Genomic DNA, 69,293 nt, shown 5'->3' with positions numbered 1-69,293 from the left:
TCTTTTCTTTTCTTTTCTTTTCTTTTCTTTTCTTTTCTTTTTTCCCTTGAGAAATCCTCAGTAAATTATGAAATCACTATGATTTTTCCTTTCTAAAACTTCCAGGTGAGACGGACCTGATAGCACAACATAGCCAAACTGATTTGGTTTTGAATGAAAGCATGCTAGAAAATTGCAGAAAATTCTGCCTGAGCATGGCTCCTCTTGTCTGACACAAGAAGTGTGTTACTTTTTCATGAGCAGCATTCACACACCCTATCTGTGAGGATCTGTGCTTTAAAAATTCATTTTAATGTTACTGGTGAAAACACTTTCAGGCCAACCAATTCTTACTAAGTACAACTTGAGAAAACCAATCCTTCTGAAGAAAAACGAGCAAAGGAAATAGCTACTTAGAATACCACTGTTAACCGAAGAGATTAACAAAAAAAAAAAAAAAAAAAAAAAAAAAAAGATTTTGGCTCTCATCTATCAAATCCAAGCATGCAGTACTCTCTCTGGACACAGATGTACGTATATTTAATAGCTTTGGAAGAGGTATTATCACAGATGCCGAGCAGGCAGGAATGCATAATTGCTTGTTGCTACAAGGCCTTGGCACCCCAAGATGCAGTATGTATCATCTTTACACAGGCAACAAACAGCAGGATCCAAAATAATCTCACTCATTTCCCATTAGTTTTATAAAGTGCAATTACAATTAATTTATTCACTGGGAAAGCTAAAAATCATTTTCTGTGCACATCATCTTGCTAAAATTTTGACTTTAGAGATAACAAGGAAAAATGTCAGCATCTACATTCCTCAGCAATGACTGAACAAAAACTGCCTGCTCTGTTCATTTGTCCTGATTCCTCTTCATCTGTAAGTACAGAATCATTAAGTTTGGAAGAGTCCACTAAGATTATCTAGTCCAACTATCAACCCGTTATTGCGATGCCTACTAAACCATGTCCTTCAGTGCATTTACCTTTTTCTTGAAGTCCTCCAAGCGTGCCTGCCACTGCTCTTTAATTACTTTCAGATAATTAGACATGTGACTCATGGGCAAGAGAAGGGAAAGAGTAACAGAACTGTGAGAACAAGTGTTTCTTGTCACGGAGCAAGGGAATTTGTTGTTTGCAGAGTGACCTAAAATTGTTTTCTTTTACTCATAGGTGTTAGTGTATTGATTCTGAAGATATTTGGTCAACCTTCTGAGGCAGGTTTATCTTTATACATTGGAAGTATGTATTGCTTTGCTTTAATTCAGTAACTTTTTTCCCAGTAAACTGGAACAACAAAAGTTGTAAACAGTCTCCTTTAGTTTAACAGCTTAACTCAGTGTAGTATAGGAACTTCAGATAACTCACGATCTTCCAATAGGATCCACACTGTGAAGGTGTGGGAGAGATCCAATGGATCCCAAAAAGCAAAAAAAAGCAGAAAAAGATTTGATTCTTAGAAACAGTTAGACACAAGAAAGAAGGCTTTTCAAGAAATTCTTTGAAAAATCCTCTTCTAAGTTGCTAACAAATTAGGCTTGACATTCTATGACTATGATCACGCAAGTAGCTAAAGTGAAAAAGCCAGAGAACATCAAAAGCAATTTTCAAGACATCCTGGGTACTGCTTGTTCTGCCATCCAGTACAGTCAATAAAAACCTTTCACTGACATTTGTGGTTTGGGATTGAGGCTCAAAAAGAGAACAATGTAATCCTGGTGATAGAATTGTGAATCATTTCACTAAGATTAGCAGGCATTTTGTGACAAAATAGAACAAAACAGACAAACAGCTGATTTACAAAAGGATGTAATAGCAGAAATCTGTTGAAAAACTGTAAGTATTGATTATTTATTTATTTATTTAGTATTGATGATGTAAGATTAATTGTAGTATATAAATTACTCAAACCTAAAAACTGTTTTGAGTATGTTTGTCACAAATAGTATGTGATTTGCAGCAGGTAGATTAGATTCATTTCATTAATTAATTCAATGGCATAAACTCATTTATTATTCTTGCAAAATTCTAATAATGTTGCATTAAAAATCCACTTTTTCTAAAAAAAAAGTTCAAGCTTTTGAACTGTCATCTGTCTTGGACTGACGTGTTAAGTTCAAACTCATAAATCTCATAAAAAATTAGAAAAGGTAATGCATTGTTTAAATATGACTTCTAAGGAGTGATATAGACATGTTTGTGAAATATTGTTTTCTGCTATTTATAACTTCTGGGTTTTTTTACTAACCTGCCCTGGGTCATACTTTTTGATTATTACTAGCAAAACTGAAGCATCAATTAGCTTATCTCATTAGCTCATTGTTAAGGAATATTTATTACGCGGTGTTATTCATGGGAAAATATGTGATTGAGAATTGTTGCTTTTTTATCTAAGTTTGTCTAGTAAGACCAAAATAGGAGCAGAACCTCTTCTAAGGAGGCAAAAGATTGTTATGTAAATACATATTTTTTCCATTTTTAAGCTTTAAAAATAAAGAGTATGTCTGTAACTGGTGATAATGACTGGAGCTTCGGAAATTTCTGGGGAATTTCAAGGACTTGCAGCATTTCATGAATAAAAAAATATTCCCAAAATATTTATTAAGTGTATCTTCTCACTGCTGAGGATCTGTTTTGTATTAATCTCATGAAAAATTTCAGTCATGGCTTGTATGCAGGTTTCATCATATTCATTTATTCCAGGTCCACAGGAGGCAATCATTCAAGAAAGATGCCACCAGTAATACTTATGGAAAGTTGAGCCCAATGGTTGTCAGATGCTGTTTTATAACACTAGCAGATGAAAACAGAAGCGCGTGCTACGCAGGCTTCTTAAAGGTACTTAAGTGTGATCCCAAATACTTTATCTGATTATACATTACCTGAAATAAATCAAATCCACTTTAGTGTTTCTGTTGCTATTTGCTTTGCTCATTCTCACTTTTAATCTAAGTGGGGTTTTTAGGCTTCTACTGAAGAATGGTTGTCTTTCTGATAATGCATGAACAAAAGTCGTAATAAAACCTTGGGGGAACTTTACATGCAGATTGTTCTAATTGTCTAATTGTTCACCTGAGTAAAAAGGAGTCTTAGAGTTATTGATAACATCTACTATATGCAAAAACTTAAGTGCATTGTAAATTCATTTAGTTAATAAACAATCTCTTTCAGCAGAAAGAGAGCCAGGGCATATTTGTCTTTCTTTAGTTGTCTATTTCAACTGTGAGTGACTTGAATTTATTTTGTCACCATCTCTAAACTTACTTTTCACAGAGATCGGAGCAAGATAATAAAACTTCTCACAGACTTTTTTCTCTGTATTTAAATGGTAATCAGTTATTTTTTCAAAGAAGTTTTAAGTTTTCCTTTATGATCATTTCAGAATATTAAATGGAGAAACAGTAGGTGTGATTATAATGGACTAATTAATATATATTTAAAAGATATTTCAGTTTCTGTCCTCAGTTCAAAATAATTTAGGACTTCATTTACACTAGTTATGGGATTAGTAAGTATTAAAAATAAAGACTTAAAAATTAGTATTAAAATCAGGGTGAGAAATTGTCAATCAAAATCTGTAAATACCTTAGTTTTTTTTCAAGTATTAAAAAAATATATTATACAAAACTCTGATAAACAGTCTTTCAAATACTGAAATGCATGCACAACTTTGAAGAGCAGTTTTTTTTACTGACTTTTCACTGCATGTGAAGAATATTTATACTGATCACTTTTTCAGCAGTTATTTGTAAATGCTCACTATTTTGAATAGTTTTTTTATCATGTCTGCTTTTAAACAGTTGTATTATTAGCTTTTTGTTTTAAGTTAATTTATGTGATTGACATTTGTAATACATTGTTTATTCATCGTTGCTAATATTCACTAAACCTCTTTATTTACATGCTTTTAATGAACTTCTTGGTGTATTTTACTTTGCTGTGTCCTACTATGTTTATATTAATTATCAATTTCACAGATCACAGAATCACAGAATGGCCAGGGTTTGAAGAGACCTCAAGGATCATGAATCTCCAGCTCTCCTGCCACATGCAGGGCCACCAACCTCCATGTTTAATGCTAAATCAGGCTGCCCAGGGCCCCATTCAACCTGGCCTTGAGCACCTCCAAGGACGGGACATCCACAACCTCTCTGGGCAGCCTGTTCCAGTACCTCTCCAATCTCTGGGTAAAGAATTTCCCCCTGATGTCCGACCTAAATCTCTTCTCCCTCAACTTGAAACCATTTCCCCTCGTCCTACACATATCAAACCTTTCAAAGAGTTGATTCCCCTCCTGTTTGTAGGCTCACTTTAGGTATTGAAAGGCTGCAATGAGGTCACCCCGCAGCCTTCTTTTCTCCAGGCTGAACAAGCCCAGCTCCCCCAGCCTGTCCTCATAGGGGAGGTGCTCCAGTCCCAATTTAATTTAATTTAAATTAGAAGTATCTATTGTCTTGCTGTCATTATGTGTCTGAAGCTTTTCTAGAATACAATTTTTTTCCTGTTTCTGTCATTATTTAGCAGAAACTGCAAATGGATTTGCAGGGAAGAGAGAGCATTTGGCAAAGAACATTTGGATAAATAGACATATTAGAGATTCAAATAGAAAAGCTTTCTTACACAAACCTTTATTGTTCTTTAAAACTTGTTGCAAAAAAAAAAAAAAAAACACTAAAGACAGGATTTTGCCGATTGTGTCTGCAAAAGGTATTTTTGTCTTGTGAAAGCAGAAAGGATTTCCCAAATATGTTCTTCCATGCTGAAAGAAGATCAAATCAAACAAGTGAGATTCTCCTGAAAAAGGTTGAGCATTTGTTTTGGAGAGGATCTTATCTAAAGTTAATGTAAGAATTAATTAACTGGGGTTTCCTTGTAGCTCACGATCAACTTTGGAGATAGCAGTGGTCCTTATAAACTACTCCAAATATAGTGATAGTGTGCAAAATGAATCATTCAGCAAGACTATTCAAGTCATATTCTTGCATATTAATAATGGGACTGTTTGCACATTAACTGGACTTCAGTCACCATGATGCTACTCAATCTAAAGATCTTTTACTATGATAACTGCAATACTTTCATGCAGAAAAGCCACACATCAAATCTGAAAACCTTTTAAATGGGCCAGTGCTGTAAAATAAGTCTTCATATAACTTGAAGTTTGAAATAATCCAAACTTAGAGGCAATGGAGACTGCTAAAGGGAGAAGGGATTAAGGGCAAAGTAGTTAGATGGAAATGAGAAAGCAGCAGTTCTGTAGGAAAACTCAGGGATAATCAAAATCACTTCTGAAGGAAAGTTAACTCTTCTAGAGTTAAGCCTCTCTGTTATAACACAACACTTGTAAGATATTTGAATAAGGAGCCATGTAATCCTGATTACACATAAAAACACTTATACAATCTACAATATAATTATGTGAAATTCCCCCCGTTAGTGGAACATAGATTGTTAGAGTGCCACTGTATGCATTATATTAATTTAGGAATATTTGTATCAGTAAAACAGGAAAAACAAAAGAAAACAATACAAGAAAAAAGTGTGTTATATTGTCTTACTTTGATGTAAATTCGTCAGAATGGTGTGATAGGCAGGGAATCTGCTCTTAAGAGATCTGAAATCTCTTATGTGAATCTCTTAAGTTTTACAAAAGAGAGAGAGGAATCAGTCCTAATTTTTTTCCTGCTGCTCTCCTACCTGTGATGAGTTCTGGGAAGCTAATATAAAAGAGCTTTCTCATATCTGTAGTTATTAGAAGGTGTATTCAGTGCTTTGAATGTAACATTTGTTTGACTACCTGGTTACAAGAAGAAAGAGCTCTGTATACAAATAAGCATATATAATGGATATGGTTAGCCTTTAATTATAAAAGGTTTAAGCATTAAATTCTATAGAAGAAATATGTTGCAGAACTGGCATGCGATAGCACCCTAACAATAGTTCACACTAATAAGTCTAATTAGGCTTGTTCCAGCATTTGTCACATATAAATTCAACAAAAATGCCAAAAGACCATTTAATAGACTATTTATAGTGATTTTTTATTAAGGAAATTGAACACACTTTTTATACAATAATTTTAAGTCTTTTCTTTGCAGACTGTCACAGAGCAATTCATTTAATATCCAAAGTCCCTGAAAGATGACAGAAATATGAAGACTGTAAGCATATGAATTTCTGAAGGTCTGATAATGGTTTACAAGTGATTGTATTAGCAGTCCCAAAGCTGGCTGGATGAAGAACAGGCATCACATGGCAATTTATAAAGAGGATTTTTGTTCTAATTGGAATGAATACAGCCCTGAAACAGATGAAATAGACAGTGTAGATTTGACTGTGTCACACATATTAAGCAACTAGAAAACTATTTTGGGAAGACTTAGTATGCATAAAAATATCTTATTTTTTAACCTTTTCTTACTCTCATGTCTCTTTTTATTTAAACACATTTTTTGTGATGAAATTCACATTCATTTTTATGGCATTAAACTGTTACTTATATATTTTAAAAATGCAATAAAGTTTTGTATGAAATAAAAAAGAAAACTATACTACTTGTGGGAGGAAAAGATCACTGGCTAATAATAGCAATCATAATAAGTAGGAGGATGTAAGATCTCATTTGAGATCTTACATTTGAGAATCTATCATTTGAGATACTGATATTGATATTTATATAATCCTGTTAGGCTTGCAGTATGGAAGAAGTTGAAAATGGACGTGAAAGAGAATAGGAGGAAATGCAGTATGATACTTCCAATACTAATTGGTCAGGAGAGAATTATTGCAAATGTAGATACTTACTGGGAGGAAACGGTGCAGAAGGCAGAAATGGCTGAAATGACCTAGAGATGACAACACATTTAAAAATGAGGTAAGTTCTAGTCATACAGTACAAGAAGAAAAAATGCAAGCACACCTTATTATGGGGTCAACAAATACTCCACCTATGTGTTACCATTGAAACAATCTGAAAATGCTTTATTAGCAGATTGTGATAAACCAGGATGTGCAGGAGTAATTCAGAAGTGAAATAAAACAACCCTCTAAATTAATTGAAGCTGTTGGGGGAAAAAAATAGTAAAATTATTTCTGTAATATTAAAATTATGTCCATTACTTATTCTGAAAAAAATAATTGAAGGCATTCTATTTTAAAATTTCAAAATATATTGAGCAAATGATTAAATTATTTTGGCTTTATTGCTTTTAACCAGGAATATTTTGACTAAGAAATTATTTTTATTTTAGGTAAGTACTATATTTCAATAAAAGTAATATTTATATGCAAAATGAATATATATATCCAGAAATCTATGTGTATCTGTGTGTTATATGGTGCTTGTATATTTGTTTCAATCACAAATTACTTATGTATTGAAAGCCACAGTGACGCAGGAAGAAGGGAAACTGGATAACGTGTAGGATTATGTTACATGTATAGCAGTACGTGTGTATAAAAACGGCCCCTTAAAAAAGTTATTGGTTCTATTTGCATGTGAGACAGTTAATTTTCTTCTTGGATTCTGGTATGATGCTATAATTTGACTTGAGGAGAAAAACAGTGTTGATAACACATTGGTGTTTTAGTTGTCGCTGAGCAGTGTAGTATAGAGCTAAGAACATATCAGTTTTTCAGCTTTTCATACTGTCCTGCCAGCAAGGGGGTTGGAAGAGCACTGTAAGCCAGGAGGGGACATAAACAGAACAGCTGACTTAAACTGGCCAAAGGCATATTCCATATCATATCATACCATATCATATGAAAAAAAAAAAACAGCCATAAAAACGAGGGGAAGTGGCCAGGGGAATGGCTGCTGCTCAGAGACTGGGTGGGCATTGGTTGAGAGATGGCGAGCAACTGTGTTGTGCAACACTGATTTTGTAAGTTTATGTTACGTTATTATCATTACCATTGTGATTTTCCTTTACTGTCTCGATAAATAAGTGTTATACTCTCTAACCAAGAGCTCTATGTTTTTTTCCCCAATTCTCTCCTCATCCTCACTGGAATTGGAGGAGTGAGTGAGTGACCAGCTGTTTTGCGAGCTACTTGTCAGGTAAACTACAAGAGAGGATTAACTACTGGTTAAAACAAAACAGAAAAACAGCTATGCCTTTGTTGCTACAGATTTGTCTTCCTATTTGGACAGATTCTAGAGTACTCTATTAGACAGTAATGATGGGAGCAGAGGCTTTCGTACTGGGGGTTTGGAGGCAAGGCCAGCTGCATGGTTTGCATATGCGGGTGGAAATGGGTACAGGACAGAGTGTTTCTGCCTTTGCTACCAAGCAGTCTGATGTGTGATTTCTTATAAATGCCTTGAATGAAACCTGTAGTGACTTTTTCCTCCTCTTTCTAAGAAGTGCTTAAAGGACTGGCACAGTTACCTCCCGTGAACCTTCTCTTCTATCAAGTCATGGCTGAGGATGGTGGGGAGCACAGAATTGCCTTCCCTCTCCCAGGACTGAGGACCAGGACATAAACTGCCAGGTAGTAGGGTAGAAGTCCTTGAATTCAATTCAGAATATGTGTATTGCTGTGCTTAAGAACTTACATATCTTGATGCTTTGATTTCAGTAGGTTTTGGGGTTTTGTTTTATTTCTTCTGGTTTATCTTGTGAGACAAGCAGGTATCATAGTTTGAGGTTCCTTGGTTCGCAGTAGTATATGTTCAGATGTAAAAAACATATAGAAGAGCATTTTAAAACACAAAATACTTACAGAAGGGAAAAAATGTGTTTTTTCAAATCTATTTCTGTGAAGGTATTTCTTGCAGTGTCATATCTGGTGCATACAAGACTATGATTTACTTATCAAGGTTTTTGGCTCAGTTTTCACATGATGATTTGGAAATCCACGCCCTACTGTCTCGATTGAAATTATGAAGTGAATTGGAGAAGAAGAAATAGATTTATAGCTAGCAATTGCTCAGTTTCTAGTTATTTCAGTAAATTCAGTTACCCAGAAGAGTTTGAAACAATTCTGCCCATCTTCAGCTTGGGAGGGCTGTGAGCAGGACCTTAAATGAAGAGCTCCTTAAAAGGCAAAATGTTGTTATCAAGTGTGCGATGGGGACAAACATTGTGATACAACTGAATGTCATTGAGAGGCAAACTACTATATATCAGCCCTAAGTAATGAATGCAAATTGTGTTTTTAGGATCCAAATGGGAAAGCATAAAAGTCTACGAAAGCTTTAATTTATGATTTGTTCATTTAAAGCGTCAGACCATTAAGTGTCCATTAAATCACTATTTTATATGCTGCTAAGTGCATCTCTATCATCAGAATAAAAAGATAGTTTTAATTCACCCTGTATCAGATAAAACATTTTAATAGAAGGCATTTGTGATAACAAATTGACTGGAATTGGAAAGCAAATTAATGCTGAGTTCTGACAACAGGATATCTTTATGAATTAGTTTTTAGTGTTTTGTATGTGCATGAACAGTTACATTGTGGATCTGTTTATTTTTGTTTAGATTTCAGTTGCGATGATTCTACCCCAAATAAAATTTTATTTTCATCACACTGGTAGGGTTCTTTAGACTCCTATGGTTCCTACTAACTTACTGTGAAGCTCAGACTATCTCTTTTTAAACATTTCATAATGTTCACTGGTCTCTTTACTAACTACTTCTATAATTTAGAATGTGTTCTGAAAATGAGGAGTAGAAACAAGTAGATGAGAAGAAATTGCATGGTTTCCTCCCCTGGGCTATATCGAGATTTGCTTTTATTTTGAGGAAGATGGAATTTTAACACCAGCCCACAGAACACTCATTTGGAGAAATTGAAATATTTTGTTTTGGCATTTTTGATTGAAATAAAACACTGTATTCCTGAACCTGAAATGGTTCATTTTCTTTTGTTCATGAGCTGATCAGCATGTAGCCACATCTGTATTGCTGTTATTGCCTGGGCTCCCATTTTCTCTGTGGGGTTGAGAAATACTCCTCCCTCGATAATGTGATTGAAATACATATAGCTAGCTAATGACTTACATGGCTATATAATTGGCTGTAACTTGAAACTCTTCCTCACTTGTGCTAAAAATGTCCAAATTCCCAGAAGACAATATTCTAAGAAAATGATTATCATTGATTTTTTAGCAGAATATATTGTCCTGTTTAATACAATAAATTGTTGCCATTTGGACTTAAAAAAAAAAAAAAAAAAAAGCAAAGCAGTTTTCAGAAGGAAAATATACTGGTGTTTGGAAAACAAAAACATTTCCAAACATAATTTTTAGGTGAAATTATTTCCTAACAATTCTGGATTTCTGTTCCATGTCAGTGTATGTATGCATTGACCTCAGGAGAGGTCATTCCCTGTCTCTCAGGACTTTGTGGCTTGCTTCTGTAATAACAAATTCTCATTAATGGGAAGGTTCTCAACTGTGAGAAGGAGAAACTGAAAAGCAGAAGGGGTAAAAAGAAGCTACTTATAGCAATCTGTGGCCTGGAAAGACAAATAAAGGGCAATCCTGCAGTTCCTTGCTCAGACGCTCTAGCCAATTAAGCAATTATATTATCACGGGCTTCTCTGAGTAGCTTTTTCTGCCAGCCCATCTGCTCTTTTCCTTAACTTCTCTGAGTCTGCTATTTGCAGCTCTTCCATCTTTCCCTGAGTTGCTTCTCTATCACTGTTTTCTACCTTCTGGCTGTCTTTTCCCAAGCTTCTTCCCTGTTATCGATCACATAACAGCAACTCCTCACTAAGAACTGCTAGACAAAAGGCCTTGTACTTTTATGCTTATCTTCTGTGATGATTCAATATGCTGTAAAAATAAGCTTTTAAAATACATCACTTTAAAATCTGTTTTTAGTGACCTTCTGCTTCTCCATATGTGAATAATTCCTCCAAAAAAATTCAAATTCAGTACCTTAAAATGTTTTTCAACTTAATTCAAACTGTAAAGCAAATGTATATCTTTTCTGTGAATTGGAGGAATTGTTGTTCACAGTGTGAAAAGGATATTTTCAAGAAAATATTTGCTTGTTCATCTAAGATATCGTGTATTTTTCCAAGGAGTCTATTAATCTGTTTTAGTCACTTATATAGATAAGAAAATGACTCTGAAAGTGAAGGCATTTATCTATTAACAACAAAAAAATTATGTAGTGCATTACTTCAGTTTGGCTCAATTGTTCTGTTAAATTTGGACATTTAGTTCAGATCCAATTAACAAAACTATCTGAACTAGGAAGCAGATGAGGAAATGTGTAGAAATGAAAAATTGCACTTCAATTAGATTTTTGTTGTTTCTTAATATTAGGTTAAAGGGATTTATTGACAGGGATATATTTAACTTTTTGTTTTGCTTTATATTATTAATTGAACTAAAGATAGAATATGTCACAGGAAAAACTGAAGTGTTTAAAGAAAGAAGAGAAGGTGCCTTTAAGTCTCGTGAACATGTTGTGTAACAGCATCCCTCCAGCACTTTGCCAGACTGTCCTCTATTATAACAGATCCTAAAATTCAACAACAGCGATATGGATTTATGCACATTTTATATGTATCATAGGAAAGACTTAGCTCCTTTTTTTTTTTTTTTTTTTTTTTTTCTCCTTTCTTTTACTAGATCTTTTGTTTCTGCATGTAGAAAATCAATCTTATTTAATGCATCAGGAAATTTTCTCTCTTAAGACTCGTTGCCTTTCACTTTGGGTTATCCTCTCAGCCAAATCCTGCAAGATTATAATTGATTTTAAAAGTCAACAGCAAAAGTATTTGATCTTTGGGTGACAAACAGTCAAAGAGGAGCCCTCAGGATCAGTGTTAAACATCAATGAAATTAAATTCATGCCAGAATAGGCAACTTAGAAAAATTCAAAACCAGCTGTAATGTTGACGGTAAGCAAAATGAGGCTGTTAGTCAACAATGTGTAATGTCATAAACTTGAACAAATCATTGTAGAGCAGCTGAGGCTTGACTTAAAACCAAACAAGCTGAAAACAGGCAATATTGTTGAGACAGGTAAGATGCGTTTATTCGAGATGGTAAAATAACATTTACATTAGAATAAAAGCTGAAGTTTCAGTTGATATGTTCAAGATCATTTGGATATCATCTAAAATGGACAAAGGCACCTGTACGCATCTCATGCACTGAGTGCAAATCTGGGGCCATAACTTAAGAAGGGCATTAAGCTATTAGAGTGCCAAAAGGAGGGCTAGGAAGAAGAAGACAGGTATAGAGAGCAAGATGTATGGGGAGCAACTGATGTTCCTTGGCCTATACAAAATGAGTGTAGACCTCATCAGCCTACAGCTCCTCACAAGGAGTGGAAGGTCAGTGTTGATGATAGGTACAGGGCCCAAGGGAATGGCATGGAGCCATTCAGGGGAGGGTTAGGTTGGGTGTTAGGAAAAGGTTCTTCACTGGAGGGTAGTGGGCATGGAACAGGCTCCCCAGGTTGTGGCACCAAGCATTCTGAACTACAAGAATCATTTGAACAGCACTCTCATAAATATGGTTTGATTTTTGGGGTGGCTCTTTGTGGAACCAGGAGTTGGACTTGATGATCCTTTTGATCCTTTCCAATTCTAGATATTCTGTTCCACTCTTTTACATGTACTGCTACTAGTAGTGGAGTGTTCAGATCTAAACACAGTGATGGAAGTCCCATTAGAAGTAGTGGGAACAGCATCTTGAATGTAGTGGAGGTTTTGTTGGTTGTACCATAAATATGTGAGACAGACCAAACAATCTTCATTGCTATTTGCAAGAAACAATGGTGGAACTATTAACTACTAGGCTATCACAAGCTACCAAATTTATGCCATTTATGTCAGACTAAAAGAAAAATGTTAACTTACAGCTAAAGAAAGGGCCAAACCTCTTTTGTTGTTGCTGATTTCTTTTTCAGTTTTGCTTTTTCTTTTTTCCTTGTGGTTCTTTAAAAGAATTCATGTAGAAAACTGTAGAGAGAGTAGCTTAAGGCCTGTTTTCTCAAAAATATGTAAGCATAAATACCAAGAGCACCCAAAACAATACTGGTATGCAAAACAGTAAGGCAAAGATCAAGGTTGAGTTAAATTGACCAAACATGAAAAAGCACAAAGCAATCTGAAGCCACTTAGCCATAGGACAGAGGTATAGTATGCTGTTGAAATGACACAACCACAGATGAAACAACCAGAAAACTTCTTCCAAGAAAACAAACTGGAAGACAAACTTACACAGCATGTCATCAATTTTCTGAATGATAAGAAATAGATATAATGGGAGAAAATGGTGGTTTCTGGTTAAAAACAAATTAATAAAATTGTGTGAGTGATATTATGTTTTACCATTACATGCAGCTTTTTTTTTTTTTTTTTTTTTTTTTTTTTTTTTTTTTTTTTCAAATAATGCAAAACAGCTGGTTGAGGAATTTTAATTCTAACCCTATCAATGATGTGCAAAGTAGAATTTTTTTCTATTTGGTCAGATTCCACAAATTGCATTTTTAAAAACTAAAGCAAATGAAGAACAGAGTACAATGTTGATTTTTCTGCAGTAGTTCTAAGTAACGATATTGCAATAATCTGATGCACAAATAAGCTCAAGGATACCAAATGCTGAAAGAAAAATATCAGTTGTACATAAAAATGAATGCTATAATTTAAGTTATGCAAAGTTTTACATACTGTTTTGCACATATGTTAACTGGAAATAAGCAGTATTTTCTTAGAGATTTGGAGCAGCTACTTACTCTTGTTAGGAGTGGATCTGAGACATCTCTGAATATGAAGGAATGTTTTATTCACCACACCTTTTGGATGACTCTGTTCTAGGTCGAAAATATTTATATAATGTTTCTTCCTTGTAATCTGTCATCCTCTAAAAATATTTTCTTCAGATTATTGCGTGTTGCGTATGTTTTTTTAAGTGGAAAGTTGGTTATTGAATTTTATTCCTCACCCAGGAGGTATGTAATTAGGATGCATCAGATTTAAGTTGATTTTAATTTCTTTTCTAGAAGCAGGAAATGGTATAACAGATCATGCGTACACGTCCATTTCTATGAGTGCAGTCTGCAACTCCAAGTACAGATACAGGTTTAAGTCTCAATCCACTGAGTTTCAATCAAGAAAAGGAAATAAATGAGTATTTGGGCAGCACAGACATAGGAAATCAAGTATAGATTTAATTTTCATCACAGGCCCAAATATTTAATCATAACAGAATGATTAGTACACACAATTTCATTCACTTGCATAATTCACTCAGTGCACATTCATTCATGTCTAGGAAATACTTGAAGTCCACTCTGGGTTTTGAAGGGCTCTGCCTTCATACAAAGCAGCACCAATCTGTCTACAAGTCCTTCATTATCAGTCATCCTTCAGGCTGAGAAAGCTAGGAATTGCCATTTAGCAGTCAATAGTCATGAGTGCCTGTGGCTTTAGCTGATATTATTAAAGTTAATAAAAAGCCTTGTATTGCCACTTAGAACGAGGTGACTTTTAAATCTTTTATTAGTGCTCTGAAATCTAGGTCTTCTCTAGACTCCATTAAAGCTAGTGGAAGACTTTTTATTGACTTGGAAGAATCAATAATGTGAATAGCTTCTCATGTTCCTTCTTCCAGTTTTCATCTCTGCGTTGGCTTTCCTATCTGTGTCTCCAGGTGATGAAGGGAGTTGTGCAGTTAACTCTGATGCAAACAACAAGCTGAAATAAACTAAGCAAATCCCACTTTTTTATCTATGTTTTCAAGCTTGTGAGACTTTATAGCAGGCATCGAGGTGACTTTGTGCCAGCTGGTGACCTTGTAACACTGACTTGGCTGTGTTTTCAGTTCTATTTTCAAGGCCTATTTGTTGTTTCTCCCTTGGTTGTACTAAAGTCTGTTGCTTTGTCAAATATTTGTTTCTGTTTCTGTGTGAGTAAACATCTAACATAAAATTGTTTCAGAATTTGTATTCAGCTGACTGTTATGCTACTGTTTACCAGAGTTCAAAACCTGGGCAAACAGTAATTTGTTTGAGCTGAATAAGTAATACCTTATTTTAGAGGGCACAAATAGCCATATAATCATTTTGAATTAAGAAATTACCATATCATTTCAGGCTCATTACATGGATATTTATTCTCAGCAGATTATGTGCAGACTGTTACAATAATAACTAATGTAACTTTTGTTTAAAAAAAAAAATAAGTTTAGTAGAAAAGAAAGAAGGGACACACTTCTGGTGAGCTCCAAGGCCTTCAAATGGGAATTCCACCAGAGATATATGAAGCTAAGTTTTCAGGTTGAATACTAAATGACTTACAGTTCTTGCACAGTGCTGAAATGAAGAAGCAATTAGCAATGCACTTCTTATTTTGCACTGTTTCACATGGTATGGCAGAGCTGTAGACTACACAATCCTAATTAGGAAGGGCAGAATTCCTTCACATGGCTAAAGAGATTGTTTATATGTTTTTCATCTATAATGTCTAAATAGTATAATTTCTTAAGAAGTGAATTTCTTATGGTTACCACTCTAATTTTTTCAAATACTTGTCAGGAAACTACCAGTCATGAAATCTATAGCAGTCCTGGAAGCTCTCCATTGATGCTTGGTTCTTGAAACAGAAATACCCTGAGATGACATAATTGGCAGCTCTAACTCAAGCAGAGAGTGAGAGCAATAAGCTGAGAACTGCCTCAGCTCTAAAGTCTCCATTCTTACCTTTCCATAATAAAGCAATTAACTGATTTGTGGGCTAATTGAATTCAGTTTTCTCTGTGTTCATTGCACTTCTATGCTCAAAAATATCACCATGAGGGTGCTGTGCTTCCATCAGTTAAAGCCCTCTCCAACCTAACACTGAATCTGTGTTGTGTTTCTTCCAAGACACTGATCACAGACTAAGGACCAGCAGTTTCTGAAAGTCCCAATCCAATAGACACCGTGAGTCTTCAGTGAGCTCTGCATCAGGTCTCTATCATGCCCCAGTTTATTTCACAGGACCTATGGCTGACCCAAGTCTTCAGTTTCCCCAGTTCAGCTTTCTCAAACAAGAGTAAGATTGCTCTTGGTTTCCTTTCATGATTATAAGTGCCTATTTAATCTTTCTAATCTTAACAGCAGCTGAAAAGGCTAGCAGACAAAAATGTGAGAATATTTGCTGTGAGGTAGAAATTCACCTAGTCATAAAATAATTGCTTCTAAACTGTTATTCATTCATGGCATGATTCTAATTACATTATACTTAAGGGATCATAATGAAACAGACTTCCAAATTTACCCTGGAGCATTTTTTTTTCTGCAATATTGGATTGGAAAGCTGTAATTTGAATAAATGAAATGAGTAACTGAAGACAGACTCTCCACTTTCCCTCTCCCCAATATGTCTCATTAAAAATTAAAAAAAAAAAAAAACAACAACACCAAAAAACAAAAAACCAAAAAACTGCATCATTTAAGTAATTAGCAAGATGTTGACAAAATGTAGAAAGTGCACAGCAGATATTTTGTATACTCAGCTGAAAACAAATTAATAAACCAGATTTCCGTACAGATAAGCCAAGCTTGTTTTCTGAAGGGCAAAATTCTTATATGTGCATCATCAGCTGAAGATGCAAGAGGCAGTGAGTGAAGAAATGTTCATGGAAGCTGTAAATAGCCTTGTTATTCATTTGAGAAAGGGAGAGCAATGTGTGTTATATAGACGCAGACCTTAGTTCGTAGAATAAAGGAGGTAATGAGTGCTGTTGCTGTTCAGCACAAGAGAAACCAAAATAAGTATTGGAGAATTGCACTATATTTGCTGTGATGTACAACAGCAAGAAATGACTAGATTCTACTTCAGACCTTTCCTTGCCTTTCCTTCCGCTCCCATGAGCTTGCCCTGCTCTAACTGCATTCCTCAGCTGTAATGGCAGTTTCCTGAAGATCAAAATTTCCTCTCTGTTGTGAAGCCTGAGCTTTGTGAAAGTCAGAACTCTCTTCTTGTTCTGATTCAGTGCATTTCTTTTTTTGGTCTTGTTCCTTTATAATACTGGCTTGATTTCAGTTAATTAATTCAGGTCAGTGCATTCCTTCCACAGATGATTGGAAACACAGGATGTTTTCCAAAGACTTTGAGAATGAGCATGTCCAGTGAGATGGGGCTGCTATTAAAGAGCTGAATGCAGGCCAACGCACCTGAATATGATCTAATGAGCGTAGTGCAAATAGGCATTTTGGATGTGTTTATTAGACAAGTCATTTAATGACAGATCTCCCCAGTATATGTGGGTGTTGTCCTTCATGTTTGAAGATTTACCTCTAAATTAAAAGCAGCCTGGTCTTTTGCTCTCAAATTACTACTTAATCCTAATTCCCAAAATCACTGTGTTTCACTACTATGAAAGAGAAGAATTCTTTCAGTGCCCTATTTTCACTCTTGATATTTTACTTTTAGAAAGGATGGAGGGAAGATGTGCTCTTTCAGAGGGACCCTTCACTGTGTATCAATAGATGGCAGTAGTTGAATTTTCATATTAAAAAAAAAAAAAAGAAAAAAAGAAAGAAAAAAGCACCTGGAAAATTGATGCAATTGGCTTTTTTTTATTTTTTTGTAAGAAAGAATGAATGTACTCTTTTATGGCTTAAAAGTGAGGCAACTTCTTTCATAACTCAGAGTCAACAGGCAATTTCCCTTCTTTTTTCATTCTTAAAAATATAAAGATCAAGTTTCTTAAAAACGCATCACGTTTGCTGGAAGCAATAAACTGAAATATTCTACATGTTCAACGAGAGATTAGAAGCAAGATTTTATTCAATTCTACGAATGTTTCATCAGAACTTCTTTGGAAACTTTTTACTTGTGGAATGATTATAATTATTCACTTACAAACAGATCACCAATATCTGTACCATAATCCTGAGTCAGGAATTCTCACAGTTCAAGAGTATTTGCTTCTTCTGGATTTTCCCCAATTATTTTCTTAATAAAAATGCATTATGTTGTGCCCTTGTACGTATGACTTAGTTTACTCTATTTGAAAATGGCTGTTTTAGTAATTCTAGTGAGTATGAAAGCAAGACCATAAGTGACTGCAACGTCCTTTGTTTTAATGGTCCAAAGACCTGGTCCATTTAACTAGTTAGTCTGGAACTTGGGTAGATTCAAAGATATTAATATATTTAGTTTAATTTTCAAAAATTTCTGTGTGGATCATCTTTCTGTTATCAAGGTGACTCTGAATTAGGAAATACTTCTCTACATGTTCCTCAGAATTCTGCTAGGCGCTATCTTCTTTTTAAAGGGCACAAACATACTTGAAGAGGTGTCCTTTTGTTACCAAAGAGGAGCGTACATCATTTATTTACTGTAGAAAGAATAAAACTAAAGTAATTTGTAGTTGGAAACTACCTAAAGAGGTCATCTAAGTATTTCTTATTCAGTGAGGCAAATTTGCGAGTATTCAGATGAATGTCTTCTACCTGTCTGTCTAATGTGTTTCCTACATCCTGACAAAAACAGATAAAACTCTGTAATTATTCTATGTGTGACTAGAGGAGAAAAAGAATTACCTAATAGCAGTGAAGGTTTTTTGTTACATCAAGCTTTGATCTTCATCGCAAGTTTATTCTTCTCCTCCATGAGTTCTGCTTATATTTCTTTTTTGTAATACAAAATTTACAGTTCATCTAGAGAAATTTTTACAAAATTAACACCTTTTCTCCAAAGGCTTGTGCATATTTATGCTATATTTTGATTGACAACTCATTTTGAACATCTCAGATTTTTAGATTGCTTAGATTTTCCTCATCAGATGGAAAATAACCCAGTAAACTAAAATATATATCTGTTAACATATCAAAACTTTGTGAAAGGAAACATATAGACTTATGGAAGAAAAATTCTGAACATTTATCTTGTAAATTCCTGGGACTGGGGAACATTCAGTGCTTTTTTACTAACTCAGCTTTTTATTTAAATTCTTTAGCTTATAATTTTATTTTATTTTACTACATACACTATTCTACTATAGTGAGAAACATTCCAAACCAACAGATTCTTATGGCATACATTTCTGTTAGCAGTCAGGGGAAATGCATTGCCTAGTAATTGGAAAACTGGTATTTTTGGATTGCTAGTTCAGTTCAGGGGATTGTAAAATGCTGCAGGTTTGCAGCTCACTATTATCTAAGCTCTGTGAACCTTGCATTTCCAAAGCTGTGCAATACCAAAACATAGTCTTCCCCAATTTGTTAGGTAAGCTCTCTCTGGATAGAAATGCATTGGCCCAATTATTTTTATATTCTATTACCAACTGACACAACTATTGTATTATTTTAAAATTCTCGTTTAATAATGCACTGTTGTTACTGTTGCAGGCTTTGAAAAGTACGAAGCACTGACATACCCAGTTCATTAATAATGACTGCACCTTGAACTAAAAGATAGTTCCAGATCCTCAAGGTGCCCCATTTTAATGCAGTTATATGGAAAGGTACCACCAATGGACAGAAACAAGAATGTAAGGAAACAAGTTCTGTTGATCAGTATTACTAGTGATTACCCCAAAAAAACAGTAATTTTTAAATTTTCAAGATACTTTGGCTGAGCTTACTGACAAGATCTTTAAAAAAACACGCAGAGAGCACTGCTCTCAGGCAAACAGTGGAAATTTAGGACTGTATGATCTTGTTCATCTGTCTCCCGTGAAGCTAAAATAAACCTATGTTGCATACTTATCTACTTATTTAACGATTTTTCACTCTGGTCTCCTTTTTTATAAGCTGAAAGCACTAAAATAGAGGTTTGCATACTTTTGCATACCATCTAAGTGGATATAATTTTAATCCAAAAGTGAGTTTTACTCATAGACCTACAAGATGTTGCACTTTACATTTTGAATGAGGAAAAAGAATCTTAAGCAAATGGGTGAAGAATGTTATCTGACATTTCCACTAGATCATAATACATTATTCGAGTCAAACATCTGTCAGCCACATGGTAGTTCATTTTCCTAAACTGAGCATTAAAGGCAGCTGGATAACAGTAATGTTGCTCAAAGAAACTGTAGCCGCTGTTTAATGGGGCAGATGATACTCATATTACCAGCAGTGTGAAACTCCAAATTCCTTTGGTTATTTCCTGTGCCCCTCTCTCTGCTCTTACACTAGAACTTGACACAGTTTGTACTTCCAGATCTAAAAACATATTCTAGGAATAAAAGAAGATTTAAGTGGCACATGTCTTTCTCATTGCTTTGAAAGTTCAGAGCTCAGATATCATCTTTCTTGAAATCATATTCAAAACATACTGAAGAATAAGGGCAGAAATGAAGAGATTTGACTTAATAAGATTTGTCTCTATCTACTTATAGGATCTTTCTAAAGCAGTGCCCATCTGTAAGCTGTAACCAAAACATCATTTCCAGTTTTCGGAGCAACTTAAAGTGACTCTGTGGAAGTTTGTACTCAAAGATTTGCTGTGAAGAATTAAGCAGGATTTTTTCCCACAGGCACTTTGTATGAATAAGAAAATCTCTTCTAACTTATTATTACGAAACTGCTGGAGGAGATGGATTTCCAGGGATTAAAAAAAGCCAAAACTAACTTCGTAACCACTGAGCTTTAAAGAAATTTGTCTCATCCATTTCTCAGAGATCACTGTTTTTTTCAGTTTACAGGTTTACAGGTTCCTTTTCTTATGGTAAGAAATCCTCATCCAAAGTTGAACAGTTTCTCCAATATATCAATATATCTATATAAATATATGAACACAGAATCAGCAAATAATTTTAGACCAGAATATTGCCAATGAAAAACTGATTACCTTTTAATAGGACAGGTAATACTAATTGTACAGATTTAGACCATGAGGTATAATACTACATGTAGGGCTATGTTTATAAATAAAAAAATTATTTCATTCCAAAATGCTTGTTATTTTGAATCATAAAGATTCAAAAGGATTTCTTGCTTAAATGTAAATGCAGGTATATGCAATTCAAGAATCAAGGTGTTGTTCGTACACAAGGCCACAATAACTTTGTATGCTTAACTTTTTTTTCTCAAAGTTTTAGCATTAAACAACAACAACAAAATAACAACAACAAAAAAACAGAAGAAATAGCCACCTGCTTCTATATGTTTTGGTCAATTTACCCATATAAAATGAAAAAAGGGGGAAAAAAGAGTGTAAACTCATAATATTGTGACTTAGTTTTATTTCAAGAGCATCTATTTCAGTTCAGGCTGTTCATTTATCCTCGGAATTGCAGATGCTGGATGTATTCTAGAGCTCCTCAAAGCATCATGTAGATTTAAGCACCAGACTGTCAGAATCCCAGCTGCAGGCTAATGAACATATTTGGATTTAATTTCTTTCTTCTTTCTAATTATTTTTTCTTCCACTAGAGTGGAGACAAGTTAATAAATAAATACACTATAAGAAGTAGAAGAAGCATAGACATTACTACCATCACTTTTTTCTTCTGCCTAGCCTGCTATTCTGCAGAAGCTTCATGGCCTCTTCTTTATGAGGGTTGTTGTGATAATAAATAAATGCTGTGTTTATTTCCAAGGTTTTTCAGATCTTCTGTCAGAGTTTTGGGTTCACAAGCATTTGCAGTACTTTCACAGTACCACTTGGCACTTCTCTACAGACTAGATACCTTTCCACAGATGTATCAGTTATGAAAGCAAACCTATTACATTATGGAAAATTCCTGTAGAGTTTGTTCTATATTGAACCAGTCAGTAGAACAGAAATTATTCCCAGATACATGGTTAGTAGTGAATGAGTTCCCTTGTGGATACCTGGGAGTTTTGAGGCTCTGTCCAGCTTCCCACCTATTCCTTCCTGCAAAATCTCTGGATGAAGCAGGCTGATGTGGGAGCTGGATCGTGTTCTTGCTGCTCTCTCTTGCTGCCAGATGCTCTGAGCTTAGTGCAGAGCAAAAGCTAATACTAAGCAGCTGCTGTCCCTGATAGACAGCTGATGGCTGTGTGCACCTTTGCCCTCCTGCTTTTCTTTCCCCAGAAAGCTGTTCAAATAGGTATGCTGCTCCATCCCCTGTGCAAGCAGCCAAGAAGCTGAAATGAGTCTGGATGCAGTCTAGAAATATCCTTGCAGCATAAGAACAAAGCACAAGATGTGCTTTGCAAGCTTCATGGTAACTGATGTGGAACATATTTCTTTGCACTGACTCCAGAAGGGACAATGGACCAAAGAACTTAAGATCAATTCAGTTTTTCCTGATCCACTCGTTCTACTGATGTTGGGAGCAGCCATTCTTGTACTCTAATCACTGTTGTGCCACTGGAGCAAGTTTCTGCTAAACTGTTGAAGTGATAAACCAGATCTGCATGCGCTTAGCCCAAGCAGATATCTCAGAAGGATGAATGCAGAGTTGGAAACTTCAGAACAAATACTTCAGGGTCTGTGGAAGTCTTGAAATTTCTCTTCCTTCTCCATCAGGATACATGTGTTCCCCAAAGACCATCTCTGCTCTTCATTGGTATTTCTGCATCAGAACCACTCCCTCCCCACCCCCTCCAAGATCTCAGGTGCAAATCAGCTCCTCATTAGGGTGAGCTCTCTTCTCTCTCCTTTCCCTGATGTCCTTGGAAGGATGACAGTAAATCAGAGTTTGCTTTGAAAATGCTTGATGAGTAAAAGGATGCTGAGTACGGTCAATTTTCCTCTCACCTTCTCTGCCACTAACTCAGATGTGACTTCTGGCACTGCTTTAAGCAGTTGTAGCAGGATGGCTGATGTGAGTGTGTGTTATCTACTAATGTTTTCTTGAACTCATTTTTTTTCCCCTTTTCCCAGACCGATTTGCTGTCACTTTTAGTAAGGCAAACATGCTTACTTTGCTTTCTGAATATAAATGTTCTTTATAATTACAGATTCAGAGATCTTGCTGCAGTGATTGTTTTAACACCAAGGGAGTTTTTGTATAGTTTCATTCTTGAGTATCCAGAGGCTGTGAGAAAAGTATTAATTTTACTGTTTCAATAAAAATAAATAAGATAAAGACAAAAAACATGTTAGCTTAGAACCATGGAAGCATTCTACTGGAAGATGTGTGATAACACACACAAATAAAATTTAAAATTTTGTTATTTAAAATTTTGTTCAAATATCAGAAGATACCTGTGACTTTCAGCCCTTAATTAAACTGTAGGTGTTTCTTTGTTTACCCTTTCTGTGTTTTACATTTATCAAGAATGAAAAGCCTGAAATGCTTCAGGATGATTGATTGTGCTTTGTGTCTGAAATGGCTCCAAGCCAGGGCTCTCAGAATTACAGTAAATCTGTGGTTTGCTATGAGTGAGCTTAGAGTACTTGCTGGGTCTGGAAATCATGTAGTGTAAGTAAGGTGATAGACTGTTCACGGTTTTAATTCTGCAAGGTTCAGAAAGCCTCCTGCAAAGTGGTTGCTTTTAGTGATTCTGGAGGACTTGAAAGAACGTAATGGTTTTGTTTTTGGTTTTGTTTTTTTTTTTTTCTAAAGGAAGATAGAAAAAAGTACATAATGCCTAATGAACATGTATTGTTTCCTGTGTTTCTAAGTATGGACAGCGTGTTGCTGCTCATTGCTGAGGAGGGGAGCTTAAAGTTCCAGTAATGCACCTTTTGCACTTTTCCAGATGGGAAGAGGATCCATTTTCTGTTTCACTTTTTAATGAATAGTGTGTAAAAGAAGCTCCATTTCTTTTGTTAGGCTGCAAGACTAAATGCATATGTCATAGGTAACTATTATTTATGCAAAGTCTCATGATGCAATTTCACTTAATTCAGTGGTACATTAAAATGGAAAAATATTTATTTGTGAGATTTAAAAAAAAAAAAAAAAAAAAAAGAGTAAGAGAATTTCAAAAGAGAATTTTTGTGAGGAATCCTCACTGCTGCTCTCCTTTGCTCTTCGTGCAAGGATGTTTCCTGGATCTGTATATTTGGACTTGGCTCACCCCTCCAAAGCCCAGCTTAGCCGCTGGCCCATGCAGAGGAGGGCTCAGCTATCTCTGCCGCACAGTCCTCCATGCAAGGATGCTTTTTTGAGCGACTTGGCGTGGAAGAGAAGATAGTTAAATGGGGAGAGTTGGAGGAGGGGTTTGGCAGCTAGGGAGAGAGATGCACCCCAGCTGCAACTAGCTGGGAGACTGTAAGAACAGCTTTCCTTTCTGCAGAAACAGCCCAGAGCTCAGCTTCTGTATTTACCTGTTTCTAAAGAGTAGTGCATGCAGTTTTGGAAACATCGCAGTAACTGTGAACACCAGTTTGTCATGCTCTGTAGTGTTTTGTTCATGTTTAGGAAAACCCAAGCCAAATCCAAGAGTACACTAGAGCAGGGAATCCTGTGCAGCATGTGAGGATCCATTGCTATGAAGCAGGAAAGAAAAACTAGGCAAAAGAGGGCTTGGTCTTCCTCCTAGTGTCTCCCCAGTTGAGTGATTATTCCTTATCTTTTTTTTTTTTTTTTTTTATTTTTTTTTGGTTCTTTTTATTTGGCATAAACGTATACATACACAAATCTCAGTCTTCCTTTTTTTTTTTTTTTTTTTTTTTTTTTTCCCCCCCCAAGCCTCTACAAGCTCATGTAAAGCCTAGCCTAAGTTGGTGTGTAAAATAATCAAGGATTCTCCATGTTCAAAACAATTTTTTTGGGGCAAGGGGAAATGGTTTCAAATTAAAAAAGGGAAAGTTTAGATTGGATATAAGGAGGAAGTTTTTTACAATAAGGGTGGTGAGGCACTGGCACAGGTTGCGCAGAGAGGTGGTGGGTATTTTGTTCCTGGAGACACTCAAGGTGAGGCTAAACCAAACTGAGCAAATGATGTAGCTGTAGGTGTTCCTGTTTGCCACAGGGGAGTTGGACTAGATGGCATTTACGGATACCTTCCAACTCAAATGATTCTATGAATTTATTAAACTGTGCAGCTCTATTTTAAAAGTTTTTAGATTTTATCTTTCATCATAATATCTGTGCTAAATGTTAATGTCTCTACAATCAGCTATATCCACTTAAACTTTCTAACTCCTAAGGAACCATGTTACAAAACAAGGCAGAGCTGTTTCAGGCTGCACTCTATATTTATGGGACAATGATGCCAGATGACAACAGAATTGCAAAGGAAGTGCCTAGTGCATAAAAAATTAATACCTACCAAGTCCTTCTTTTTATGGTGATGATTATAATTATTCGCTCTATGTTTGAACATAATACACTCAGGACAGCAGTTTACCGAATGTACTGGAGATTATTGAACAAAATGCAAGTTGCAGGTCATGTTCAGGTTTTCATTGGGCAAATAACTATCATTTTCTTCTCAATGAAAAATAAAATTGCAGTGTTAGAGGAGGTGTTCAGATTCATTGCATATAAATGGACAGTTTATATCTGCACTCGGAGGAACTTGGAGGTACATGGAGGAAAATAAGCAGAAGTCAACCGCTTACTCTGACAAGATCTGCTTGGGCTAAGCCCTGGGGTCTTGCTGAATGGTTGCAGACACAGTTCTGGAGCTTGGGGATTTAAATGTTTGGTGAAAGGTGCCATCAATCTAAAAAGCCCGAGGAAACATTTTCCTGGATGGTAGGCAAACATTGAAAAGTAGAATTTGGGCCCTGATAAATATTGAAATATTGAAAAACCATAAATGTTGATTTATTCTGCATTCCCGTTGTTAATTATTTATACTATATTTTTCTCAGTCTTTCCAAGAACTGGTAAAACTGAAAATGGGCATTTTATCATGAGAAAATGTCCATTATGACTCCGGGAGCTGTTTTTTAGTATTAGAAAACTGGCTAAACATCGCAGGAGATGGCAACGCTGCTGCCTCCCATACAGTCATTGAATGGCTACCTTCTGTAAATGCTCACCAATAAATGGAGAGCAATGGGTCATCACTCAGCAAAAGGAGAGAGGGAGTTTGCTGTCTGTCTCTACTCCTGGCTGACTCTGAATTCCTCCCAAAAGGCAATCAAACCTTTACATTTTATACTTGAAATAAAAACGTAATGACTTCTACCTTATAATATGTCTGTAATCATAGAATCATTGAATTGCTTGAGTTGGAAGGGACCTCAAAGGTCATCCAGTTGCAATCCCTCTGCCATTAGCAGGATTGCCAACCACCACATCAAGCACACAGTCTGCCCAGGGCCGCATCCAATTATTTACCTATTTTATTTCAAGTAACAAATCTGATGTAAACATTTATTTTTAATAATGAATCATACTTCTGGGCATACTTAACCCGAATTTGCACATCTGATATTTGCTGTACAATTCCTTATACCAAATAAAAATGCATGACTTAATTGTAACCTTAGTTATAAGTAAGAAGGCAGTTGAGCCTGAATTTGATGAAATCATTCTTCCTTATTTATAATTTCAGATTTTGCAAAAAGCAAGACCCATATAATTTATTTTAGCTACAATTATGAGATAGAATGATGTGTCTCTAGACATATCCTTTGCTATTTTTGAGTCTTTTTATTTAATCTTTTGCTGCAGCTCCTTGTCCAAATTCACATACAAATCCAGAAGGACAAACACTAGATCTGAAGAAGCATTCAGCAGAATTGGTGGTGGTTTGTACTGCAGCTTGACTAATTAGGCCAGCATTTCCTGTGGTTAGTGTGCAATTTATTTGAAAAGCGAGGTAAGTCTAAAGAGCGTCACTGTGTTTGTGTTGACTGTGAATTTCTTTCCTCTGATTTGAAAATTTCTGTTGCCTGTGTTACTCAGGAGATAATGTAAATGCATTGTAAGATGTTAATGAGGCTTCAGCCCATTTAGTTTTGAGGCTTTACATTTTTTCCCCTAGCTTCCTCTTAAACATCTGATAGTTCTTTGCTGTGGAAAAGGAGAGAGATGCAGCTCTGGTAACTAAAGGTTGGGTGCCCTGGACTGCATAACGTGACATGGTGATAGGACTGAGGAGAAAAGGGAAGGGTACTACTTTCTAAACGCCAAGAGCCACCTCACAAAAGATATATGTCTGAAATAACAATGGACTGCAGCCGCATGTTACTAGCCTCCCATTTGGTGGTGCTGGAAAAAAAAGCTCAGTCCTCTCAATGTTTAATGATGGCTGAACAAACTTGGAATGAGCTGAGGAAGATGAAAAGTCACAGAAGTTAATGCTCCCCAAATACAGCCAAGCTCAGTAGTCCTTAAAAGCAATTAAAGCACTTTTACCATCTGTTAAGTAATTACTATCCTCATTAGTTATTAGTAGTAGGAGATATGATGTAAAGGGCACAAACACAGTGTAAAAAGAACAATTAAATTCTTGTGGGTTTTTTTTAATAAGGTCATAAAACCTAAGATATTTGTATTGAAATAAAAAAGGCAAATCTTCATGGGGGTTTTATAGCTGTTCCACTTCAAAAACTAAGCTGTTACATTTTTCTTAACTCTTGAAAGTTTGGCTTGGTTCGTGTGGTTGTTACTAAAATGGTTCGAAGTCTATTTTAATAATCATATCCAAAACCCAATGTAAGATCAGGAAGATTTAGGGTTTCCAAATATAGTGAGTTATAGCTTGGCTGAAAGAAATTATAGGAAACACAATTTGAGGACCACAATTTGGAACAGATTAAAATCAAGTAACCAAAAGGCCCCTGAGCTGTGTGCCTTTTTAAGATGCGTGACTGTGCACCCAAACATATGCACACAGACATCTATATAAAGCATTATGTATTTCTAGTGTTTTTTCTTCTTCTTCTTAGTCAAGATAAATTCCCCAAAAGTATTTCTTTCAAGATAGTAGATGTGTATCTTTAAATTTAACTTGATACCTCTAAGGTTGCACGAGGATCCTTGTGTATGTTCTTTATTTTGCTATTTAGTCCTATTTCATGAAAAGAATGCATAGTGGCCAAAGTGGGTAAGTTTCCCTGCGAGTTCATTATACATATAAGAGCTATAGAAAGAGGGAAAACAGTTCTGGACCATTTTTAAGATGTACTCTCAATTGTATTTCACCAATTAATTTAAAGAAAGCAACAGCTAAACAAACAAACTTCCAAAATATGATGCGGTTTTCTTGTAAGGGAGTATAATTCTCAATAAATCAAGACAAGTCAGTGAGGTGCAGGTTATTTTGAATGTACTTAAATTTGCAACTTTAAAATTGTGCCTATTTCTTCCCAGGTTTCTTGTAAAAGAGGGCTTGCAGATGCATTATTGGGCTTCCCATAAAACTAAAGTTGTTTGCAATTATCCATGTTCTGCTGGGGATAGGAGACAAGTTTACCCATGCTGCAGTAGGATTAATGTCAGTGAAATACCATTTATTTGGAAAAGTAACTCGTCTTTTTTTCACAAGATCAGAAAGACCTGTAAGTAGAAAAGGATGAACTACAACTTTGTTGAGGCATGTAGACAAAAAGCCTGCCCTGATTGTGTAGGTCAGAACCACAGTGTGAGAATTTCCTGATATCAAAAGCAAAAAATACAAAGAGAGTAGCCTACCCTGGCCATGTATTTGCAGAAACAAAACAAATAAAAGGAACTGATTAACTTTCTTGAAAACAGGGAGAAAGCAGTGTCCATGTTTCCCAGTCTAACCTCATTTTATGGCTGCAACAACAAGATAATGTTGTGAACAGTGGTCAAATCTTGTAAATAATAAAAATAGAGGGTTAGCAAATTGCTTTGGGGAGGGACGGGTTGTTATCAAGATAATGAAACAGTAAGTAACAAAAAAGAAATATTAGGAGAGCAAAACTAGGGCCAAAGGGATGATAATGTATGTCTCAGAGGGTTGTATAATCTCAAGGGGCTTGAAGGAGAGGAACATGGCAGGGGGAAGAAGTCAATAAGAATAAGTAGAGAAGTTGTTATTGGTGCTGCCCCAAGGTTCCTTTCAAGCACTCCCATGCCCAATCCATGCAATTTTTTCCAACGTTATTAAGTCTGACATGTTTCCACTTTGTCAAGTCTTCCTGTCCAGGAGGGAGATGGTGTGTCTTCCCTAGCTACAAGTGGAATCTGAGGAGCTGCAGATGTAAAGGGTGGTTATGTCTATAAACAGGACAGGTTGTCTGTCTGTCTTTGTGCTCCTCTGAATGTATTGCCTTCTTCCTTTCCTGAGGTCTCTTCCAAAATCTACTGGAGAACACTTAATTATTTTGCGGCTTGAGGTATTTTTTCCTTGCATAGATTGGCATTACTTTTTTTTTTTTAATGTGCTTTTTATAAAATGTAACACACATTTTTAACAAAGAAAACCCCACTATTTTTATTTGACTTTGACAGCTATAAATCTAAACACTGGCGTAAAGGACAGAGATACTACATTTGCGTTGCCAAAATCTTACTCATAAGGTACCTTATCCCATTAATTTTTCCCTGTTTTTTTTTCTTGGGGATTATTGCAGCAGTTTAAGAATGTGATTTATTTCCTCTAAGGCATAGGCAAAGAATTCAGGAAGAATGAGAACTGCTTAAAACCAGTTTTAAGTGCTGAAATGTATTTTCTGAATTTATGTTGAAGACACTACACCTGATATGCTGAATGAGGAGAAAGAGAAATACAGGATTATTTTTACATCAGTTCTCTACTGTACTGAATATTTAAATTCACCACTGTCAATTGGTGCATAATAGCATACACTTTTTGTGGTGAACAACAATTTCTGGTAAATTGCATTTGCCTTTTTATTACAGTGAAAACAAAATATCAACTACTGAATTTAATTTTTCTGCACCATTTTCTATTTTAATCAAACTCTGTTCATGACTACTCCATCTCTGTTGCTTCAACACATAAAAGCAGATTAGGCTTGTCTGTGAAGGATAGTGTTTTTGAATAATCCAATGATAAAGAAACATAGAACAAAGGCAACATTTGCAAAAGCATGGCTGCTTCAAATGAACATTTCAAATTCAAATACCTAATGAAAAGCTAAACTATGCAGTCCTTGATACCTTTAAGATTGCCTATACAAGCAACTTCCTTCTGCAGAATATCTATGTCTATGTGGACAGCTTAATTTTTTCTGAGATATCTCATGTACCTGAAACATGTCTCCAACCCATAAATATTTTCTAAGTGACAAAGAGCTTCAGTCCCAGAGGCTGATTTATGAACGTTTAGAAGGAGCAGATCAGACCTTGAGATGGGAACCCAACTCTCATTATTCTAATATCCAGAAGGTTATAGAAGGGTGAAGCTGCAACCCTGACCTTATCTTTGAGCGGCCTGGGAGGAGGAGGAGCTATTCTGCCAGCTCTGAGCTGCTCACCCTGAAAACCACCCAAATTACCAATTCCACCTTCAAAGCTTTTCCAAAGGACTGCCGGTATTTTTCTGTATTTCTACATTTTGATTCAACACTCCTGACAGTCATTTTCTCAGAATGAAGCTTGAAACTATAACATTTATTTGCTTGTGATGCCTGTTTTCCATGGGCAGACACAGAGTCTCTGAAGACCCACAGTTCACTGTTCTTCTGAACCATCCTGACCTATAAATCTTTTGAGGGTGACCTGAGTACTTGGAAGTTCACTGTCTTCATAAATCTTCAGAGCACGTGTGGAAGCACATTGGGCTCTCCAATTTTGCTCTCTACTACCTCCTGAAGGGAGGTTGTGATGATGGAGGGTTCAGCCTCTTCTCACAGGCAAGAACAGGACCCAGGGAAATGGCCGTAAGTTGTACCACAGGAGGTTTAGGTTGGACATGAGGAAAAACTTTTTCTCTCAGAGAGTGGTCAGGCACTGGAATGGCTGCCCAGAGAGGTGGTGGAGTCGCCGTCCCTGGCAGTGTTCAAGAGGCATCTGGATAAGGAGCTGTGAGATATGGTTTAGTAGCTTGTGGTAGCAATGGTAATGAGAAGACGGTTGGACTAGATGATCTTATAGGTTATTTCCAACCTTGAGATTCAATGATTCTATGATATGTCTATGGTTGTGAGTTATCTTTATCAATGCAAATAAATTTTCCTCAGGACTGCTAACTTGAGGTATGTAATAAAGTTGAGAAGGTGGTATTGTGGGGATCTTTCATCCTGACTTCTCAGTAGAAGCATATCTCATTAGCAGTTGTTAATATAGATATACATACTAAAATATGGTATTTTACAATTGTTGGATTAACAGTGAAAAATCACTTCCTAGTAGATAGGTTTGCTAGAACATAAACTCTTAACGTGGTTGCAGTTTTAACTTGCCTGAAAATGGAGAGGGAACTCGAGAACTGCATCCAACCATCTAGTCATTGCCACACAGTCCATATTTGAGTAAAAGAGATCAAAGAAGTTTTTTGTCAAAGAAAGAAAAAAATATATTAATCAGCCTAAACATAAGACTACGGTGCACCAAAAATCATGTGTTCATAGCGGTAAGGCAGAGAGACTGGGCTTGGAGTTTTGATTATTTCTTTCTTTGAATGTTAGCTAGTTTGCTGAAAAGTGTAGATTCTAGATAAGGCCCAACAACTACATTTAAAGATTAATTCTGTTTCCTTTATATGACCAAACACTATAGGACTTCACACAAGTGTCAGTGTGAGGATTCATAGCAAGCACTGCAGGGAGATCTTTTTTCTTTTATTCTTCACTCCTATACAGAAAGAGAGCAAGTAACTCCAATCCTAGCTAAATATCCAAAATGCCATTACAGCTTTATAATCCTCTGAAGGTATTGCCTACTGTAATGCTGTACATTTTAAGTCCTTTTTTTTTTTTCCCCCCCAGGAAAACAGGTAAAGTTTTTGTCTGTTTGTTTGTTTGTTTGTTTTTTCCCTAGAAAAATGAAGATGGGTTACCTGAGCAATGGTTGAGGTAAAGGCTCTAATGAAGGCACCTCAATGGCATTTGAAAGTTGCCAAATAATTACTGGATGAGTGAATCTCTGAGCTGGTACCAGCAATGAATCCCTTGATACATTCTTAGTAAGTTTTAAGTTACAGCATCTTCAAAGCTGTGAGAAAAGGTGTGACAGTTAAAAAGTAAATATACAACTAAAATCTTTGAACAGGCTGAACTCTAAATGATTAATTTCAACCCCGCAAGATGTGAGAATTGTTGCTGAAATAATTCTGGGTGCTAATATTTCAAAATATATAAGCATACACACGTGTCATTATTTTTCAAGATACTAGATTTCACCTGAGAGAAAATTATTACCCCAAACTGATATTTTTGGAACTGCTTAGTGTCTAATCGACTAGTGACAGTAGTTAACAATGGCAAGCCTGATGCCTAGAAATAAAACAAATGTAAACACTCTTACTGTGGCAGGCAGTGCAGATGCCAGATGCAGGATGATGGGGTCTGCAGTGCATGGGGAAGAACCAAGCCCTGTCGTTGCACAGAGGAGGCTGCATGCTGCAGCTGGACAGTTTACTCACTGATAATTCTAATTGCTCCATGAGTGCCTTTATCCATTGCTTCCAGTCCTTACCAAGAACTGGGTGAGTCATTGGGTGTACACAGGGATCTAGTCATATTCTGCATTTTAAGCTAGAGAGACAACAGCCATTTTCTTTTTAAGTGTTGCTATGGGCCTCCTGCTGTAATAGATGTTTAGGTTTTTGTGTTCTGTGGAAGTACATTAAAAAAAAAAAAAGGGTACACTGGAAGGAAGCTTTTGGGTAAGGTGATGATGGATCCTGCGTATATCCACTCTTTGGACTTGTGGAAGAATGAGGGAGAGCTGTGGTGCTATTTGACAGCATAAGTTCAACACGGTCGCTGTTCACCAGAAACAACTAAGAGCAGTAGCTGACTCAGACTCAAGGGTTGTGACAAGCATAGTGAGAGAAGCGAGGTGCACAGGCATAGCTCTGGGCTCAGTACACATAGTTCTGAGTGACAGTTTACTGGATGATGAATTGGCTGTTGGGTTAGATGAGCTCAGTGGTCTTTTCCAACATTAATGATTCTATGATTCTAAGATGAGTTTGAGGAGTCACACTGTGTTTGCAAGGGAAGAGGTAGGGAAGAATGTTTCTGAAAATCATGATTCTGTCTGGAGCATAGGCCTTACGAGGAGCAGCTAAAGGAGCTGGGATTGTTCAGTCTGGAGAAAAGGAGGCTCAGAGGAGACCTTATTGCTCTCTATAACTACCTGAAGGGAGGTTGTAGTGAGCTGGGGGTCGGCCTTTTCTTTCGTGTAACTAGTGGTAGAACTAGAGGGAATGGCTTCAAGCTATGCCAGGAGAGATTTAGGCTGGATGTTAGGAAATACCACTTTTCTGAAAGAGTGGTCAAGCACTGGAAGGAGCTGCTCAGGGAGGTGGTGGATTCACTGACCCTACAGGTGTTCAAGGAATGTTTGGACTTTGTATTTTGGGACGTGGTTTAGTGAGTGCTGTTGGTGATAGGTGGATTGTTGGACTGGGTGATCTTGAAGGTCTTTTCCAACCTTGGTGATTCTGTGATTCTTCTGCAAATTGCACAAGATGGGATGCTCGTGGGAGAAAACAGAGAGGGACATAGGAGAAATACCAAGAGGAAATGGGAAGAACTATGGGGCTGGTGTGTACCAGTTTACACTATGTCTTCCTGTGCCTGGTGGTAGAAGGCCTTCATTGGCAGCCTTGGACCTGAGGAGCCCTCAGGTTCCTTCTGTGGCTGTCGGTGGCTTCACTGCTGTTGTATGTGAGGTCTATTGCCTGGAAAGGGGCTGATGGATGCTCCAGCAGCATGAACCAATGTGAAAATAGTCATAAAAAAAGTTTGTGTAACAAAAGTTTGTAGATGCCTATTGGCATCTACATCTCCTGCCCTGAACAAGCATTGCTTGCATGCTTCCCAACTGTTGTCACAGAGTGGACTGGTGGAGACATGGCGTACAGTATTTAATATCATGTCACTGAGTGCTCTGATGTCTGTGTTCCTGTGCTTGTTAATCCCTGCTCTTCAGCCTGTTGATTTAAATACCTTTTTGTGACATTTGGAGAATAATGGAGCATGCTGACCCAGAAAGTGCCTCTGAAAGGCTGTCAGATGTGATATGCATAATCGGAGCCCATTCATTCTTCCACATGAACCCTTGCTTGCATTGACATGGCTTCTGTAGCAAAAAATAGAGATAAATAGAAAAAGCTGCTCAAGGAGAAGACTCATTGTACATGTTACGACATCAATTTCAGTCAGGAGAGGGATTAATCCTGGCAGTGGTTCCCTAGTATTTGTTAAAGCAGATGATAGGCGGTGACAATGGCAGCTGCTTCTTTCAGTATTGCCACTGAGGAAATGTTGCCTGCAGTAGCAAAGCGTGTCACTTTGAAGGGGCCCCACTTGTGCTGCTCTCAGAGTGACTGAGAAACCTACAGATGCTGCGTTTCTCCAGGGCAACTCCTGAAAAGTGAGGTAATGAGGTGTTATGCTTATGAATGGTGTCACAGAAACGTTTAGTAACTGTTGGTATGATCATAGCTGTGAGTTAAAGACTGAATTGTGAGACTGAATTCCTGAAGGAGAATGCTTGAGATTAGGAGCTTAGGCCACATTAAAAGAGTTTAGGATGTCCAATGACATTAAGCTTCCTAAATGGTACTTCCATTTTAGTGGGATCAACAGCTTGATGTTCAGTGACATGCTGTATGTAGACCCTACATATAAGACAGAGGCTCAGGGTCCTAGGAAGCAAAATTCAGTGAAAGAGAGAGGAAAAATTGTTCAGAAAAGACCCTTCTCTCCAAGTATTTTCTCTCGTGTGTGTAAATCCCTTTCTTTATACTTCTTTTCAGAATCTGCAGAGAAAGAGGGAGGCTTCCCCCCTGCTTCACTGAATGTATTGCTTTAATACTGGTGTGTAGCTTAGCTAAGGCAAAAGAGAATTTTTGTCACCTTAATGGTACTCTAATCGTTGAACTACTTCACAAAAAAAAAAAAAAGCTATCCTTCTAAATCTGCTGTAGTTTACATAGAAGTACTAAACATGAGTGGGAGAGAATGAAAAAATTTGATTTGTCAAGCCTTGTGATGACTAGTGACTTTGTTAACTGTATATAAACTTGTGATTTTTTTTCTCACTCTTTTATCTAGTAACTGAAAAAGCTGCTTAAAAAACAAAAAAAATACTGAGCAAAAATGCTTCTTAAGTAAGCGTGACAGCTAATGCAGTAGAGTTGTGTTAGTTTTTTCTCATGTGTTGTCTTTTGTTTTGACTTTTGGCGTTCAGGGAACATTCTTGTTACAGCTTTGACTCTCCTGCATGGCAAACCCTGCAGCCCCTGAGCGATGTGAAGAGGCACTTTTGCCTACAAATCAAGTCTGTTTCACTTTCAAGGGTGCACAGATCTGCTCTGAAGTAAGTAGGGCTATTTTGTTCTCTCTTTGGATGGAATTGCGAGGGATTTCCCAGAGTATGCAGCCATGAGTACAGTACTCACTACTTAAAGATGAAGAGAAGCTATTGAAAGTGAAATAAAAATGTAACCAGACTCAGTTTTTAATGGAAATTGGCAGTGCGCCAATACATATTTTCACATTGCTCATTTCACAGACCAACTGAAAGAAAGTGAATAACAGTATTGATTCCTCTCACTGACATCTATACCTAAGTGCCTTGCTGAAACAAAAATGCTATGAAGAAAGTTAGGACTGAAAATTTAGAGGTTTAAAAAGGTACTTTTTTTCCCCAGCTTTATAGGTAACTATATCCTTAGTAACTGCAGAATGTGAAGTGTCTGTGTGGTGCACGGCTAGCAGGAGGAGAGCTAAAAGGCAGCAGACACAGGCTGTGTTGCTTCAGCTATTGTTATGGGGAGGGTATTCGGCTTGTCGGAACTGTTTGTATGTATATTGAATGCGGTTATTTGTGTTTCAGTGTTACTTAAAAGCTAAACAGCCCTTTTAGAAGAAGACTTTAGTAAAATCAACACGTGCATTCCACCCTTTTCTCCATAGGGAAGCAATTAGAAAAGCAAAGGAAGCAGTCCCAAACAGCAGTGTTTAACAGTTTTTTTGCCTAATAATGATGGTGACAACTTAATGTCTCTTTAGTCTTTACATTTCACTCCCTTGTGGTTTAAACATTAGCAACTTTGAATCTTCTATTTTGTAACACCTCATGAGAGTGTATTGTTATTTTTTCCTGTTCTGTAGTTGGGAAAAGATGCAGAAGATAATTTGTTTGCTTATTTATATCTTACGTATTCCCAGGAGCTGTATAAGAAACACAAACTTCCAGAAGTGCAAATCTACATTTTAAAGCTTTTCTTAACTGGATTTTTCCTACCCAATTTTCTGAGTGTTGGTAGGCAATCCAATGTGATTATTCTATACTTCCAAGGTAGCAGTTTTACAGTCAAAAGTTATGGATTTCGTTTGTTTAAACAAATTGTATTCTGTGTGGATATAGAAATGATGGGCTGAAATTCTGTGGCTCATGTTACGGAGGAACGCTGAAGAGCAGATCTTACCAGCTCACTGTTCTCTTAAGAAGTGTTTTTGATGATCTGTCACTCAGACTTCAGACTATCATTGTCAGGCTCCTACAGGATGAGAAATATACAAGTAGTAGTCTTGCAATTTAAAACAAAAAAAAATACAACTGTATTTTATTATCACATAAGTCATCTGAGGCAGAACATGAATCCTCTCAAGACTCTAGAGTAGATCTGGTGATCTTTCTCCAGTTTCCTTTCATATGTGCTACATAGCTTTTAGCTCTGCTGCATGTGAAACTGGGTCTTTATAGACAACTCCCTTCCACCTGACAGAAACTGCCCAGGTGGACTGTTCTAACACTCAATGAGATGGATAATACTGCAAAAATAATATATCATCATGTAGTCTGAGCAGCACGAACATTCGTAGTTATGATGTGTTCCAACTTCTGATAACGCAGCCTTAATAGCTTGTTTATACATCCTATGTGAAATTTGCTAAACATTAGAAGAGCAAACAGTAAAACTACTTCTACTGCCAGGTATATAGAATATCTGCAACAATGAAGTTTTGAGTCAGCTACATCCTTCTGTCCTTTCACTGACGTAAAAGAATAAAGGGCACTGCTAACTGGCCAATATCTGTAGTAATAAATGGGCATAGAAACACTGATGCTGAGTTTTTTGAGTACTGTTGTCAAAGGGCTCTGTGGATTTTGAGGCACTCCTCCAGTGTCAGATGTGAATGGACAGTGAGCTCAGTTTGCTGGTGAGTCTTTACCTCTTGGTACTCAAATACCACACTGTGCCCTAGAAACTGTCTCTGCTTCTAATTTTCTGTCTTTTTTCCCCTGGTCCTCAGTACTCTCAGTCCAAGATTCCAAACTTAAGGTTTCTTATCTTGTTTTACTTGAAAATGTAGCAATTATGCACTCCTAAAACATACTCACAAAGCATGTTGAGAGGAGGAGACCTGGTTTATTTTCTGGGCAGAGTACCAGGAGGAATATATCCACAAATTTAGCACACCTCTTTCAGCTCATGCAATTTTTTTTATGTGCAGAGCTACATTATTTCACCTTGCTAATACAAAAGAAATGCCTATTACATACATCTTCATGTGCAAGCATGATACTCTATCCCCCTTTTGGCTACTTTTCTCTGCCATCTGCACTTACATAGGGTTGTATGGGAGTTTTTTAGAACTCTTTCTGGTCATTTAGGTAGTGGTCCCCTTATTCATTTTGCCTTTATGTGGTCATGAGGATGTTGTTCACATTTTGCACAAATGATTTCTTGGTCTCAAGACCAAGAAAGAGAAAGTATATTCAGGGCTAGAAAAATTTCTGCCATCATGCAATATTTCTCTTCAGGGAACGCTAGCAATTATCCAAGCATCAGCTAATTAAATAATCTTACAATTATTAACCTAAGAATGTATATGTTCTTTCTCATTCTTGATATCAATCTCAGTCCCAGCCTATTTATCCGAAGTGACCTTAAAGTCACCTTAAAGTCACCTTGAAGTGACCAGAGCAATCTGACCTTATTGCTCTGATCCAGTGATCTGCTTGGTTTTTCTTTCTTAGTAAGTTCTTGCTGCCTCTAAGATATTCTCTAGAAAATCACTGTAAGTTGAAAGAGCCACTGAAATTTTAGTTGAGATTTTCACTTCAATTCTTACTGAATATCTTCATATGCTGTGGAATTACTATGCAACAATAACTGAACTTATCATCAAACTACCGTGGAGGTTACAGTGTCTGTAATATAATCACTTCACCATTGTCCTTTATCTCTGGTTCCCCAAAGGATTGTCATTATACAATGCCCCATTTTTTTTTCATTGCTTAACCAAGTTCAGTGCATTGTTCTGCAATACTGACTTCTAAACACGTGCTTTTGACTTCTGTATCTTGTTTCTTGAAGAGTCTGTCAACAGACTAGGTTTCAACAAAGTGTACTTCAGCAAGCACCTTTGGTTGTCAGAGTTAGTAAGATGTTCTAACCTGATAATTTCATTTCATCCCCTTTGTAAGAACAAATTTGTTTTTCAGACCTTTTTTCCCCTGGAGATCACAATGATGTAAATGAGAACAATACTTTGTGCATTTATGCATGTGCATGTCTCAGAGCCTACAGGCAGAATTTCCCATAAACATTTCATAGTTTCAAACAAAAACAGGTTTCACATTAAAAGCTGCTTTTTATGTTTGCAAGGAAGCACTGTCTGAGCACTGGATGTGCTCAGGCAAGAGCACTTCATTAGGTAATTCTTCTGTCAACTGTGCACTCTTGAAAGGTTCCTGTTTGACCTCAGAGAAGGATGTACACATCCTTCTCTGAAGGATGCCAGTGAAGCCAGTGAGCTCTTGCAGTCCCACGAGTTATCCTTTTGGACAGTATTAGAAATTACAATAACAAACACAGTATTTTTAAAGCTGCTTTTTGAGGTTAACAGCTAAAGGCCATTTGAAATCCCTGCTCCATTTTCCATTATATCACACTTAAAATTGAGTGGTATGGTATCTAGTCCCCATGGAGATATGTGCTAGTCATAACTCCATATCTTTAGCTGTTATTTAGAGGGAAAAGCACTATTTGGATAGCCAGTATAGATAATAAGCATAAACACCACAGAGTACAGAAATGATGTAACAGCAGTGATGGTCAGAATCATAACTCGAGTTCAGCAAGAACTATTACCTTGCTTTGAGTGTATTCAATTAGGTAGGTTAGGTGGCTCAGTCAGCATGCTTTGACTTGTTAAGAGAAGACTACAGCCAGTTCAATTTACAAACTGTAGCTCAAATTCTGAATTCCCTTGTAGCCTACACGAAAGCCCTATATCGTCTGCAGATATTATGACTTTATTTGCAGAATGGCACTTGAAAGTGACATTGCAGTTATTGTTTCTTATCTTCATGTCATCAGTTTTAAGATTTCATTCTGCCTGGAATGAAAGTGTTATTCTATCTAATGGAATCTATATTTTAGAAGTAAATAGCAGTACCTGAAGAGATCCTGGATGTCACTTTCAATGTTGTTTTCGGTCAATTCAGCACAACACAACATACAACCAATGTAAGCTTCTCTCACCCAGATGCGTGTGCTAGGTAGCCTATGTTAATGGTTTATAGCAAATAATGGTAAGTTTTCAAAAGAGGAAAAACAAAAGTAAATTGTATAATTGTAAAGAAGAGAATTTTTCTACTGCCTAGAAATTGGAAATAGTGCAGCAGTCAGAAACGTAGTGGAAGCTTTTATCTCTATACACTGATGGCATCTTAGACCAATTTAAAATGCCAATGATTTGGCTTTGGTCTCTTTAAAAGATGGCTGAAGACTAATGAAAAACAAACCCCTATGACATTTTAAAACTGGAGGTATATTCAGCCAGCTGCAAAGTACATCCACAGTTTTCATGTTTACAGTGATAATCTTCAACACACACACATAAGAACATACAATTGAACTTCATGTTTCTTGTTTTAATATGTAGGAGTTGTTCTTCAACATGCAAGATTGCACGCTTTATTCCTAATCCATACCTGAAAAACTCTTTATCATTCTTCCTGCTATTGTGACCTGCTATTATTTAGAAGTAGTAAGAATACAGTAGCCCAGCCTGTTTTATATGAACAAAGACTATGCTTTTTAAGCTAAACTGTGTGAGTGTGTTTAAAAAATAAGTCTTTTTTAAAAAAATAATGTTCTTGAAAATTCTAGGTTATGTATTTGCTACAAGAAGCAATAGTGGCTATGTGTTTGATATTTTTTATTTTTTTAATAATAAAATAGCAAAATTCCCTATAGATAATAGTCCTGGAAGTACTACAAAGCATCTGGCTTCCTTCTGTTGATTGCACCATTGAGCGAAATATCTAGTTCAGTGCTCTGCCTGTCTTCCAAGTATAGTCAAAACACCAGTATTTCTTGGAAGACACTTGTTAAAAGTTTTCTTTGTTACTTTACGCCAATTCTTGTGTAGATATTACTTCTCCAGATAGAAGTGAAATTGTTCAGATTTGAACCAAGTAAAATTGTCAGGTTGAGGATAGAACAAAACATTACATTGTAACTATATGTCTAGGATGATTTTTTTTCTTTCTTATCTTTTATAGAACAATCTCTGTACTAGAAGACCCATTTTTCTAACATGCAGTATTTATTTTACCGAGTTCAACCAGCAGTTCTCTGTGGCTTAACCAGGCAAGTACCTTATGTTTATGCGCAATATAATACACCCAGTAAAACTAAGATCTTGATTACTGCCTGCATTTCAACAGCTTTATGCCTGTGTAGCTTATGGAAAAACTGTTGCACCAAATAGAAATTGCATTGTGTGTAATGTAAAGAATGGGCTGGGCAAAATAGCCAAATTTTTTTTTTTAATTTGTAAGTAGTTACTATAGGAAGTCATCATGAATGATTTGCCATCTAAAAAAGAAAAATGTATTCTGACATATAAAATATGTATAGTGAGATTAAGTTGAATGTGTATATGGCTGCTTGATGGCTACAGTTTGCCAAGATTTTTATTTTTGTATAGCTTGCATGTTATGGGTGTCTGCGTGTTTATTTTTTATCATTTAGTATTTATTTATTTATTTATTTATTTTAAAGATCAGGAAGATAAACTTATCTGGAAACTGATACACCATTCCATCTCATCCATCCAGACTCTTTAAAAATTATTTTTGTAAAGCTCTGATGGGCCTCTCTCAGGTGTCTGTCACAGACATTTTCTCAGACATCAAGTTTCTAATTCAAAATTTAAAGAGCTATTTAGGGGAAAACAAAAATTTAAGTATATTTTTTCCTTATTACATTTATGAATTTTGTTCTTGTGTCTTTCTGCCTTCACACCTTTTTGCAAAGGTGTGTCATTGAATTTCTCCATGTGGAAAAAAAAGTGGACCCACTGACATTCATTGTAACTTGCTGAATGTTTCTGGAGGCCAAACAATGGATGTAAAGTGGTGTGTTTCAACAGTGGCAACAGAAACAGCGGGGCTCCTACACTGGTGCAGATTTTTAGGAGCACAGCATAAAAGCTCTTGTTCACTGTTGATAAAAATGCATAAGTAATGCTGGTAAAAATCTTGAAAAAATGCATTGTATAGCTGAGAATTTGCTCTATCAGGCTTTTTTTGTGCTTTTTGTATGTATTGCAGTTTCCATGGAAAGAAATCAAAGGCATTACTTTCAGAGCAACCTATGTACTGGTGAGGTAGGGAAGGTTTCTGAGATAAGCCTTTAAATTTTCTGCTTCTAAGATTTATGAGTTCTTCTGTAATGCACCCTGCTGTGTCCTTTGTTACAATCTGTATCTTCAGCAGGTGGTTAATGGTGACCCACCCACATGATCGTTAATTATACTTTTTTACTGCATTAGATGAAGTGCATGAAAATTCACATACTAAATTGTAGTTGACTCTGACCTAGTTAACAAGTGCCAGAGATGTCTTGCTTAATCTGTTTTTGAGAAGTTCGCCTGACTTTTTATAAAAAGATTCTGTAATTTTGTTGTTTGTTGCTGTTTGGTTTCTAATTCATCTGTGGCAATTGAATCTTCTAAAATCTTATGAAAGATACTCAATGAATTACCAATTCTCTGGAACTGTGTTGCCTTCTGATTCAATCACACAGAATAATATGACCCATTGCTCTTATTTGTGTCAATTTTATTGCACAGTATTATGTCATGAACATGGTTTGTGGTTGAAAAGGGAATTGTATTGCTATGCTACGGTAGTGGGGAAAAAATTAAGAGATAAATCATGAACATCCCTTGCTATGGTCTAATAGCCATCCTAATAGTCTTGTTCTATATTTACATGTAAAAGCTAATTTAAGAGGCAATATTTTCTGAAAAAAAAATATTTTCTACATCAGGATGTTGTTATAACTTGCATAATCTGCAAATTATATAAGTTGGTTGTCTACCATATATCTAGTCAATTCAGTGCAATTAGTAAGAGCCTTGACTGGGGAACATAAGTAGCCATTGTTTTTAGTGTTCGGGTAGCCTTTTGTACCTCATAAAATAGTATTTTTCCATTAAGTGAGTTTTCCACCTTTTTTTGCAGTGGTGGGCATTACTGTTTAAGGGCTTTTCACCAAAATGTTTTTGAATAAAAGAGAGATTAAAAAAAAAAACAACACTTTAAATTAGAACAACTCCCCTAGAAGTATGGTTTAAGAGGAGGAACAGAATTATTGTTGATATGAACCCTACAACTCTGCTTTGGAAAGGCATTGAATGTCTGTCCATCCAATTAAGGAGTCCTGGAAAGTTTTATTGCTCCAGTTCCAGTGTGTTTGAAAAAAGAACTAAAGAGACAAATTACTTCTGTGTGAAATCTTCTTTCAAGGGAAGAAACTGCAAATTACAGTCCCTATTAATACTAGTAATTCAAATCCAATCAGAGAAAAGTAAGAACAAACATTTCCTTTATATCCTGTAATCTATACTGGGGCTAGAAAACAGGAATTATCTTACATGTGTTTGTCATTTATTTTCATTTTCTTGTTTGTTTACAGAAGATTATGAAACTAGGGAAGAATCTCAGAAAAGTGGGAAACTCAATTGTCACCTTGACTACTGATGCAGAAGAAACTGTGAAGTTCAGGCTGAAAAATGGGTGGAGTGTCCAGGATGGGTGCCTTTAGAACAGGTAGTCTGTTACCTCGCCAGATCTTTAGGTGGTAGTTCTCCAATGCGGGTACAGCTTTACCTCCTGACAGCTAATGATTCTGGATGTTCAGTGTCACGTTGGCCAGTATGTTCAGTTTGTCACATAAGTGTACACCTTCTCTTTGTTTAAATCATTTATTATGCCAGCTGATGGTAAAAGTGAGGTAAATTGAATATGGTGTTGCATAGTTTACTCATTTCCACAGTCAAAACATTTGTGAGCAACTATCTTGTCTGCTTTCATTTAAGCTCTGATTATACTTCAGAAGTTAGAAAAAATTTGAGGAAGGTACAATTTCTAGTATGTTTATCCTAAACTTGGAACTTGAATATAAGTATAAATTGTGGTAGTTTTATTCATGTTGAGTAGTATCTTGCTCTAAGCTGCAAGATGCTACCTAATGCAAGCAATAGCTTGATATTCTGCTTCACTACTGATTTTGTGTTAAGTTTGAAAGTTATATGAAGAAAAGCTACATACTGATCCCACAACTACTGAAACAGTTAATTACCTTGAAATACACAATACACTCATTCTTCTTTATTCTGAGTAGTACATATATGTGTGTGTATATATATACACTAGGCAGCACTTATTGTTAGCTTATGATTTGTTAATTTTGTGCTTTATTTTATATACCATTTTTACTGACTGCTCAAAGTAAACAGTGGAGACATTTTGCATACTTCCCTCCCAAGACTTTAATTTTAATTTATCATTTTTTACTTTATTACCAGTCAGTGTGGTATCATATGCATAGCAAGCTGTAACTCTGATGAGCTATGTCAAAGCCTCACAGTGCTAGATCCTATCTTTATGACATTATTGGAACTAATGCACTCCAGAAATAATCGTGAGGAGTTAAAAATGCTATCCAGGAAGACACTGTGACATGCAGCTATCTAAAGAAATTTATCTTCAGTAATAAAAAGAGTAAAAGCATTTACTAAATTTGATGAAAACTGGAATCTGACAATCTCTTTTTATTTAATAAAATTATGTATATTATGTATATCGATAACAAAGCTTTGACAAGCACCTCAGATGTTTTAAACAGAATCATTATACGCATATCTGATTCTGTTAGTGTTAAGAGGCTAAGCTGATTTATTAGTACAGTATTGCCTTATGCTTGGATTATTCTTTGGACATATTTCTGGAGGGTTTAGTTTCACAGTCTCTTGGACATCGTATTTTGTTGACTAGCCATCATCTTAACTTGGCCAAGAGCTATCAGATGAGCTTGCTGCCCAAGCTCCATAAAGTACATCTGTTCTCAATAGTTGACAACACAGTAATCCTCCTCTAAAACTCCTTATTGGGGCAGGCTATATCCTCACTTGCCCTGCAAATTCATCCTTTAATTAGTTAGTTCTGCAGATTCATTGCCTGCCTTGTACATTGTTTCAGTAAAACTTCCAGTACTGCAGAATATAAGATGTAATTAGAGAGAAAGAAGGGATGTCACAAATGGCAAAAAGACAAGATTATGGAAATCGGACTATTTAGCAGCACTGAGAAAAAGATCCATCTCAGATAGCATAACCCATAGCTATTGTCTTGTTTTCCCCATGAAAGTCAAGGCATTTGAATTTCAACTGTTTCTATTTTCTGTATGATTGTACTGTCCTAGAGCTCACTTTGTTAATGAGGACATCAGGTGAAATTGCAGAGATGCAGTCACATTTTCTTTTTTTCTATTATGATATGATTTTGAATAAGGAAAAGAAGATGTGGTTACAGATAACCACACCTTCATTATACGTATCTTGTCTGTAAACCAAATTTCAGCAAATAAGAATCAGATGAGGGAAAAGGAAAGTAACTGCTAGCAAGAGAGTGGTAGTGGATGTGTTGGGCTTATTTATTCAACCTAACAGAGATTACTTCCTTTTAAGAGTGTGTGAAAAAATCTAAATTAACATTGTAGAATGGCAGCAGAGAATTTTGACTGCCTTCCCATAAAGCCACTACTGTGAGTGCTCTGGGGATTAGATTAATTGTTTTACTAAAGTAACTTCACCAGCCTCACATTTCTAATCATTTTATGTAAGTTTGTCTTTTATCTAAGGTGTTTGCACTGTCTCTTTCTACTTTTATTAATGATTTCTCAGAGTGTATGATGGTTGAAAAGCAACCTGACACAGTGGCTGCATAAATTTGGAGAATACGTTTTGAAATCTGTAGTACAGTCCATGTACTATTGGGTGTATAAATGAATTTTGTGTATCATAACACTCCTAGAAAAACAAGAGAACAAAGAAGATGGGATTGCTAAGGGAGACATTAGATTTCATTTCACACTGATAATAGTTTAGTGATAGTGCTGAGCAAAATGGGATTCAATTCTGTAGCACTCCTTTATTGCAGCTAAGTGATTTCAATATCCAGTCTAAAGTGATACTGATAGTGTTCGATAGAAGGGGGATGAAATCTGAGAGCCCTGAAGGCTCAGAGGAGGCCACAAATCTCAGGCTGACTCAACGGATCTTTTCAGAGCCATCCCACCTGACCTTAAGCCATCTTATTTAACCTGGAGGCTGCTGGTAAGTACCCTGCAATGTAAGATATTGTTTCATGTTAAAAGGAACCATGCAACTAGATTGCATTTTGGACATCAATTGATACTACTGTAGTTATGGTTTTGGCCATGAACTTGATGCTTTCAGAAACGTTTACAGCTATGAGTTTATTGCTCAGTTGTTGTTGCCTGGTAGGAAAATCATATCTGGGAAATGGTTTAAACCCTGTAGCCTTTCAATTTGTGACTGTTGAAAGTAGATGAGGTTTGCTATACAAACATGGAGGCTGACCTATAATCCAAAAGGCAGTGGTCACAAATTTTGTATCTGGGTACCACTTCTCAAAACAGAGATGCAGCTTTCCTGCCAAGATGTATATCCTGCTTCTGATAGACATACAGCTAAAAAAGGTGAGTGTTGCTATTTGTTTTATATATTTAGCGGTATCTGTTATCAGATTAATTTCTCATTTTCAGGAAAATTAACTAATCTGTTAACATTTTGTGATAGTTGATAGCAGCGGGCACTGTAGGATCCTAAATGAAATGATGGTGTTAGGAGCCTGAGGAGGGGCAGTGGAACTAATGAGAATATTTCCTGTGGCTTCTTTTGGATATGAATTGAAGAAGATTTAAGTGAGGAAGATGAAGAAAAATGCATCAGATAAATGCTTTGTATATACATTGAGAATTTCATAACTGTGTTTTTGTTTTCAGCATAACAGGATTTTTTCTGCAAGAATTACTCAGGAGTTACACTGTGCTGTCCTTGCTTTCCTTTTAGAAGCATTTAGTTTTCTAGACTTCACCTCACTTTCTCTACCTCTCTAACACAATGCTGGGGGAAAAAAATAAGAGGCTGAGAGAATTTAAAATTCATTACTCTCAGTTCAAGACTCATGTTTGGTTGGGTTTTTTTTTTTGTTTTTTTTTTTGTTTGTTTGTTTTTTTTGGTATAAGATGGCCACTAACTTTTGTTAGCGTAAAATATTTTGTGCTGTTTCCATTACATTCCTTATAAAGCAAACTCCTGAATTTGGTCTTTCCCTATACTGAACTGCTTTTATTTTATTTTATTTTATTTTATTTTATTTTTCCTTAGAAAAATAATACAAAAACAACTATTGTTCTTAATATGGCTTTATTTAGTACACGTACCATATTTCCATTTGAATGCATAAATTGTGTTGACACTTGACTCAATCTGCAAGGGCATATATACAAAAGTGAGCTCTCAGCACTTCCTGTATTAAAAATGCCCTCAGCAGCATAGTGTAATTTTGGCTAGACAACCATTTAGCTTTCATTCTCTGGTCAACAAGTTTGCTTTTAAGAACCTTGACAACAGAAGCAGGCAGGCACTCATGTCTGTTTGCAGCACTCCTCTGAAAGATGCATCACAATCTGGCAGGCAAACAGGGCAGAGAGCCTGGCATTACAGCTTCTCTGTTCACAACCAAATGTAGCTCCAGGCTATAGAGAAGCTGAGGCCATTAATACTGGCTTCCCTACTAGGCATTTATGTAAACTGACAACTGACAGTGGACAGACCTTCTGTATAGTAATCACTTATTCCCTCTAAAATTTCATTAAAACTATAAAATGCAATAATAGTGGTGTTCTCATATTTGAAGTGGCACACTTTCTTTTTTGTTTTGTTTATGTGAGCAGATAATCTACTTTGTGCAGAGATGTGTTGCTTGTGGCCTGTGCAAAAATATGGCATCCAGGGACCTTATTTTTTTTTAAGATGTAGAATGGCTTTGTAAACTATGTATTACCAGTATTATTTTTAATTTGCTCTTGGCAACTGAATTTTCTTTTCTGCAGCAGAGGATAATGAAATGAGATGGATTTGCTGGAATCTTATTTAAAAAAATAATCACAATGGCAATTTACATATGTTTTACTGCTGCATCTAGAGTTTGAATATTTACCATAACTGGATTAGATTCTAGTTATGTGCAGAACTGACTGGAAAATAAACTGGCATCCTGATTTGCATTCATTCTGCATCAGTGGTTCCTCTGTCAAATTTGTTCACTGTGGAAGATTTGGCCAAGAGCTGTGTCTGTGTATTACCTGCTACTGCAGGCAAAAGTCTGAAGTATGTGTTGAACCCAATCCCTGACATATATAAGAAATGACATACTGCTGTACAGAGAATAGGAATATTGGAATTAAAATTTACTTAGTGTTCGGTCAGAAGGCGGCTGTTTTTCTTATTTTTTTTCTTTCTTTTCTTTCAGCACCTAGATAGCCAAGAGCAGATCTACATAGCGTGAAGGTAACTGCTGAGTGGAAGGTGATCTCAGTGTATGATTTCCATATGACTTTCTTATGCTATTCCTGCCCTATAAGATAGAGATGGTTTTGGGGCATGAGTTGCTTGTGCTTTGTGACTGCACTGGCACTAGACCAGACAGCAAAAGAGCTTTCTATTAGCAACACGCAGATAGACTGAAACCTTCCCCTCCAATTGAAAGTGTGTGATATGAGAGAAGAAAAAAAAATAATAATTGCATTTCTTCATGTTAATACTTTTTCATCCTTGTGGATTTTATTTCTATTAGTAGTTAATTACACGCAAGAAGACCAAATGAACGTAAAGAAACAAACAATTTTGGGTGCTTGCAAAATGTACATTATTACTCAGTGCTGCCTCCTAAAACAACACAAAACAAAAAAGTTTCTTTCTATACTTATGTTCAGTCCTTAATTTCCTAGTTTCAGGGAAATACTATTTTCTCGTGTCTAAAGCCAGTCTATCAGCATGGGGGCCTTTTGTTCTTTTCTGACTCAGGTACAGCTGCTTCTCTCTCTGGGTTCTCAATGAGAACCCAGCTTTCTTCAATATGGGGCACAAGTTTTCACCACATACTTTAGAGTGAGCTATTCTGAGAATATCTTTTGAAGAGCTAAGTATTTGTTTCAGCAGCCCTTTTTCACCCTGGTACTAGGTTTCTAGAGAATTTTAAATCAACCCATATCCTGCAGTTCACTGTCTCCTTCCTTGAGCTGTTGCATACGAAACTCATATGCAGGCTGATGTTATAATCTCACCAATAGATTTGTGTTCGTATTATTACATATTCATGTTTATAATTTATAAGTCCTCTTCTTTTCAACCAGTAGAGCCTTAGCAGTGGATTTAGTACAAACTCTTGAGGTTATTTGTTAAAAAGCGGAACCACTTAATTGAATGTAATACTGTGCTAAAACACACTTTTTCTAGGACCTATACTAGAGCAGTTCCCTGAGCGTCCAATACTGTGCTACATGAGTGTACATTAATGCTCCTGAAGGTTGGCCTGCCTGGACTGTAATTGAGTGGTTTGGGAAGGCTGTCCTTGAATTTTACTTGTGTGCCAGATCACGACTACAGCCCAGTACTATGCGTTGGTGAGACTTCCCTGTGCAACCCATGAGGTATTCAGTGAAGCTCTCTCAGGTACAGCCATGATCAAGTCAAGAGTCTGTTGGTAAAAATCAGGGACCAAATTAACAAAGGATGTTGGGTGATCAAGGTCTACTACAGGCTGCCTGACCAGGAGAGCCTATGGGTGAAGCCTTCTTGCTTTGGCTACAGGAAGTGTTGTGCTTTCAGACTTTCATCTTGATGGGGAAATTCAACCACTTGTCTGTTTGTTGGGAAATCCAGTAGACTCCTGGAGTGTGTTGAGACCTCCTGATCCAGCTATTGATAAAATGACCAGAGAAGAAGTGTTCCTAGACCTAGTGTTCACCAATTTAGAGGAGCTTGTTAAAGAGGTTAAGGTTGGAGGCAATTTGAGATGTAGTGACTGTGCCCTGGTAGAGGTTGTGATCTTGAGGAATATGGGCCTGGCAAAAAATGAAATCAGGACTTTGAACTTGTAGTGAATTTTTGTCTGTTTGAGGAATTATTGAGATTGCCTTTAGAGATAAAGGTGCAGATTAGGAAGTTCTTTAAGGATGCTTTTCTGAAAACACAAGAGCTCTCTGTCCACCAGCACAGGAATCAAGCAGAGGAGGCAGAAAATCAGCATTGCTGAAGAAAGACCTGCTGTTTAAAGACCTGTGGGAAAAGAGGAACATGGAAAGGCACTGGAAACGGGGATATGTGGCCTGGGAAGAATACAGGGCATGCAGAGATGGGATCAGGAAAGCCAAGGTTTGGAATTTGGTGATGGATGAGAAAAATAACAGGAAGTGATTCCATAGATACATTAGTCAAGAAGAGACAGACCAAGGAGAGTGTATCCCCCTTTGATAAATGAAAAGTGGAAACTGTCTACAACAGGTATGGAGTAGACTGAGGTCTTCAACAAGTTTTTTGCCTCAGTCTTCACTGGCAGTCTTCATACATCTCTTTAGGCATAGGACAGGGGAGAAAAGCCATTCTTTTTCTGTAAGAGGAGAATAAGTCTGAGATCACCTCAAGAGGCTGAATGTGTACAGGTCTATGGGGCAGATGACATGTGTCTCAGAATCCTGAAGGAATTGGCTGATGTGGTTGCCAAGAAGCTCTGCATCATATTTGAAAAGTCATGACTGTTGGGAAAAGTTCATGGTGACTGGAAAAAGGGAATCATCACTCCCATTACTAAGAAATGGAGAAAGAAAGACCTGAGGAACTATAGGCTGACGAGCCTTGCCACTGTGCCTTGGAAGATCATGGATCCTTGGAATGGATCCTCCTGGAAGCTAAGGCACATGCAAGACAAGGAGGTGATATGAGACAGCATGACTTCACCAAGGGCAGATAGCGCCTCACCGATCTGGTGGCCTTCTACTATTGAATGACAGCATCAGTGGACAAACAAAGAGCAACTGATGTAATTTACCTGGACTTCTGCAAGGCCTTTGACATGGTCTCATACCACGTACTTATCTCTAAATTGGACAGAGGTGGATCTAAAGGTTAGAATATTCAATGGATAAAAAAATCTGTTGGATGGTCACAGCTGGAGTGTTGTTGTCAGTGACTCTATGTTCAGGTGGAGGCCAGTTTTAAGTGATCTCCCAGAGATCAGTCTTGGGACTGGTGCTCCTCAACAGTGACACAGATGATGGAATTGAGTGCACCTTCAGCAAGCTTGCTGTTGACACCAAGCTGACTGGTGCAGTTGACAGAATAGAAGGAGAGGATGCCATCCAGAGGGATGTGGACAAGCTTGAGAAGTGGGCCCACATGAACCTAATGAGTTTCTACAAGACCAAGTGGAAGGTATTACACTTGGGTTGGGGACATCCGAGATATGAGTACAGACTAGAAGAAGAGATTGTTGAGAGTGACCCTGCTGAGAAGGAGCTGGGGGTCCTAGTGTACAAAAAGCTGGACATGAACCTGCAGTGTGTTCTTGCAGTCTGGGAGGCCAACTGCATCCTGGGCTGCACCAAAAGAGAGATTACAGGAGGGAGAAGGAGCTGATTGCCCTCCTGTAGTCTGCCCTTGCAAGGCCCTGTCTGAAGTACTGCATCCAGGCCTGGGTCACCCAGCACAAGAAGGATGCTGAGCTGTTGGAAGAGGTCTAGAGGAGGGTCACTAAGATCATAGAGGTGGAACACTTCTGTTATGAAGGAGGATTGATGGAGCTGGGCTTGTTTACCATGGAGAAGAAAAGGCTCTAGAGAGACTTCATTGTGGCCTTCCAGTACTTAAGAGGAGCTCATAAACAGGTGGGAGACCAACTTTTTTACACAATCTGGTAGTGACAGGATAAAGGTGACTGGTTTTGAACTAAAAGAGGGAAGATATAGATTAGATGTTATGGGGAAATTTTTCACTCAGAGGGTGGTGAGGCCCTGGTACGGGTTGCCCAGAGAAGCTGCGGATGCATCATCCCTGGAGGTGTTCAAGGCCAGGTTAAACAAGACCTTGGGCAGCCTGATTTGATGCCTGATTTTAGTAGCTGGCAGCCTTACCAACTGCAAGGGAATTGAAACTAAAAAACCATTAAGGTCTCTTCCAACCCAGTCCATTCTACAATTCTGTTATTTTATTTTTCTATTGCCTTCTCAGAAGACACAGTACCAAGAGGAGAAACCCCAAATTGTCACTGGTCTCTGCAAATGGATTTCAACAATAAGCAGATACTTGTGGTCCTCCTTCTCTGTTTTTCCTTTTACAAAATGTAAGTATTGAGTAAATATACAAGTGACTTATTCTGAGCTGAGGTAGCAGATATAGAGGTTTTGCTTACATGTACATTAAGGAGAAGAAGGGTGTAGTCCTAAAAATGGGAATCACAGAGAAGTGAGCTAAACATTTAGACAGGATTTGAGTGTCCCTTTTGGTTTTAGAGAAAAGCAAAGCACTTCACTCATGTCAAAATATGAATGAAGTTGTCAGCTGAATCTTCATTCCAGCTACTCGCTGTAAAGCCTCCAAAGGGCACCCATGTCAACCTGGCACAGTGTTCTGTGCCTGTCTCTGCCAAGAGGTGGTTTTCAAGTGCCTTTTGGATAGCTGGAGCCTGTGCAAACAAGCAATTGAAGTGCAATAGTTAAAGAGATACAAGGGGAGCGTAGTTCTGTGAACTTACTAGGAAAGTCTTTGACTATTTATTTCTGTTATAGCTCATTGGACTTTAGAAGTTCAATGTCAAAGTAAGAAGAAAAGTGTGAGAAGTTCACAGTGTTTGGGCTGGAAATGTTTCATATAATTGAGGTATCAGACTTCAGAGAGAAGGATTAAAAACTGAGAAATAGTGCTAAGGAAGTTAATAAGAAAGCAAAAAGCCTTTAGAAAAAGGAGGCAGAAGTGAAAAGAGGCTATTTGGAAAGCCAGCACTCTGTCCTGTGAGTTAGGAGTCAAACATTCCTGTCCATCTCCTGTTGCAAGCCCTGCATTGTGGCTTCTTTCCACCGCTGACTTTCCAGGGCTTCCCAGAAGGACAGCAGCTGTTGTGCACCCATGCCATCCTGCCAGGCCTGTGTGAGCCAGTGTATAATCAATGAATATACTGATGTTATAATTAAAAAATATCCAGGAAAGTCAGGCTAAGTAAGATTATTGTAACAGGAAGATGATAAATGGAAAATGCTTACTGATGTAGGTTCACAATATTCTCCACAAGGAGCAATCTCCAGGAAGAGATCCTTCCTCAGTGGCAGTCAGCACTTAAATGGGATTTAGGAGAGGTGGAGCCAGGCTTCACCCTTTCCAGTAGCACAGTTGAATTACCTTCACCTGTGCTCCTGTGGCTGACTCATTGCTTGCCTCAGGTTGTCAATCAGAGGTTCAGGCTGTGATTCAGCAGTTCCCATACAGCCAGTAAACTGGTCTTTGATGCTGTCACATTCCTCATGGAAAGTTATGGTTCTGGTGTGCCCAGTCATAGGTTTGGTGTAAGTCTAGATGTATCATTTGCCCTGCTGGACGTGACTTATCAGCATACAGAATGAAATAAGGAAATGGAAGGATTAAGTGTTTTCATTGTAGTATTTGACCAACTTATCTGTGGTTGATGTGGTGGCTACCATTCTGTATTAATTATGTTTACATTGAACAGCTTGGAATCATTTATCCATAAGGATAGTTGCTTCCTAACCCTAGGCGGTTAGTGGTTGTCTTATCAGCTAAAGAAAAAAATTACCTTTTGCTAGCTGTAGACCATAGGGAATCTCAGTGATGGCAGTGGGCAAGGTGCACTGTCCCAAGTCCAGTTACTGCTAACAAGTAAATTATGCTTTACACATTAACCATGCAATAACCAGACATGGTTGCTATTACTCTTATGAAGTCTGTTTCTGGATTTGATTGCTGGTAAGAGATTTTTTTAGATCAGTTGTTATTAGCTGCATGATCTGTTTTACGCCACATACCAGTGGCTTCTATTTCATGACTTAGTAAGTTGTGCTCAGTCTCTTCTGTATTCTTTATGAAAGTATGCATTTTTTATTTCTAGTTTTTGATGTGCTGAAGTTTCATTTTTGTATCTGTTATGTGTATTGAATTCAGGTTCTTGAACTCATATTAGAGGATTTGTTAAATCCTGATACTTCCATGAATTCAAAGGGGAAACAAATTCTGTGCAACACAGATGTAATCAAATGAATGAAACCTCGGGTTTGTGTGCAAGTGTGTACATATGATATTTCTTGTATTTAACTAAGATGTTTGATAGCAGTCCCGATCTTCCTGAGCTCTCTGCTTGTACTTGGCTCAAGGAATAGCAATCTGAATACTTGACCTACTACCATTCTACATTTTGAGATGGCAGTTTTCCATTAAGAAGAGTAACTTAACCACTATCATTAGAAAATAAACTATGCTGGTTTCATTATACAAAATCACCACCATTTTATGACTTTACAGCTATACTGCTGTTGTCACTAGATTATATGGGGCTGCACAAAAAATGGGGCAGTGTTCTAACAGCATATATGAACAATGATTCATAAAAAATTAGTTGCCAGTACAAGACAAACCCAAATGTGCAAATTAGATTATTTGTGAAATGTAATTACCCATAGAATGGGGAAATGTTTCGATGTGTGCTCATTTCACGTCCTGTGCACAACTATCTTACCACATGTTTTACATTAATGGGACCAACAATGATGGAATCTCAGGAGCAAGGAGTATCTTCCCTTTTATCTGAGATAAAACCAGTCTCAGTTTCTGCAAGTAAGTGCTTAGCACCACCTGCTCCTTCTGCCTTTTCCTGCATCCTGACCACTTCATTTAAAACCCATGATTCCCAGCAGGTGGGTGTGCTCTATATGTGGTAATTGAAAATAATTGTACTTGAAGAAAAGAAGAAACGAAGGGGAAAATTTCAAAAGCTGAACAGGAGGAAAAACAAAAAGTGTTTAAAATTAAAAATGGAGGGCTAAGTGGACAAGAAATAATGCTGAGCTGAAGCACAAGGAAGAGGTGAATTGTAGCAAGGGCAATATGAAAGCAAATAAATGTTAAAGAATGGAAAGTGCCAAATGAAGAAGTGGAAAAATTAAATGAAGAAATTGTTTTAGGGAAGCAGAAAGTAAGCAAACCAAAAAGGGAGAACCAAGTTAGAACCTGCATATAACTTGTGTTTTCATCTGTACTTTAGCCTTCCCAGACAGAGTCAGGACTCTGTGAAAACCTCTTTCTTAAATAAGCATTTTTTTTTCTTCCAGTCTGCCTCCTTTTGTGCCCCATTAAAACTGACAGAGAAGTCAGCAGACAGGTGAGGGATACAATGACCAATTGGGAGGTTTTTTTTCTTCTTTATGATGTTTTCTTCCTTCTGTTGCTGTTGTTGGTTCTGGTGATTTTTTTGTATTTTTTTTTTTAGCCATGTTTCTATATTAGTTAATGCAAAGCAGATGGACCACAGGTAAAGCGTTGGTTCCTTTAATGACAGTCCCCTGGCTTTATAAAGAGGGAATCATTTCTAGATTAGGAAATAGCAGCACTGGGATGAAAAGGGAAACTTTTTCACAGAGCCCTAATCCTGCATCCTTTTAATAGTATACTATAGGACACACTCAGAAACAGGGCACAAAAGTAGTGAGAATTTAGGGCTGGGAATTTAGTTTGGCCTAAGCGTTGCTACTCTGCAATGTTGATTTGCTTTTCTTCAGCCCTGCCAAACTGAAATTAGAAATGAATTATCATTATAGTTATAGTTATTTCTTTATTTTAAATTTATAATAGGAAAAAAAAAAAAAAAAAGATGTAGCATCTTAAAGAGAGAATGCTCAGATTTCCCTTCCCAGTTGGGTCAAGTGTTTCTGAAATAGATCTGAACTTTACTTCTGAACTAAACTTTTTTACATTTCAATTGTGAAGCAACTGCAAATGAACTGTTGTTTGAATGCAGCTAGAGGGCAGTTACATATATTTTTTTTATCATTATGCTCAGTAATCACTTGCGTAGGAGCTGTTAAACAACTCCATGCAGATAGCAAAAATATGTAGTATCTGTGTGGTCTTATTTAAATCGCACGCAAACAACTTATAATAGCATTATTATGAATGTCTGGAAGACTCAGCAACCAAACAAATCAGTACAATCTAAAAAAAAAAAAAAGAAAAGAACACATAAAATCTGGTAGATAGCATGGTAATTACGTTTAGATATTATCTAATGGTCAGGAGTGATCTCCTGAGTTCCTAAATGACAATGACAGATTAGCACTAATAAGATAAGCATGATAGTGATGGAAAATGAATCGATGGGGGCAAATCTGTTACACACCAAAAGGATACCAGAAAGGGCTGGTAATATCTGGTAATTCTTTTATCTTTTCAATATTATGTTTAATCCTGTGCTTTCAAATTTCCAGCTGCTTTCAAAAGAAAACATTCCTGTGACTTGAGATTAAAAAAAAAAAATTATAAACTTTCTCAGCCTTTTTTTATCATCCATAACTTGCTATTACATACCTGACATGCGCAGATAAATTGTATGCAGATTAGTTGGTATTAATTTTTATATCTATATATTTTTCGCTGCTACTGTGTTTATGCTGTGCATGACCAAAATTTTACTTTATTCACAGTAATCCTAATAATGGCCTCCATTTATCAGAATATTGCAAAGGAATAAAACCAAAACATATCTAATTTCACTAGACTGTTACTTTACTCGAAGATAAGTACTATAATATAATCTTGCTGAGTTGGTGCCATTACAAAGATGCAACTGATTTATAAATTTACCAGAAATAAGCTGTTGCAAAGGTACCACTCTAAAGTCTATTCAAATTTTCTGTAGAAGCAACACAGTAGGGTAATTTTTTAATTATGTTTCAATTGCATGTACAGAATCAATCCTTTAAGTTTGAAATGATTACTGATTTTCATTCATCCTGTAGTGGCACATTTTAATTCCCTAAGAAGGTTAATAACTTTATGTGTTCACTGTTTAAGTAATTCCTTAAATCCCAAATACTTACATGAGCAACTTTGCTGGCTTGTATTTACTTCCATTGAAATATATTATAGGAAATACCTGTAATAAAAGCGTACTTCATTAAATTTCATTGTAAAAAGCTGTATAATCCTGGAAAAAAAATAAAATAAAAAGAATGCTGATCTCTAATACTGTTTTTAAAAGGGAACCTTAATTCATGAAAAACTGCAGTCATTATCTCTCAATTTCATTAAAAACATGAATAGGTGCTTGTGTTCTAAAGCTGCTGTTGAAGTCAATATAAAAGATTTCCTCAAGGATCAGGGTGATATCAGGATTAAAATAGAGTTAATTAAAAAAATATTCACTCATTGGTATTTCTACCTCATGTTGATATTTGCTCATTGGTATTTCTACCTCATGTTGAGACTGCGTAGAAGGTTGGGTGTTTGTTATGAAGCTTAGCATTGAAATATTTTCAAACCGCAGTGTCATCCAGGTCTACAGCTGTGAGAAGGTGCACCATCAAATGGTTATTATTTTGCGGTGGTTCTTAGGACAGTCAAACACCTACAATGCCACTTACAGTCTGGATAAAAGACAAATTCCTTGAACTTCTGAGAATTGGATTTTTGTAAATTATTATGATTAGTAGTAGTAGTACTCAGAAGTGAAACTGCATGAAGATAGGACTAAGATTGCTATATGACTCCATGGAGCTGTGGGAGTTGAGTGAAGCTCAAGAGATGCTGTATCATTTAAAGCAGCCCTATGAGTAATAAAGCTGATAACTGTTCAATGTTGGTGAGTAGGTTCTTCTCATTAATTACAGTAGTAAAATTCTTCCACTGATGATGTGGTGTGACCTCCCTCAGTAAAAATATGTTGATATTCTGAAAAGCTCTATGTTAGAGGTGTTCATACACTTATTTACGACTCATTTCATTTATTTACTTACAGCTCATTCCCCTGACATGCTTTAAAGAGACATAGAAAATCATGAAGTAGTTCAAAGGAGATTTTTCAGAGGTCCCTGTGAGAAAACTGAAGCAAAGAAGGAATTAAATTTTTCTAAAGCAACATTTTCCTTAGAATTTTAGCTTGTTGCCTACACATCATCAATACTTCATCTAAATATCTGTTGACTTCTTATTTGAGGCCTTGCTCCACTAAATTAATGAGCTCAGTAGGTCAAATGGTGCATGTTCAGGAGATTTAGAGTTATTTTTATAGCTATTAGAAAAAGAAAAAAAGCAAAAGCAGCTTTAGGCTTTTTTTAACTGCTGAGCCTATGGAAGTTGCTAAGGCAGAAAAACACTGCTCTTTTCTGTACTTCAACTGCAAGTAAAGGAAACTTTTCCATTAGACAGACACAAAGCTAGCTTGTAATAGAGCTACTGCAAAAAAAAAAAAAAAAAAAAAAAAAAAATTATATATAAAAAAAAACAAAACAGAGGGCAATACAGCAAATGATATATGCACCGTAGTCTGTTTAATATTCAACATGAGAAGTTCTTGCTATTCTACAGAATGGAATAAACATGGGAGTTTCCAAAATGGACTGCGCCTGTTTTAACAATGAGGAAATGAAAGAAGATTGAGTGTTGAAGTTTTTTTCCCAACTTGTTTGTTGTTTCTGCTGTTTTCAGTTGAAAAGGAGTTGGAAATGGGAACATTTCTGCCTGCAGGTATTTGGTGAACGTGATCAGAAAACTGCTAGAAATTGTAGAAGTTAAATGAGTGGAGATTTGGATGTTTCTATCCAAATTCTACCTATTTTGCCCAATTTAGCTATACTTCTATTCCTTATCACATCTGAAAGACTGACTTTTTGTTGTTGTTTTTGGCAGAGAACTTCAGAAAATCTCCTTGAAAAAGGAACGGAAACATGAGGCAGAAACCCATGGTGTCCTGAGAAGGTTACCTGCTGAGGGAAAAAAAAAAAAAAAAAAAAAGAAGTGGTGGGAGACCTTGAAAGCAAAATCATGAAGGGAAATGTGCTTTGTCCCAATGGCAGAAGTCACAGCCCAGGTAACTGCCTCAGAGAACTGCAGGCACAGTTTCTCGCTTCATCCTCATTTCTGTCGAACCTGAAGACTTTTCAATTTCTAAAGTCTGCAATCTAGCGAGTGTATGGCATGCTGCATGCTTTCTCATGAAGGACAGGAAGAACAAGAGAGAAGTTAAATAAATGTTTGATTCCTACTTTGTCAACTGAGATAATATGGAAAGGAAGGGACAAATTGAAAGTTTTTAGAGGAAGAACTGAGACGTCTATTACTGCATCTCTCTGCTTTGTGAAAACAACGTGTACTTAGAAGATAATCAGGCATATATAAAATACTTGCTGGGATTAGAGAGCTAACATTTGTTAGGCAGATATCTTGCATAAACTTAACAAGGCTAGGTCAGCTTTATTAAAAGAAAAGAAACAGTCAGCAATGTAGTTATGTTTGTAAGAAAACTATTGGAAAGCTCTGACAAAGAATGTGTGTGAGGGAGGAAAAATAATACTGATTATACTGTAAAAGTAAATTCTACTCAACTCATGCAGTAGGGTTTTGACCATATATTCTAGTGGCCTGTGTCAAGGAGATCCTGATCCTGCAAGTGGCTGTCATTTCATTAAATAATGTAGGTGGCTCTGAAACTAATGCCTCCTATTTCTTTCCATGGAAACTACAACAGATACAAAAAGCACAATAGTACTATTTGATAGAGCTAATTCTTAGCTACAAAACACTATTTCTCAACTAAACAGAATCGTTAACTATGCATTTTCAGTGATGAACAAGAGCCTGCATGCTGGACTTCTCAAAAAAAAAATCTATTTATCTGTCCATTCCAGCTTCTCTGTCATATTGCATTACTGTTGCCACTGCTGAAACACACCACCCACTGGCTCTCTGTGCTCACATCCACTGTGTGGTCTCTACCAACATACCAACATTGATGAATGTCTATGGTTGTCATTGTTTCCACTTGGAGGAATTTAATGACACACCTTTGCTTCACCCTCACTGCTATGTCAGATACCATTTCATCAGATTTCCCCTCTGCTGCCATCTGTCACATGACAACAAAATGTAATAGATTATCACTTGGAAGATTCAGCCTTTACTGCCGTATCACCAATATCCGCCTCTGACGTCATGGGCCAATACAATAAATTACGAGGACATTACTTTCGGTGCAGCCTTTGCATTTTCTGGAGGTCTTGAAATAGTTTTTCATAGTGTGGGTGCTTACAGTTTGGTGATATTTCTCCTTTCAATCTAGAAATGACACTTAAAATACTTGACTATTTGGCTAGTTAGGTCTAAATGATAGGTTCTGGGTGCAGTCTCTACTTTGCAGTCTCTGGTCCTAATGTTGCTCTCTTCCTAATGTTCTGCAGTGTCTTATATCCCTCATCTCCCTGCTTCTAACCAATTTTTTCAGGAAGCAGCTATGGAAAGCCATTTGAACAAACATGCTAACATTCGGGGGCAAATTCACATTGCCAAAATGTTAGTTTAAGTCCACTGAAATGCGGTTTGTATTTTTCTCTGTAATACTTTTTGCTATTTTAACTTCAGACTTCTTCAAGAGTGTTCTTATTTAACTGAAAGAACGAATAGAAAATAGGAAGGCACAGTTTATGCTTAGCCTTTATTTCCGCAATTATTTATTTATTTTTGGTTAGCCAAGGTTATTTATTTACAAAAGCCAACTTACAGCATCAGTAGCCCTCAGAACGGAGGGTCTCCTCATGCTAGCATGGCCAAGGCCTGCAGTTCCCCACAAGATGGCGGAGCCCAGTGCCCCGGTCCTGCTGAGGTACAAAGGCCCAACTGTTTTCTTTCAGACAAATGGAGGAGTTTCAGATAGCTTTACTCCCCATCTTGGATGAAAATAAGTGGTGGAACATTGAATTTTCCATGTCGTAAAAGTTCCTTTTTTATGTTTTGTTCTCAGTCTCTTCTGTTACCGAATCTGTTGGATGCAATGCAGATGCCACATAAACAGATGAATTTTGGTGAGTCATAATTCATATTTTTAGTTGTTTATTAATAACGGTTATAAAGGAGATTGTTGAACAGCTACATAAATGTGCCATATTCCTGCAGCTGCATTTTCTCTTATATTAAATATTGTATTCAGTCAAAGGCGTGAAGGAGCTGTTTTTCCCCTTGTGTTTAATTGCCAGTACCATTGACAGAGAACATCAGTAAAACTTGTGGTGACATTTTCAAGTTTCTTTTGAAAACAGTTATTTTAAGAACTGTTTGATTCAACAGTATTGGCACTTGTTTATTTTATTGCAACATTTCGAGCATGTATGCTTTTGGTTACACAAATACTTATGGAGGGTTTTTATCTGCGTAAATACGCAGAGGCAGTAAAAAATATTCATCAGTCCTCCTTTGTTGGACATTTGCTGCTATTGCCATTTAAACTTTTTTTTTCTAATCTGGGGATTAGGAAGAATTGTGTCTGACAGAGAGGAAAAACCATTTGCAAACTTTCAGCAGGGAAAAAATAGTTTATATTTAATTTCAGGTATTGGTGCACAGCTCCTTATGTTTCTGTAAGATTCACTGGCTTTCTACCTTAAATCGCATCAGTTACTCTTCTGTATTTTATCTGTATTGTATACTACAGTTTAAGAGTAATTCATCTCTCTGGAGATAAGAGGAAAACTTTGGAAACAGAAGAAATAATAGAAGGATGTTAGAAGAACTTTAGAAATCCTATATTTGTAGCCCAGATTAATGAAAAAGTACATCAGAATACTATCAATTGTTTATGAACAGAAAAGAAAACCTATTGCCAGCAAACAGATTTCTTAAAATAAATCATCTTATAAGCTACAGAAAAAGTGTGCACTTACAGACATATTGCTTCTAGTAGGGGCACATCAAGAAAGACTCTGAGATGCAAAGTTTTCAAGTAAGAAGCTCAATGAAATATGAAAGTAAATGTGTACCTTTTTCCTGACTTGATGTTACGTTACTTGCTTCTATCTTGGACCAAAACCAAATGCATTACACTGTCCTCTTATAGCCATTAACATATAATGGACTGTGTTTTCTCCCTGACCTTCTTCCACTGCTCCCTCCACACATGCTTTGTTATGGTGCAGTGATCCAGATTTCTGCTGGATCTGTGAAAATAATGACTTATATTTCCGACTGACTCTGTTCATGAATGTGTAGTTCAGGTGAATGGGAGTTCCTTATGTTTCATTAAATGATATTTCCCTGTGCTCCAAGAGAAAAGTAGACCTTCAGGAATAGGTCTGTAATGATTGTACTGCTTGGATTTCCAACTCCTGGATGCACTGGCAGTGTGAAAGCAGATGCTCAATGGTTCTAGCTATGCTTGTCTGATGTGTTTTTGTGTAAAATTTCTTGAAATGAAGTTGCTGATTATTCATTAAGACCCCATGGTGGGACCACTCAACAGTCACCTAATTTGGTGATTCACCATCCAAAGAATCATTTCTATGAATTTAGCACAGTGGAAACTCTCCATCTCTCACTTTGGGTTCACCCTGTGTGTGAGACTTCACCAGAATGTCTTCTTTCACAGGTTTTCCTTCTGCATCTACCTTAAATCCTCTTTGCATCTAGTACATCATTTGTATTCTAAATTTGTTGCTATAAATGAGAAAAAGAAACATAATTTTTCCCATTAATGTAAAGCACTGTATTTTGCTAGCTATCAGTTCATAGTTATGTAAAGGTGTCTTGGCTCTTCAGTGTGGAATGGTTAGTTCAGGAGCTGGAATTATTTCACAAATCATAAATAAGTAGCCTTTATTCAACAATTCACTAAATAACTTAATAAAATACATTTTAAATATAAATCAACAGTTGAATTCATGAAATTCATGTGCTTCTCAGCAACTACTTTTTAAAACTAAATTAATTTTAATGTTTATTAAAAAGTGTTATTTACTTGTGTAAATTGCAGTAAGCAACAACAGCAGAAGTCACCATACCACAAACAAAAAGCTGTGCAATAAAACTGAGGCAGGTGGTTTCACCTCCACAGCTGTAGGACTCTCAGTTGGGCTGCCTCTATGTGAGCATCACTCTCACAAGGTAACCATCCCCTCTAGAGAAACTTGTGTAATAACTGTATTCACTCCGATAGGAGAAAATGTGAAGTAAGAAGAAGTGCTCTCTCATATTTTCCTATACTGATGTTACTCCATTATATATATATATATATATATATTAGTTACGAAAGAAAATTACTGATTTCCCACTTTGGATGCGTGAAGATAATGTATTCTTTGATTTTTTTTTCTTTTTAATTTTAGTATCAGAATGCTTTCCCTCTCACTTTGCCTTCCCACTTCATCAATATACTCCAGTATTATACAGTATAGCTAATGGTTACAGACTTCCTTCTGAAAGTAGTGAACTTGAGAGTTTTTATGGAATTTATTTTTTGTTGTTTTCTTATTATGATTTTTTTTCAAAACTTAAAAAAAAAAAAGACCTCAAAGCATGTCTTCCTGAGGTGCATGTGGAGAAGCTTCTACTCTTGCATCTGTAGATGCAAGCACTGGGTCTCTATGCTCCACCAAACCTGTCAGCAATTGCTTGCATTTTAATCAATAAAAAGGCTGCAGAGAGCTCTCTATAATATGATGATATACGACCATGAAATTCTTTTTCTTTGGAAAAGAAGGCAGTGGGTGGCAGGGCTGATACTTGTCTATGGTATTTCCATAAGCAAACATCCACTTAGTTGCCAAACATTATTATTGCTGTTTTTCAAATTGCTGCATTTATATTATTTGCTTGGTAAGTGTTTTGCTAGGTGGGAGTTCCTGCTTATACTTTTTAAAGACAACTGTTTTTGCATTGCATTATTATTATTATTATATGGGGATGAGTGGCTGGATGAGTGTGAAGAAGAGAAGGACCTGGGGGTGTTGGTTGATGCTCAGCTGAACCTGAGCCAACAGTGTGCCCAGGTGGCCAAGAGGGCCAATGGCATCCTGGCCTGCATTAGAAATAGTGTGGCCAGCAGGAGCAGGGAGGTGATCATCCCCCTGTACTCAGCACTGGTGAGGCTGCACCTCGAGTACTGTGTTCAGTTTTGGGTCCCTGTACACTACAGGAAAGATGTTGAGGTCCTGGAGTGTGTCCAGAAAAGGGCAACGAAACTGGTGAGGGGTCTGGAGCACAAGTCTTATGAGGAGCGGCTGAGGGAGCTGGGATTGTTCAGTCTGGAGAAGAGGAGGCTCAGGGGAGAACCTCATTGCGCTCTACAACTTCCTGAAGGGAGGCTGTGGTGAAGACGGCTTTGGTCTCTTCTCCCAGACAATGAGCAGGACCTGGGGAAATGGCTGCAAGTTGTATCAGAGGAGGTTTAGATTAGACATAAGGAAGAACTTTTTCTCTCAGAGAGTGGTCAGGCACTGGAATGGCTGCCCAGGGAGGTGGTGGAGTCACTGTCCCTGGCAGTGTTCAAGAAGCATCTGGATGACGTGCTGCGTGATATGGTTTAGTGCTAGTGGTGGCAATGGTGATGAGGAGATGGTTGGACTGGATGATCTTATAGGTCATTTCCAACCTTGTGATTCTATGATTCTATAATGCTATTTTGTTTGTTTGTATAAGCAATTCCTGTACACATGCTTTTGAAAATGCAAGCTCCTAAATTATCACATCAGTGAATCCTGATCTATGGTTACTTGAGTACAGGATTGGTTCCCTGTCTGCATTTGGTAGCATTAGACTGCAAGGGAGGACCTAGTTACAAGATCTCATCAGCCTGGCAGGGAGCAAGCAGCTCAGCATACAAGGGAGAAGCCAGCAAGAGGCTTCCTTCAAGAACTAATTAAAAAGAGGAAAAAAGGGATTTTTCTTGTATTGCAGGCAGTACCATGGACTTGGTGAGTGCCTGGGGCTACTATATGTTGCTCACTTTAGGCACCAGTTGAATGACTTCAGTGCAGCTGCTAGAAAATTTGCAGATTGTCTGCAAGGGAGGAGGTTGAAGAAAGCAGTTTTATTCCTAATACATTTTAGTGAGTGATTTGAGTGATTGTGTATGCAGGAAACCTGAAGAGTTTCACAAGTCCTCCTGGGCTGCTTGTTTAGCTAATGTTACATTTTTCCTTTGAATGCAATGATGGACGCTGTGCAAAACAAATAATGTTATGTCACTGAATACTCTCTAAGCAGAGAAGATGACAAAGAATAGCAATAGCAGTTAGTTTATGAAAGGTGATTAAATCAATGAGTAGTGTATTCTGTGCTTAATGAATGTATTAATATAAATATCTCTCAACAATTCTCTCAAAGCGTTTCAATCAGAATTTCTCTAAAATCATATAATAAGCACTGTTGAGTATTTTTTTCTTTTCTTTTTTAATTTTAGTTTGATGGCATTATTTCACTTTTGAAATTACAATTTCATTTTTACTTCTTTAAAATAATAACAGAAAAAAAAAAAAAAAAAGAGTGTAATAAGAAGCCAGGAATTAATGGCAGTGGCTACTTCTGTTGAAGAAAGGGCTACTGAAACTGGGTTATAGAGTCATAGAAATATAGAATGGCCTGGGTTGAAAAGGACCACAATGATCATCTAGTTCAACAGCCCCTGGTATGTACAGGGTCGCCAACCACTAGGCTGCACAGAGCCACATCCAGCCTGGCCTTGAATGCCTCCAGGGATGGGGCATCCACAACCTCCTTGAGCAACCTAGTAGGCAACCATTATCAATGTAAGCAGGTAGATCAGTTTTTAAAGGCTGCCAATGAACACTTCATATCTTTACATCTTGGAAGCTGGGTCTGGATACTTAGCTGAATATGTATTCTACTTTAGCTCTGAAGTTTTGAGATTTGATGTAGGATTTACTGCATGACATTTTCTGGCCTCTTGTATAAGGAAGGTCAAATCTGTCAATCATGCTAATCCCTTTGGGTTTTAAAATCTTTTAAACTATTGTGAAGAAGCTAGCTGCCAATTAACTTCTGTGTCTGGAGTACAGATCTTCAGCTGAGAGCTTCACATGCCTATTCTGATTTACCTTCAGTTTCTGGCAGGAGTTAAGAACATCTGGTTGCTTCCTAACCTCACAGGAGAGATTTTCATTTAACTTGTATTTCTTTCATTACAACTTTTGTTTCTGTTGTTTTATATCTTATTTATTTTACTGAAAGACTTTATTTTAGTTTATTTTACTGGTAATGAATAAAGCACGCAGGCATTCATGATGAATTTGTCCTTAAGTATTAGGATTAAAAAGATAGAAATGAATTTTATTTGCATTTTTTTAATCTGAGCAGTACTGAATACTGCTATCAGTACTAGATTTTTGTGTTTTCTTCTATATGTTTGTCCTACATCGTTGACTCTCTTCTATGTCCATTAGCAGTAGTGCAGCTTTCCAATGAATTGGGATGAGCTTGCTGATTCAGTGACAGAATGAAGAAAGAGGGTTTGTATTTGGTGACAGCGTGGAGTTATGTTGGTTTAAGATGAGTGTAACCTAACAGTTGTCATCTGTTGTTTATTCTCTTGTCCTCTGCTGAAAGAGCAGATCTCTTGTGGTAGGTTAGCTCAATTTGAGTTTTTAATGTGTGTCACAGTGTATTTATGGGGCTATTTTGCACTGGTAGGGAAGATAGGAAGGTTTATGTGATGAACCTTGGAGACATCCTATCTCCTGCAAGCTTTCTACAGGAGAGCCAAGAGTTGAGGGTGTTTAGTGCTGGCTTCATGGCTTCACCCTAGAGTGCTCTGGATGAACTGTGGCCTCAAGCTGTGGAGCAATTGCCAGGCAAAGAACAAGAGCAATAAACATCTCTGAAACTACATGGGAAGTCACTATGTGAAGAGGAGAAAATATCCCAAGTGGCCAAAAATAGCTTTCCAAAGAAGAAAGACTATTATGCGTATAGTACATATAAATGTTAAGGTAATATTCATTTTCTGGAGCAAAAAGGTTATATTCATGGTTGTAAGACCAAATTCATGTCTTACTGCCTATGTTGCTGTGCTGTTTTACTGTTTGTACGTTGTAATGTATACCAAATCATTACAGCTCATCAATTACTTATGCAAACATCCTTGCAATGCCCAAGAGTTATGATTAAGGATGAAGCCCTTTTTTGGCATAGGTATTTTGTGGGAAACAGGACAGTCTGCAATACCAAGCTGACAAAGAATTACTTCAGACCATAACATAGGGGTGAAACCTCCTGGAGAAGCAGTAGGAATCTTTTTGGTTGAAAGAACAAAACAAAATAAAAGCTACGTTGCCTTTTGGGTCAACAGCCTGTGTACGATTCTGTCACTACTGTTTCTAACATTTATGCGTACTGCACATTTTAGGATCATGCAGCTTTTTTATATGTTTTTTTTAACCTTGCTGTTCAAAATAAATTGTAGCAAAATGGGATAGGATTTTGATTGCTGTAATCATACCTACCACACTTAAACATTCTGAAGTGTTCTTCATCACCTAATTTTCGGCTATCAGTAGCGTTTATGAGCCACTTTTCTCACTCTTGAAATCATAGCTCCTGCAGCAGAGCACCATAAGAGGTTGTCAGGCCTTTTAAACTGTGAACTCGTGTTTTCAAGCTTTTCAACAATTTTTTGCCTCTTGTTTTGGGGGGAGAGAGGAGAACGGAAGTAGCCATATTGTCTCATGGCTTCTTTCTCTTCTCTGGCTTCTTTTTATAAGATGCCAAAATTTTAAGGACAACATTAAAAAAAATCATGATGAAATCGTAGGATGCCTTAGGTTGTAAAGAAAATCACACTAGAAAATGATTCAGCTGATTTCTGTCTTAGTTTAATGGACACTAATTGTTAATTGGCACTGACAAGCCCAACCTAAATTATTAAAATATTAAGACTTTTTTTTCCTTTCATTCTTTATTCGTGAAGCATCATATTAACAAACTTAATTAAACTGACCACAAAAGAACCTAGAAATAGGAATTCAAAAGACATTGGATTTTTTTCACAGAAAGCTAATTAGACTTCAAATCAAGAAGTCTTAACAAACATCTCTATTGTTTTTTGTTAGAAGTGAAGAATGAGAAAAACACCAAATGTCAAAGAATAAATAATAAGGCTTGTAGCATCTTGAATCAATATTGGCAAATCTAACTGGTATGTCTCTGATAAAGGAAGAAGAACAAAAAAGAAGCAGAGAAATATAATGCAGAAATGACAAGTATAATGAGAGTCTTCATTGTTGATTCTCCCTCTAGTCTTATCATTTTATAATTTTCTAGAGATGTTTAATTTGTTTCTTTTCTGTGATTTGTGCTAGTAGGTCTTTATTTCAAGATCTGTTTTTTTCTGAGTCTGCTTTTGCCTTGTTTCTTATTTGAGTGCTGAGGATCATCTGAGTGAAAGCCATTAACTTTCACATGGTTTTCAATCAAGACCTTTGTAAAATGGCCAATTTCACATTGGCTTTAATGGAAAATATAGATTGCTTCGTATTTGATTTAGACCTCAACCTAAGCTTGTTTTCTTTTTCTCCCCTCAGGTTATAAAGCTTCACATGATTTTTCTAAGTATTTTCTTAGTATAAGCGTAACACTTGGACAATTGGCCTGCCTCTAATTAGTTTTAAACTGCACTGAAAATGAGTAATGTAGTTTCTAGTCATTTGTCGCAGTTGACATTGTAAAAAGTAAAGCATTCAGTGGGAAATTTTGCTTCCACTGAAGCTGGTGAAGAATTTCCATCAACTTAGCAATTTTTCTTGTATGTCGAAGCATGCATATGTAAATATAATTAAATTTTAGATCCTGATCTGCTTTCAGCTCATCCTTGATAGAAATATTGATAATCTTTTATAGAAATATTTACTGCAGCTGTTACAACTGATATTTTGCAAACTGTAGGTTGACTTTTTCCAAACAGATTCCTCTATATGGGATTTTCAACTGAATCAGTCCAAGTGAAGTGAAAGTGACAGTCCTCTTTAGAGATCTTATTTAAAGAATTGAAATGCCGAGTCTTCTTTCACTGATGTCTGTGCCAATTTCTGGTAAGGCAGTAATAACACCTGAAGCTGGGAGAGTTTTACAGGGAATGGGTGCCCTTAAAAGCATTTCTCAGTGTTATTTATATGCTTTATAATTTTTAAATATATTTTTCCAAGCACTTTCAAATTTCAATATTTGCCTACTAAACAAACAGTATATTGTATATGAACAAGTGAAAATATGGCTTTGATCAATGAGGCAGGTTTTCTTTGCAGAAGAAGTAATTTCTGCTTGTTCCACGTGCAGCTATTGTCAGTGCCTAAAAGGAAGTATGCACAAAATAAAAAGGCTGTGAAGAGGCTATATAGATATTATTTTTCTTCAGAAATTATTTTCTTGTTCCTTATGGCTGCAGCTGGAAGATTATGTGTTTCAAAACACATAATCTAAAGGCTCAAGGAGGGTTTTTTTTCAAACACTAATACTGAATATGACATATTTCTTATTGAGACTTTATTGTAAAATGGACTCCCTGTTTAATTTGTGCCATAGCTTTGCTCTCAGAGCACTATTAGCAAGGAATCCTAACACATTAGTGAGCCGTGCTGCTGAGAGGTGTCTGTTAGAAGTTTTATGCTTTTATTTGGATGTAGTATTTGTGTCTAGCTTTTGAAAGTGTTGTGCCACACTACATATGTGCCTCCCTGCTTACACTTCTCAGCCTACTTGCACTTGAACACAGAGTTTGCCTTGTTTCTCCTCTTCTCTCTTCTCCTCTCTTTTGCAAAAGCAGTTTTGGTTTCTTGGTTTTTCAGGAATATAGATTGTTATTTTTTCACTCCTCCACTGAAAACGTGATGTCACAAATGCATTCAGAGTGAACACAAATCTTTAGAGAAATGAGCAGATTTATATTTACTGAAAATCATTACCATGTTACCTTTAGGAGCACGAAAAATGTAATGGCAGAAAATTATTCAAACCCCATGTGTCCTGACT

The 69,293-nt window shown here is 36.8% G+C and overlaps 2 long non-coding RNA genes across 2 annotated transcripts in view; both read left to right on the top strand.

Annotated features, from left to right (window-relative positions):
* The first annotated feature begins 26,537 nt into the window (after positions 1–26,537).
* Positions 26,538–40,490, top strand: LOC122179720. Its single transcript, XR_006178804.1, has 3 exons — positions 26,538–26,587; positions 35,086–35,196; positions 40,402–40,490. It is a non-coding gene; the product is annotated as an uncharacterized LOC122179720 (long non-coding RNA).
* Positions 40,491–58,288: 17,798 nt separating this feature from the next.
* The window catches only part of LOC122179702, a 16,934-nt gene continuing 5,929 nt past the window's right edge, over positions 58,289–69,293 (top strand). Inside the window, exons 1-2 of the long non-coding RNA XR_006178799.1 lie at positions 58,289–58,359; positions 60,286–60,346. This is a non-coding gene — a long non-coding RNA (uncharacterized LOC122179702). The remainder of the gene's footprint in view (positions 58,360–60,285; positions 60,347–69,293) is intronic.

The sequence above is a fragment of the Lagopus leucura genome, unplaced genomic scaffold (assembly GCF_019238085.1).
Source record: "Lagopus leucura isolate 7727_CA_CO unplaced genomic scaffold, USGS_WTPT01 Super-Scaffold_100004, whole genome shotgun sequence".
NCBI classification, from domain to species: Eukaryota; Metazoa; Chordata; class Aves; order Galliformes; family Phasianidae; genus Lagopus; species Lagopus leucura.
This window is presented reverse-complemented; position numbering and strand designations above follow the sequence as displayed.